Here is a 71,001-nt window from a genome sequence, read left to right on the forward strand (position 1 = left end):
TTCTACTTATGCACATCAGGGTGGTTGGACAGGGGAGCAAAAACAATTGTATTCTGATGTTTTAATCAGGTGATTAATGCTTTTCTACTTTGTCACATTCAAATGAATTACGTCCCTCATTGTCATGGTTGACCAGTAATTGGAATTGGTTCAGAAAAGTTTGCAAAGGAGGAATTTACTCGGATGGCATGTTCATCAATCAACCATTGCCATTTTTTCTATATTTAAGTTTTATAGTCGGTGCAGATTGCCACATACAATCAGTTGCAAACGATGGAGCGGCTGGTCGGTGTTCCTGCACGGCCATTACACGTTCATTCAACTACAGTAGATCACAGCTTCAGTAAGAAAAAAATTGGCAAGCACTATAATTTTCTCGAGAATAGTGATCAGCATCAATTTCTCTGCGCGCCTGCCAATGGCTTTCGAGTAAAGGTAGCAGATTGGAGAGTGTGAACAGAGAGAGATTCAAACTCGGAAAGCCTCTAACTAAGAAGCGAAAAAATTGAGGAAAAGAAACATTATTAGGCTCAAAAGAAGTCTTGTCTTTTTATATTAGTTCTTCACTTAACTTTGAGCGACTTCCATCACCATCTCACCTTACAAAGAACATGGACTCGAGCAAAGACTTGGAATGCATTGGCTGATGTTTAACTTGTCAAACATATCACAGGTTACGACCAAAAAAAAAAAAAAAAAAAAAAATATGACAGGTCGTCTTCCAATTGGCTCAATGTTCTTTGGAGCTTTTATTTAACAGATTAAACAATGGTGAATCTACTATTTGTCTCCCGTTCTCATGCTCACTTCAAACAAAACCTGCATCACTTGGGTTCATTTCACACTTAGGGAGTCTTGTCTCTTTTCCCTGTTTTCTCCGAGTCCTTGTTCGGCATTATCTGCATTTTTCAGGTACAGTAATCAATTACAATTGGAAAGTATCAGACTAATATCTCTTGGTCTTTTTTTATCAGCTTCACCAAATTGCTCACATGATTTCGGTCATCGGCCCCCACAAACACGTCGAGTGTCCAGAAACATCAAGTCAAACTCATGTTGATTCCAATTCAAACGAGAACAACTTTGGGCCATAATCAACAAATCTCTACCTCGGCAAGAAGTCCAAATTTATCTTCATTGGTCGTTGTCTATCTCAAGCCCCCTTGGTCTCCTCACTCGCTGTAGAGGCCAAATTAGTAGTCTTAAAAAATTCACCATTGTTTGTTTACATGTTATGATGTCCCAAATCTTTCCATTTGTCCAAGTAAGTCCTTGACTTTGTCCAAGGAACATTGCCGCTTCTGAACTATTTTCATTGGTGTTAAATTAATGAGATTCTTAAATTATTTTATATCAAATCACATATGATTTGGAAGTGTAATGTTTGAGTAATGTATAATTTAGTTTTAAGATGTCAAATAAGATCGAATTTCAAGGTAAAATGCCTCAAAATCATGCATTTTGAATGATTGACTTCTACAATTTTCTCAAGAGGCACTTATGAACAATATAGGGGAGACTGGACCCTAATTTCTTTTTAACCCTAGAATGATTGTCTTGTGAACTCAATTGGTCAGGACTTAATGGAATATGAAAAGCAAGAATCAGATGATCATCACACTCCTAATATGAAATGACTTTTGATGACCCACGCTATGATATTCCACGTTAGAAAAAACATTTTCCTATGACAAAAATATAGTCCAATGCACTTTATTATATTGTATTATAACCTAATAAGGGGGAAAAGTAGCTTTAGAAAAAGTAGGAGGACATTATTACTTTGCACAGAGGTGGTCGTTTGGCCTTGGTGGGCTCCATCGTTGTGTATAGAAGTAGAGGTGATCAGGTCCAAGGTGGGTAAGTTCTAGACTTGAACCATGTGCCCGACTTTATTATAACCGGTTCTCCTTTTCCAAACATTGTACCCAACCATGTTTGCATTGGACCATCCTATACCCAAACCATCATATTTTTCCGATCTGGTTCCAAGGTCAATCATGTTTCTACTGAAACCTGTTTTGCAACTGCCCAACATCCCATATGGCTTTGAATTTTACATTAATAAGCAAAAAAATAATGTAATCATCTTAATTTGAATTGAAATATTAAGCACTTGTAATCAATAAGTACATGAATTTTTTTGGCTAAATGAAAAAGTAAGGATTCATAAGGCTAATTATCATAAACAAAATCATAAGACAAAGCAAAAATCCTAACATTGCATAAACATTACAACAAACATGAGTCTAATATTAGTCTCATTCCCACAACTACTACATAAAGCTGTTTATTTATCTAAAACGGTTAACAAATGTCTACTGTAAGCATAACTCCTACAAAAGTGAAATCAGCATAACTCCTCCTTCAAAAATGAAATTAGGCGAGCCAATCCACGTGGTACAAAATCTCTGACAAAGACCTAAAACTCATACATAAAGAAAAATCAACAAGAAACCATAGTGAAATATGCAAAAGTTATGTTTTAATAAAGTCTATTAACTTACCACAAAGGTAGAGTTTCCATAGTTTCCACAAAATGAAGTCTATTTTTCAATGATAATATCCTTGTAAGACAATTCAAATCTGAAAACCAAGAAAGAGATTAAATAAAACATTCACTCGATAGATAGTTAGGCAAATGAATTACAAGATAGAAAAAAATATATACGACTTACTCACCTCAAACTTTTCCACATTGTTGATGTACTCTTCAATATTAATTGACATGCAAATAGCTCTCAACCAATCTTGAGTACATCAAACCTTCCACCACTCTAGGAGTCAAAGAACTTTGAAAGTTATCAAGTACATGTCTCAATGTATTAGAAGTCGACTTTGAAGCAACGATAGTCACAATAATAGACAAAGAATCATAAGCCATCAAAAATAAAATTTTATACTTTGACCTAATACTCTTCCACCACATCAAAATATCGAGATTAAGGACATTTGCACTTTCAACTTCAAGATATCAATCAAGCTCTAGTTTATTTTCATCCAACACTCTTTTCGTCGAGTGGAGAAAGCTTTTATGCCAAGCATGAATTTCACACTCATTGTCATCAGTATCAACATTGAAAGCACTACTATTATTACTCAAACTTGAACTACCAAAATTTTCTTTACTAGAAGAACTAATAAAAAATTGCTCATAAAATTTGTATAAACGTTCCAAGGCAACCTTCACTTTATCATGCATCTCATCAATATTCGCTTTACCATAATAAATTTGTTGAAAATAGAACTTTACATAATTCAACTTCCTTGTAGTATCCAATGCAACTACAATCAACACCATCATATTTACTTTATCCAAACTCCCATAATACTTGTCAAACTTTCTTTATTTTTATGCCCATAGCTTAAAGCTTTGGGTCCAAAGAATTCGTTGCACTATTCAAATATTTATACAACATAGTTATACTTTCAAAATAATCATTTGAAGTAATATATGAACTCCCTGACATCATTTTGGTTGCATCATAAAACCATTTTAGAAATTTAGAAAGAATGATGGCATTTTCCCAATCTTCATCTTGAGGAGAATCATTGTCAATCTTCCTTAAAAAAGATAAATCATCTTCTTCCATCCTTTGAAAAGCTTTCCTGAACTCTATAACGGCGTCTAACATCATGTAAGTGAAGTTCCATCTAGTGGCAATATCAAGATAGACCAAACCATTATATGCATTTCTCTCACTCTTAATACAACATTGGAATGTCTTGGCTCTTGCGGGAGAACTCCTCACATACCTCACTACGTTTTGGATAAATGCAATGGAATCACGCACCTCATTCAATCCGTCTCTTACTATCAAGTTAAGTTTATGAGTAGTGCACCTCATATGTAAAATATTGCCATTCAAAATCAAAACCTTCTCTTGAAAAGTTTTCCTTCAAATAACTAACGGTTACATCATTTGAACTAGCATTATTTACAATCATTGTGGACACATTTTCTTCTATTTCCCAGTTACAAATGCATTTCTCCACCATTTTCCCAATCTCCCTACCCTTGTGATTATGCATCATCACAAAATTGATAATTATTTTATGCAACTATCAATTTAAATCAATAAAATATGCAGTGAAACATAAATAGTTCAAGTTTTGAATGAAACTCCACATATCCATCATAAGTGCAATCCTAGATTTAAGCCTACCAAAGTAAGCTTTTAAATAAGTTCTTTTATTTAAATATAACTTCATACAATCTCTAGCCACCGTAAATTATGAAAGATGTTGGAAAAAAGGTTGTAATTCAATAATAGAATCACGAAAACCAACACGCTCAACCATGGAAAATGTTTGTTCATCAATAATAATTTTCCGAGCAAGCATATGCCTACAACGTTCTTGATCAAACTTCCATATCGTTAAGATGCTACCACCACAAGTGGTATTTTCCCCTAGCTCGCCAGCCACATCTTTGTTACATGGTGTAAACAACATTTGCTATTTATCTGTATGATGATACTTTTTCCACTTTCTTAAGTGCTTCCACATGGTAGATGTTCCATGATCAACATTATATACATACTCAATCCCACAATAAATGCACTTCACCCTAACTGTTTTCTGTGTTTTCTCATTTATGATACTTGAAAAATTATCCAAAGCCTTTGATTGATTAGCTCGTTTTTTATCCGAAGAGGACAAGAGTTAGGTACCCTCACCTTATTTATCACACTTACGGTCATAGATTCCACTTCATCAGCTCCATGGAATGTCAATTTCATGAGCGGACTCATTTCATTATGTCCATCCACTTCCGTTGATATGTTTTTGTCTTGATCCATCGACTGAAAACAAATTATACAACAATGTTAGGATTCTACTAAAAAAAATTATACATGAGACAAATGGTTGCACTTAAAGAATAACTAATTCCTTCTAGCAAATCAATCTAGATTTTCCATTGATTCCACAATACCGTAAGAAACTCTCACATTTCATGGGACTCTCTCGCTCTCCCTCTCGGGATGATTATAGATGGTGACTACTTCTTTTGTTCAATCAAGAAGCTGTTAACATGTATGAAATTCTTTTGCATTCAATCGGGCTTTAATGCCGGCAATTGGATCTTGAGATCCTTGAAAAGATACTACATGCATTGGCTCTCGATGTAAAGGGAGGAATCTTGAGCAACGGTCAGCTGATTTGGTTGAGTAAAGAATGGAACTTCTTCTATCTTTGCAACACTTGTTTCCTCTATACTTTGATAGGTGATTTCTTAATTTGTAACCAGCTTAAAGAGATGGGAGAGAACCTAATTTGCCACCTTCTTGTGGCATGTCCATACTAGACAAAGGAAAAAAATGCCCAATTGACCAAGAATAACCCAAGTTGGGAATGGTGTTACTGCGTCACGGCAGCATTTTAGGGGAAGATTGAGGTCGACACCCAATTCTAGAGTGGCTAAGCGAAGATTCACCAATTGACAAAATAATCAATGGGAAAAATCCATAAAACGCGCACTAACGGCGCATCTGCATCAAAGAGCCCAACAAATTTGAGATAGAAAAGATTGAAAATTCCTAACCTCGACAAAATTGGTGAATTTGGGATCTTTGTTGACCACCAATCGATGAACCTAGAAATCCATCAAACCACACACATAAGAGAAGACAAAGATTGGAGCCGAGCAAAATGCCAATTCAGCCTTGAGAAATAGGGAACGAGCGGAAAATCGAGCAAACGAGGGGCTAACTCATACTTGACCTTGTGCTTCTCGGAGTCCTCAAGGGGGACATAGTATTTGGTGAGGTTGGTCTTGCCCTATTGGTTTTGCAATAGTATGAATCGGATCATAGGAATTTTGCAGCAACAGAAGGTGCGAGAGGGAGCCGGTGATGGGCAACGGTGAGCTGGCGATGGGCAACAGTGAGCCGGTAAGCCGGCAAGAGAGAGAAGCAAGCGAGAAGGAGGAACGACGAAGGAGGAGTGCCGCGTGCATCTGAGAAGAGCCAAGAGGAAAAATGTCGTGCGACTATAAGAGTAAGAATAGAAATAGGGGGAAAATAGAGTTTTGGACTTCTGCTTAAAAAATCGATTCCCGGGTGGGTATTCACTCAGAACCGATTTCCGGACCGGTTCAAACCGGTTCTAAATTTTGGGAAACCAATTCCCGGACCGTTTCAATGAGAACTAGTTCTCAACCCTATTTTCCGGGTGGGCCGGTCCAATTTCCCAGTATAACTAGTCCAGTTGCATACCCTTGTATAAAATAATGGCTCTCATGCTTTGATGCTCCACTAAACTCCAATGAGAAAATATTGGGTGGTCCCAGAACGTCAAGTCAGCATGGTCTTTGGTCATTTATGAAGCACCACATGGAGGCATGGACATCTTCTGCACAAAGTAGGCTTCTTCCCTCTCTCACCTCTCCCTAAGCCTCCTTGCCTCCTCTCTGTCTTTTGTGCAATACATTTACTTTTTCCTTCTTACTTTTTCCTTCCTGAGGAAGGAAAGAGAAGCAAACCCTTTAAATTTTCCCTCCAAGAGCTCGAACAATTTCTTTCTCCTCGATGAAGGCTTTCAAATTTTGAATCCCAAATTCTCTCTCTGTGCTTGTTGTTGCTCTAGCATTTGTCAAGTGGCCGTTCCCCCGCCGTCTCCTGACAAAGCACATTATGGCCGCCCCTGCTCCAGCCAAGGAAGAGGAGATCTAGAAGATTGGGAAGCTCAACTCGGTGCTGGAGGAGCAGGCGAAGTTGCTGTGCATGCAGAGCCAGATTTGGAGGGACCTCGACCGGGCCAACGAGGCCACCACCAACGCCCTCCACACTAACCTCAAGCAGGTCCTAGCGCAGGTCAGCAAGGATGACCACCCTTGCCGTCGCTGACGAAGCACATTAAGGCTGCCCCTGCTCTGGCGCTCGCTCACTTCTCTCTCCACGCTCGTTATTGCATACGAGTCCAAGTTAGAGCATTCCTCAGACCAATAAGTCATGGCCGTAGAGATAAGTATGCAAGAGAGTGGTTTCTGGAGACACAGGCTGCAGAGATTGGAAGCGATGTTGACGCAAGACTCCGTCTCGTGCGATGAGACCACGACCCAGGAGCTATTCACTGCTGCAAAACAAGGCGATGCGGACGAATTCGTCCGAGTCGTAGAACGTTGCTGTTCCGAGCGCAATCTACGTCTGTGCCTGCGGGCCATTCTGAGCCCCTCCCGAAATTCGTTGCTCCATGTCGCTGCGGGCCTCGAGAGAGACGAGATCCTGAGAGCCATCATCAGCCACTTTCCCGACCAGGCTGTGGCCGGGAAAAATTGCAGGGGAGACACCCCACTTCACTTGGCCGCCAGGGCCGGAAGGGCCCCGCGGCCCGGGTGCTCATTGGCCGAGCATCGGACGTTGGTGGGTGCGAGATGCGGCGGGCTCTCGTTCAAGTGAAGAATGAGAGGGGAAACACCCCCCTGCATGAGGCCGTTGTGAACGGCCACCTTGGCGTGGCTCGGATCTTGATAGGTGAGGACCTGCGACCCATATATTTGGAGAACAAGCAAGGTAAATGTCCGATGTATCTGGCCGTCGAGAGTGGCGACTTGGAGGTTCTCAAGCTTCTGTTGGCAGTGCCGCTGGATCCATCAAGGATTCAAGGCGTGTCGCCCGTTCATGCGGCTGTCTTACACGGCAAACTAGGTAATTTCTACTCTTCGCAATTCTCAGCATCATTCGCTTACGAGACCTCACGCAATCAAACAAGTAATGATTTGGCATAAATGGGTCTATGTTTTCGCGTTCACGACCCAATAAAATTCGTATTACTTGCTGAACCCGTTCAGACACGAGCCCACACATCTAAATTAAAGTGCTAGTGTGTTGGCTTTTTAAACAAGACTAAGTTTTAACACCTTATACTCATCTCCAATAACATTTTTATTATTAAAATATTATAAAAGTAAGATCCATTTTAAAAAGAATAAAGGGCGTGATGAAAACACATTAGGGATGCAAAAGTTATACAAGATGACAAAGGGTAACTCATTAATAAACTCTAGATGTAATGTGAAGTGGAACAACGGTTATTTATTTACCAGCGTGTTAAACATGTTAAATTGGCATATCACGTATAAACATGTTTAGCTTTATGATGTACACATTAACACCAAAGGTTAACGTATATTTGTAGTGTAAATACATGACATAATGACATAGTTTGATAATTATGTTAATTGTATCATACAACCTGCTTTATTAGGTTTGTCGTGTTTGTATTGAGGCAATTCAATATGTTTATTATACTTGTCATGTTTGGATTAATCATATTCTTGATATACTCCTATTTTGATATGACATAATTAATACGACACAACATGGATTGCCTGCCTTACTTTTTTCCCTTGCCTTGTTCTTTGATTGTTATATTTTGTTCCATATGAAATTAAATTTCCTGTTACCATCTTTTTAATTTACGTGTTACAAATAAGCATATCATCTATACATAAATTTTTTTATTTTGTAACCTAGGGCATGAGCATAGAGGTCTGATTACCTAGAGGCCAATGAAACACCTTATAAACCTCACAGATCGGTTAAGTCCAAATCTTTTACCAGTGTATATGGTCCTAAGGTCAAATAGTTTATTCATAGCTGGTAGGATATGAATGGATAACCTCTAGTCATGAGCTGAATATTCCCCAGCTTCTCAAACTAGTACGCCAACCATGACATGAGGTTATCCATAAATAAGTTTATTTAACAAGAGAAAAGGAATAATCCTTATTGCCCACCCACCTATCTCTCTCTTCCTCTCTTCTCCACCTTCGCATGGCGGCGCGTCTAAAGCTCCGTCAGTGTACGTTGCCGTCTCCAATGCTCCATAGGGTGCCATCCACCACCGGCGTTCATTGTGCTCTCTCTCTCTCTCTCTCTCTCTCTACATTTGATCATGGCAAAATTACCCAAAAATCTTAAGGTTATTACAATTATGCAAATTCAATCATAAACTTTTTTTTACCAATTAAATCCCAAACATTTTGTATTTATGTCAATTTAATCAATCTAATCAATTTTAGTCATAAATCACTAACATGGACACCGGCCATCTTATGTGACGTAGTGGGCATTGACGTTGATAATTTTTATTAATATTTTTTCAATTTTTCTTGTCTTTTTCCTTTTGTCACTTTTTTTTTTTTATTCTTCCTTTTCCTCTAGCTGGTCTCCAACCAGCCAGGCAAAGCTTGTCCACTCTTGACAAGCCTTGACCTCACATTGGGTGAGGTTTAAACTTGCCAAATCTACCCAGGGTTGCCTAGCGACGACAAGCCGTTGCCATCAAATCGAAGTTGAATACACTGAAATGATGGCTTGTTTCACTCACCCTTTTATGTTCACTTGCTGGGTAATGGATGTGGATGACAATTTTGGGGTTCTTGTTCTGTTGTTGCATTGTTCATGTGTTTCTCACAGCTCGTCAGAGTGCGAGGATTGGAGTGAATAGGAAGCAAGGGTTGATCTCTGCTTGTTGTTTGACAAAAAAAGCTCTGCTTGTTGGGCTATAGGAAGAGAGGCAGGAAACCTGCTAGATCTCATGGCTCATCAGAGCCATCACTTGGCAAGACTCCCTAGTGGCAGGCAACGGTGATGTCGAGCCTTGCTAGGAGAGAGCGAGGCTCGTCCTGCCAGTGGTCGGTGGAGGCGAGCTTCACTCAAGGCCAACGAGGTCAATCTCTCTAGCCCTCAGTCTAGGGACTAGCTAGAGGAAGAAGAGAAGGAGAAAAAAGAAAGAGGAAGAAAATATAAAAAGGAAAAAAAAAAGAATAAATAAATAAGTAATTTAAAAAAACTAGTAAAATATTATTAAAAATTATATATGTTAGCATCGATCATGTCACATAAAATGGTTGGCATCTATTTAAGTGATTTCTGATTAAAATTAGTCGGATTTATTGAATTGACCATCTAGAGAGAGAGATGACCAAGGTGGAGTGATGGCGAAGATGATGGAGGGACCTAGACAATGACAGCAACAAGTGGAATGGCACCGACAAAGGGAGTGGAGGGCTCTTGCTGAGTGAGATCGAGAGTGGGAGAGGGCAAGGAAGAAGAGGAAGACATGGAGAGATATATCTCATCTAATACTAACCTTTTTTGTTTTTCAAAAATTTAATGTGAAATTTTGTAACCATTATCAATTTTTATAAGCTATTAAGTAAATACGTGATTTAATATTTAGTTGATTTAACACTCTTCTTCACACATAAGTTAGAATTTGATCTTAGATTAAAGTGTAAAATAAACACAAGGAGCTCACACCTCCTCCTTTAATACAATGTTAAATCTTTCAATATAAAACTTTAAATTATAGGTGAAGGGAGATTATATGAATACTAGGCCCACGTGCAAATTGGTTTGAGAGCGAGACATGGCATTGATGAATAGGGAGCTTCACACACAAACTGAGGTGGAATGTGGCTCTGATATCATGTGAAATTGTGTAGGACTACTATCAATTGTTTTAGATATTTAAGCTATTAGCTGAAGGTATAGGGTTTTTTTTTTCAGGTATATTTTAAATGATTTAGTACTTTTCTTTAAGCAAGATTAGACTTTGGCTTAAGATTAAAATGTGTAACTATATAGGGAGGCAAATGAGAAATCTAGATAAATTTGAATTTAGGATCTCGTACTCTAAAATCATGTGAAATTTTATTGGATCACTATCAATTATTTAAAAAAATAATTTGTTAAATGAATGCGTGATTTAATATTCACATGGTTTTATTTTGCACTTAATCTAGGCATGCTACAGGAAATATGTGGGAGAAATCGACGATTGTTTGAGTTGAAAGATGATAGACGAGGCACCCCCTTCATTTGGCAGCATATATCAATTACTGTGATGGCATCAAATTCCTACTTAGAGAATTCACCTCAAGTGCAGTTGAATATGATAGAGACGGCCATTTTCCGATTCACGTTGCTTGTAAGGAGGGTCATGTTGAAGCAATGAAGGAGCTGCTTCGGCAGTGGCCAGATCCCACGGAGTTGATCAATCGACATGGACAAAACATCCTTCATATCTGCGCCAAGCATGGAAGAATCCGGGCATTGAGGTACATACTTGGGAATGCCAACCTAGAGAAGCTCATCAACGAGAGAGACAATGACGGGAACACTCCTCTGCATTTGGCCACATTGCCGTGGCACCCCGTCGTTCTGCTTGATCTCGTGCTGGACAAAAGAGTTGATTGCAAGCTTCTCAACAACGAATGCTTGACGGCTCTTGACATTGCGACAGAGCAAATCAAAAGAACGGATACTACGCTTCAAAAGGTATGCACTCACTCACTAGGAACTCCAAAATCAAACATTAACAATCACAAAATCAAGCGAATCTCTTCTATCTTCATGCGGTATGTACGACAGCTTCCAATTACAGTAACCCCGCATTATTCTTGTTTGGCCCATTCCTAGAGATTACCCTCAATGATTTTGAAATCTGCCGGGGCACCTACAAGTAAAGATTTGGCTATCTATAAGTCAAGAAATCAAGAAATTATGGCGGAATTTACAGTCCTTGCTCTCCAAACCGGAGGTATATTGAGGGGACAGGCAAATGCTCAAACTATCGTCGCCACGCTAGTGGCAACCGTGACCTTTGCGGCTGGTTTTGCGGTTCCTGGAGGTTTCGTTGAGAGTTCTCAACCTAACCAGGGAACGGCTACACTGCTGAACAGGCATATGTTCCAGGCCTTTGTCATTTGCAACACCATCGCAATGTACAGTGCCATAGGTGTGGTTATCATGTTGTCTTGGGCACAATTGAATGACTCTTACGTTGCTCTAACTGCCCATATAATTGCAATAAAATGGCTGTTGGTAGCTCTCGGAACAATGTCCGTAGCATTTATGGCTGGTGGCTATGTGCTCGTAAGCAAATGCACCTGGCTCGCCTCTCTTGTCCTGTTGATTGGAGCTATTGCCCTATACCATATCTGTGCTCTGTACATGGCAATGTACGTTCCTTTCGTGGTAAATATGCGCTATTTCAACTGCATAGCCTTCCATATCATCCGCCTAGGAGTCGCAATATCGAGAATTTTTCGTTTCCCCGATGTCCTGCAAGATGAAGACTTGCGACCTGCAGGCATGAATGGAACAAGGACAACGGTGGCGTTGAATGTGAATGGCCCGGCCACTTTGCCTCCATCCAATGGCACTTAGCCTTGCCGATGGATTCGAGGCGAACTTTTATTAAAGGTCGCCTATCTTCTCCACTTTGAGCTTCTTTGCTTCACACGTAGTCGCGTGGTCAAGTTTCAGGAATTCTGTTGCAATTGATGGGGACAGCCTTCTCTTTACTTTTGTTTGACCATGGAAAAACCGCACCGTCGTTGCTTGCATCGACTGGGTGGTAAATAATGGAGACGCCGATATTTCAGTCTGTCATTAGACATCTTCCGGTATTCGGATGTGCAGCTATCGGTCTACTTGGGTGCGGTGTTGTATGGTACATACCAGTAAATCAGAATGGAACCTTGTTGAGTCATAAAGAATGGTTTCTTTTTCACTTTAGTTCACCTTTTGCTGTGTTCTGTTGGAAAACCAGACAAATCACGGGAGAAATTGAGGACAACATCAACGAAATCAATCATTTCATAGTATGTCGCCGAAAGTGGACAGGACGAGATGAGTGCACAAAGAGGATATTGGCAGATGGTGTCCCAGAATGTCGGGGAAACGTTCAGTGGTCAGTGATACCAAAGCGTCTTGTTAACCACGGACGTAGCACATAACTATCCAATTAGACCACTCACAATTTTTGACACGTGGCAAAGCATTATAATTAAAAATAAATAGCCTGCAAAAAGCTGAAAAGGGGGATGATTAAATGCCCAGCAACTATATTAAAAAAATTGAAATGTCACGAAAAAATTATTAAAGAGTCTATTTGATAACCTATCAAAAGTACCTAATTATATTTTTTTTTTTATTTCTTGGAACAAAAAAAATAAAAATAAAAATCCATTAGGTAACGTTTTTGATCTCAAGAATAGATTTGGAATAGAATCAAGAAGTTAAAAAAAGTTACATTTTCATTCTTGAGAATAGTCTTAAAATCAAGCATTTTCTTTTTTGTCTTTTCCTTTTCTTCTTCTCCTTATTCTTCCTTTAGTCAGTCGCTAGAGCCTCATTGGCCCAAGCCTCGCTTAGCCAAGGTGAGGCCAAGCGTTACCAGGGGCCGGCAACGACTAGAGGAAGAAGAAAAAGAAAAGGGAAAAAAGAGAAAATGCAATAAAATTATTAAAAAATTAAAAGAAGTTCTAAGTTACAAAAAAATTTGAGGGTTGTACTAAATACATTTCTATTTAAGAATATAAATTTTGTACATTTACCGAACACCTTCGAATACTTAGAAACTCATTCAGGGAACAAATTAAAAAAAAAATCATTTCTAAACAAAAATTATTTTCAAAAACAGAATTGTTACCAAATAGATCCTAAGTGTTCTTTACTATACCAATGAAAGATGCATTGTTATTTACCTTTTTCTCTTGTAACTTCACCCAGATAAATTTTATCCATTGCTAAGTGCATAAAAAGTCAGAATTTTCATCCACCGGTGGGCAACATATTTGGTTGGGCTTTACTACCTCATCGCCGAGGAAATGAGTTCGAATCTTTGCGTTGTTAACATGTCTTAAGCGGGGAGCCATGGTGGTGGGGTATTGTGCTAGTTTCTTCCGAGGTTTACGTGTAAATAGCACGACTGAATTAGTATCATTGTAAAAATATTTATGACTAAATTGGTTCAATTGAAAGGTTTAGGACTAAATTGATACTAATGCGAAAAGTTTAAAATTAAATTAGTCCAATTGAATGGTTTATGACTGAATTGGTACCAATACAATAAGTTTAAGATTCTTTTGGTACTTTTATTCGTGATTAATTTAATGTAATTTTCAATTGAACCCTTTTCGCACTCTAATGTTGATTTCCTCAAATTTTTTTTTGTCAATTCAATTTAGTATTTACCTACCTGGTAATATAGATGCATTAAGTACGGAAATAACAAGGTATACATAAATTAAGATAATTAATGAGAAGTAGATACACGAAAAAAAAAGCTTTGATGTCGGTTGAATCAAATATAATTTATTTACGGTTTTCTACAACTTAAGTTATTCTTGTAATAGTTAGATTTTGAAGTGAATTTCATAAATAAAACAAGTTATTTTTAGAAACGTTATCTATTATTATATAGATAAGAAATAAATATAGATGTACATAATTTATATCCATTAATACCCATAAAATCTTATGGATTGACTTTTACTATATTTCTTACTCAATTTAATTTATGCGACTTTTGTACTTTAATTTTCACATTACTCAATCGTTAATACGTAGATTTTTATATAGTTTTCAATTGAGTATTTTGTAAAATACGGTCAGAAAAGTAAAGAAAAAATGTGCTGTGGTGTGATGTGAGTCCAAACCAACATACTTCTTTTAAGATGAAAAAAAGGTCTCCTATTTTCCTCTTTATAATTAACAAATTCTTATTTTATTTATACCAGCCTCGCGCTTTTTCTTCTCCTAACAGAAACGGTAAGGCTCACAAGCAGTTGCCACCTCGCACTTTTTCCGCAAGAGCTCTCTCGGCTCTTTGCTCTCTCTCTCTCTCTCTCTCTCTCTAGGAAATGCAACTCCTGCACTGCCCATCTTCTCCATCTCTCTCCTTGTACTGCTCAAAAGTCCAACCAGACACGGGTGACATTAGCGCTTATTCATGCAATGGTCGTTTAATCGACACTGCCACTGCTTGTTTCATCACCTGGGCCTTTCTGTTGTAAGACTCTGTTTTGTAAGCATCGACTAAGAGCTCTTATATCCAGCGACAATGGCTTCAAGGCTCCTGATGGGTATCTCCCAACCCGCCCGTTACGAATTCGTCTGCAGCTAAAGCTGCTTCAGTAGAAGGTCCTTTCTTTTTTCTTTTTCCTTGTTCTTTTCATGAATAGTTCGAATCCATTGATTATTAGGTGCCTGTTTTATTTGGGAAATACCCAAATGGCACTCTATATATATATATATATATATATATGAATATTTATCTGTCTGAGCTATGAGAACCCGGTTATTCATAGCTATTTTCAAGAACATACATACAACGAAATGTTGAGAATTTGACAGAGTGATCTTGCGGTGTGAGTGCAGGTGATACAGCCAAGTGTTTTTCTATTAAGCCAAATATCTCGAATTTTTTTCAATTAAATGTATCTTAGTAAGTTTTTTTACAGAGCTGTCAATGGTCAATTCTTTGCATCTCTCTGCAACTGGTTGTTTGGGGCTGACATTCTGCTACTTATTGAGTTGCGAGTTCCATAAAATGGGTCAGGTTTTATGGTAAAATCGTTGGCTCGTGCCATCATATCGATCTGCTTCAACTAATAGATATCACACTCCCTGCGAAGATGACCAACATGTTCTGCCATGAAGATAATTTTGGAGGTTTATCCGATAGGCCTAATAAAAGGGACTTGCTGTCAAACTAGGTTCTTGGAATTGCCAAGAAACCATACAACAGAAAAAAATTAAAGCAATCTTGTGTTTGTGCGCGCACGCTTTTGCACGCATGCCTTGTACTATTGAGAAGCCCACCCAAACCAACAACTCTTGGCTACCCCTTGTCAACACAGAATTTGAATGGCCCTGAGTGAGATACGGAAGGATATTAGTGCTAAAAATCTAAATTGATGAAAAGCCAAATATAATGTGCTGTCAATGAATGGTTAGTTGTTGCTAAGTTTTCACCCTTTTTCTCATCAGATTTTTTCTCTTTTTATTACAATAGTTGTTCATCCTATAAGCTTGACATCATTCTGTGAATCTACTCTTGCAGTTGTAGCAATACTTCTGCTGTTTCGGCTCAGACAGCTGGAATTGACTTGCTTAAAGCCTTGTCTCAAATTATTGATCCGACTTTTTCATGTGGTTTTGTTAAGGACCTCCTGACAATTGAAGCTCTTGGAGAGGTTATTAAAGAATCAATATGGGATCTTAGTCTTTATACATCTGCAAGGAATGACACCCTTACCCTACAATGTCTAGGCATTGATTCTCAAGTATTGTTCCGGTTAGAGCTCACTACACATGCATGTCCAATCAAGGACATGGTAAATTATACAACCTTAGTTGCTTGATCAATCACCAAATACATGCTCAGTGCACTAAATGTTCTATCTTGTGCATTAATTACTTTTAGAAACCATTGTCACCTCATTTTGACATCCTTCCATGAATCTCTCTGTGCATGTACAATTTCCAAGTATCCAAGGAGCTAATCTAGGCAAATTTTTTCTGCTTCATTATGGTTTCACAAGAGTCTTTGCCTGATATATCAGGTTTCTGAACCTAAAGTAGTTTAACAACATAAGTACTGCTTGAAAGTTTGAGCAGCAGGTGAGTGAGGTGGCGGTTAATCTTCCTAGGGTCAAGAATGTTAAAGTAACCATGTCAGCAGAGCCAGCAAAACCTGATCTCGAAATTATAGCAGTTTTAAGTTGCAAGGTAGGTTTGCATAACCTTTTGTTGTGCTCCATTTTCCAGGTTGTGACGATGCAGGTATTTCAGCGCATGACATTTGACCACAAAACTTTTTGGGTTGCTTTGAGAAGTTTGACTATGATATATGGATGGCCTGCAGTTTCATTCCATTGTGGTGATTTCCCTGAATAGTGAATTTCATAATGGAAAAGATTTTTCTTTGGGTATTTCCAAATCATGGTTTTACATGTTTGGTTGCTGAAGCAGTTAGGTGTAGGATCTTTAATGGAGTGGATATATCTCATTAGAAAGTACTATTCTTTAAATTTTTTTATCAGGACTACTGTCTGTCAGCACTGTTCTGGGACGTGTGGCAAAATCAACTGTAGCTGTAAATCCTGCATGTACTCTGTGTTTCGAGACTCCAGTGTGAGTGTCTAATTAGATTCATAAGATCAGAACTTTCCTAATTCATCATGTTCTACTGAAATTTTAGGCTTATCTTCCCTCCCACGATCAAACTAAAGGAATAACTTTCAGAAATTGCATATCTTTTCAATTCTTGGCTATCATATTCCAATGATTTATAGTTTCGTCTTCCTTTCCACTGTCAACAGCCGTCATTATGATAAAGTCATCAAGGCAATCAAAGTGAAGGTTCTGGGTTCAGACAAGGAGTTCTTTCTACACCCTGCAACTGTGAGAAGGAACGTCTGTGATGAAGTCACCAAGGCAATCAAAGTTCGGTATAACGACTTTCCTTCATTATTTTTCGTTTTGCAAATGGAAAGTAGGATATGTAAGTTTTTATTGCTGCGACTTCAATACAGTAATGCATAACCTTGGGAAATAAATAGATGCTAATCCTGTATTTAAAATGTTCAGGCTGGTTTTGCTGCGTTTAATGTAGCTTGTTAAGTATTCCCTTCAAGACAAGCACAAGTTTAAAGCTACAATGGACCACTAGGCTAAGCCTATACCTTTTCTGACCCTTTAAATTGAATCTAAGGTTGAAGGGCACATTATGAAAACATAGTTAAGTGGATTTGAGTAGCTTTCATGCCATTATCTACGATCCAAGTACTCACACATGAAGTTCAAGCATTTTTTCACTTCGGTCTTACCTTCTATCTTCACATGATAGTTTAAATTGACTCGGCTGGATCTCAATGACCAAATCTCTTATCAACTGAAACATGACTATTAGTAATCTGGCATGGTAGATTCTAGTGGAGCATTGAATTTCTTCATCAAAATCCATTCGGTCAACTAAAAAAACTTTGTTACTGACCAAAAAAAAAACTAAAAAAACTTTGTTATTTCAAAAGCTTTTGACCTAGTAAATGTCTAACAGCATAGGGATTCAGAGTATAACCACGGTTGTTCTCTCATAAAATCCCTCAAAATCAATGAAGATAGATGAACTCCTTTTAGTGGTTGAATTTAGCGAGAAAAACCCTTTTGACGTTTCTACTTGTCTGCATCAGGGTGGTTGGACAGGAGTGAAAACTGCAGTATTCTGATGTACTGGAAGACATCGAACCTGAAGAAATTCAAACAATGGGAAACTATGCCATGTGACGGATTTAATCAGGTGATTAATGCTTTTCTACTATGTCACATTAGAACGAATTACGTACTTATTTGTTGTGGTTGACCAGTAATTGGAATTGTTTCAGAGAAGTTTGTAAAGGAGGAATTTACTCAGATGACACGTTCATCAATTAACCATTACCATTTTTTCTCTATTTAATTCCTATAGTCGATGCAGATCACTGCATATGTTCAGTTGCAAACAATGGAGCGGCTGGTCAGTGTTCCTGCATGGTCTTGACATATTCATTCAACGAGAGTAGATCATAGCTTTGGCGAAAAGAATTCACAAGCATTAAAATTTTCTCAATAATAATATCAACGTTCATTTTCTCTCTGCCCTGCCAATGGCTTTCAAGGTTGCAGATTGGAGAGTGCGAGTAGTTCAAACAGTGAACACAGAGAGACATTCTAATGCAGAGGGCCTCTATATTGAGAGAGGAAGTTCCAGTACATGCACTTGCTTCATTTTACTAATAAGCAGTTAGGCGTTATATATTTAATGCCCTCATTTTCAATTCCATCTGTATGTTATGCTCGAAACTCAGATTCTTGTCATTGTTTTATCTGGTTGAGCTGTTGAACCACAATGAAAGTGTGATAGTGATGCACATATTTGGCTATTGCCGCTTCTCTTTGTCTGTCAGTGCTAGCCATTATCATGTATCTGCAATCTTGTAGCTTCGTTAATCTCTCTCAAGTCTAAATTAGATGATATAGACTTACTTTTTGTGCTTGACCTTTGTAGGCAAATCAGGTGGACACGTAAGATGAAGATGATGATAAGAGGATGACAGCAACAACTATGCTGAAGATGTAGAAGAAGGATATTATGATGAGGAAGGGGATGAAAGTGAAGAAGTTGATGAAGATGGAGAAGATGACGACGAACGTTTTGATGAAAAGTGAACAAAACAAGGTTGAGTTTGTGGTTTGAATCTGATATACTATTTTTCATAGATTATATTGCTTGCAGGAACTTTCTGTTAATTTATGTACATGTCTGGCTCAGTTGGAGAATCAAGTGCTCGTTAACTTCAGAAAGAACTACTTTGTAACATTCTGTTACATAAGTGTTTGATGATCGAACTAGTACAGATTGTGCAATTTCAGTAACTGTTCATGTTATGTGGGATCATGCTTTATGCTGACTGCTATGATACCTGCATGAGTATGAAACAGGATTACTCTTCTATATCCGTGAAGCCGGCCTTGCATACAAAATCAAGAGAACTTCAGTTGGACGGACGGATTCCCAAAATGTAATAGAGTCCGTTAATTTTGATTCTTTACAAGGATAATAATATCAAGAAAAAGTAGTTCAACTTGGGTTTTCCATCTTATTCAAAGGTCTCTTCTAAGAATATTATATTCAGTTATTATTCTGAACGCAAGGTTTATAATTGCCTATTAGTCTAGGCAGGTCACTGACCAGCAATATGCATTGTATATAATTAATGAAGATGAGATTAATGTCTAGGATGGTGCACTAATCTTATAAGTACAGCTTTATAGCTGTTATGCAAGCTCTTATGAGGTCCTTTCATTTGGTAAAGTGCATTGAACACGCTCTGGATTCGATATCTGCATTCAAAATAGGTCATTGTAATGAATCGCCTTTTGTCCTCATTCCTTTTACATGATATCCAGTAACCATAGAATCGTTCCTGTGAAGATTTGATAGATGTACCAGAAATATGAACTAGTGCCATGGAATATGGGGATCCGACCGAACAATTTATGCAACTAACGGTGTTTTCCAATTATTTTGGCTGCAAGACCATATGCTCATAGGGTTTTTCATCTTCTTTCAGCAATAGCGAGAACCTTTCTTAAAGCATTTCGTGCAGGGTTGAAGATACGTGAGAGCAGGTCATCGAGATGATGGAATGACAAACTAAGATGCAAAAAAAAAAAAAAAAAAAAAACAGAGAGAGAGAGAAAAAAATTCGTCTTGGTCTTTTTATATTAGTTCTTCACTTACCCTTACGCAACTTCCACGACTGCCGACCGCTGCCGCATGACCGCCGCACGATCATCGCACGACCACCGCATGATCGTCACACGACCGCCGCACGACCCCCGCACGACCGCCGCACGACCGCCAACCATTGCAGCATCACAGAGTGGTGGCCCTCACCTCGGTCTTTGCTCTTTCTCTGGCCGTCTCTCGCCTTCGCTCATGGCCCTCACCTCGGTCTCTGCAATTTCGAACGAGCAAAATAGTTTGATATCACTTCCGCAACAAAAGATCGTAGGAATGGAACGTCTTGAAGGAAAGTCTCTCCCCCTTGGTGGTGAATCATCATCGTCGTCAAGGAAAGTCTCTCCCCCTTGGTGGTGAATCATCATCGTCGTCAAGGAGGGATTACGAGGTGTTCTTGAGCTTTAGAGGGCCCGATTCTCGCTCAACCATCACCGACTCTCTTATGAGACCATGATTCGGGCTGGGATACGCGTCTTCAAAGATAACGAAGAGCTCCATGTAGGAGAAGAGATTGGAGGTGAGCTTCTAAGGGCAATCTCTAATTCAAAAATCTACATACCGATCTTCTCTAAAAACTATGCTTCTAGCAAATGGTGTCTTCGTGAGCTCGCACACATGGTGGAGCATAGGAAGAGAGGTGAGAAAGTGATCTTGCCCATCTTCTATGAGGTGGATGCATCAGATCTTAAGCTCAGAACTGGATCACACGGTAAGGCCTTAGAAAATCATGAGAAACAGTCTGGCAAAATTGTGGCCAAGCAGTGGGAGGAGGCCCTAAAAGAGGTCGCTGGAATTAAGGGATTGAACTTAAAAGATCACCGGTAATTAACAATTTCTATACTTTCATTTCTTATTTTAGATCATTGTTTCTTAATCATGAAAACTCAATATATAGATGAAAAAATATGGTCATTTGGTCTGTTTTCACCCTACTTAATGTGCCATTTGGTCTTTTTTTCACCCTTTGTCATGCTAGAAGGGTGGCACGAGCCAAAAAAAAAATTGTCTGGTTCACGCGCTTGGCTGTGGAGCTAGTTTTGGTGGCCAAATCGCACGTTAGAACCTTCGCTTATTTGACCATCTGAAAACTCTTCAAAACAGCACCCCACATCAAATTCCGAATATTGTTATCTCAGTTTGGGTAGGATTGAATTTAATCGAGATCAATCTTCTCGACTTTTGCCCTGTTTGGGTAGGATTGAATTTGAAATGAACTGCTCATCTATGCTTGATTTTAACAATCAAAGTTTTTGGTTTCACATATTTATACTTATGCGCATGTTTGTGGTTTCTCAAACTGAGACCGTTACATTATTTATATGGCAGCCGAGATAAACTTATAGCCCTTGCTCTGGAAGAAGTTTTCAGTAAGTTGACACCTATGCAGAGAAACTGGTGTGATGATTTGGTGGGAATTCACAATAAGATGGAAGCCATTATCAAGTTGTTAGGCCTAGGCACGATTGATGTACGATTTGTGGTGACTCACGGTATGGGGTATTGGGAAAACAACTCTTGCTAAGGCTATCTTTGAACATATCTCTTCCCAATTCCAAAGTTGCAGCTTTTTAGATATCCGTGAAAATGACATTTTAAATTTGCGAAAGAAATTGTCACGTGACATCCTTGGTATTCAACATTCAAAAGTTATTGATGTGTATGAGGGGAGGGACATGATCGAAGAAAGACTCCATGATAAGAAAGTCATCCTTATTCTTAATGATATGGACAAGAAGGATCAGCTCATGAAGCTTGTTGGTAAGTATAGTTGGTTTGGGCCAGGAAGCAAAATTATTGTCACAACTAGGAACACCCATTCCTTAGCTCCCCAAACTGACTACCAAGATGACAATATCATCCCACTTAATCACCAAGATCACCGCACGACCGCCGGTGATGGTTGCCGCCGCCCGTAGCCCACCGGCCGACCACTACCACCGTCCACTAGCATCCTGTCGTCGCCAATTGCCGCACGACCGCCGTTTGTTGCCGCACAACCGCCGACCAACGCTGTTGACCGCTACCGTAGGACCGCCACCCACAGCTCACTAGCCACCGCCCCCTCCCACGGTCGGTGGGCTGTGGGCGACAATCCTACGGCAGCGGTCATGCGGCGATCGTGCAGCGGTTATGCGGCAATCGCGTGGCGGTCGTGCGGTGGTCGTGCAACGGTCGTGCGATGATCGTGTGGCGGTTGTGCAGCGGCAATCGGCGGTCGTGCGGCGGTCGTGCAGCAATCGTGCGACGGTCGTGCGGTGGTCGTGCGGCGATCATGCGATGGTTGTATGGTGTCCGAAGACTGCCTCAAATGTGGTTTAGAATAACCCGGTATGCCTAGAAAAACTGAACATGCAATTATGTGTATTTAGAGTTCATTTTCATCCAAAATGTTCGCCCATTTTTGTATACAGGACATTGATGATTTTGCACAATTTGAGAGAAATGAACAACATTCCAAAAGAACTAATTTTTACCATTATGACTCCCATCTAAAGGGGAGAGATAATGATTTAGGGAAATTGCCCCATTTTGTATAAGATATTATCTATGTGCCCCATTTTTTTGCTAGTTCACTCGTGTTTACTATTAGTTGAATGTAGATACATGCTCCCTATTTTGATATTCAGCACTTACTTTGAATGGTTCGATCATGTTGCTAACATGTTGCTCTGAAAATATTAGGGAACAAAAAACACTGCAGCACTCAAACTCACAAGACTTGATGACGGGCATAATTTTACGAGTGGCAAATTTTCCAGGCTACCAAGTTGAAGGGTCCTTGAATTGGATGGAGGAAACTTTGTAGGAGACTTCAAAAATCTTCTCTCTAATCTAACATGGCTCTGTTGGCGTCATTGCCCTTCAGAACTACATGCCACCGGTTTATGTCTAAAGAAATAGGTTGTTCTCAAGCTTTCAGAGAGTGATATTATGGAAGACTCGATTGGATGGGGAGCATGTGTTGTACAATTTCATATAATGCATTATTTTTCGTTTATGTGTGTATGCATTTGTTACATTGAGTTGACCTTTGCCTATGCCATTATTTTCCTTAATAATTTGTTGTTTTATAGGTAAATGATAACATGAAAGTCATATATCTAGCAAGCTGCAATTATTTAAAGAGGACACCCAACTTAACCAAGTGCCTGAATTTGAAAAGACCGGTTCTCAAAAATTGTACAAAATTGGAAGAAATTGATAGCTCTATTAATCAGTTAGGCCACTTGAAGTATTTGGAATTTAATGGGACGGATTGTCCACTACAGAGAATTCCACCCGTTTCTCTATTACCATACGCAATTGATGGTCTGAAATCCTTGTCGATGCTAAAGGTGGAAAATCAGGATGGCATTAGAAAACTTCTGCCCTCAATAGAAGGGCTACAAGTTTTGAAGCATCTGTCTCTAAGTGGGTGTTGCAACCTTGTAGAGCTTTTAGATTCCATTGGAAAGTTGACATCACTCCTTTATTTGAATTTAGATTATACTAGTGTAAGTGCATTACCAGATTCCATTGGAGGACTAGAATCGCTACTCGAATTGGATTTATCTTCTACACCTATCGAAGAATTACCCCATTCTATTGGTGGACAGTTGCAGCTCATGATTTTGCAGGAAAGTAAGATAAGAGAGCTCTTTGGAGAGTATAGGGACTTTGGAGAATCTTGAGGAGCTAACAGCCCACGATTGTGACATTCTCGAGGGCAAAAATCCTAGTGAAATCACAGGACTATCTCGATTGGAGATTCTGAACTTGCACAACACGAAGGTTAGTAGATTGCCGATGACAATTAATCGGCTCTTTAACCTCAGAGAACTTGATTTAAGTTTTTGTGATAGGCTTCAATTACTACCAGACCTCCCCACAAGTTTAACAGACCTAAAGATAAAGTCTCCATCGTTGCTGGCAGTACCCGACCTCTCGAACCTCACTAGTTTAAATCATCTAATAATAAGTGATTGCACGTATGCTTGTGTGAGAACAACTAAACAATTGTCCATATTTGAACGAGGACGAATTCTACATCCGACAATTTTTTTTATATTAGTTCTTCACTACCCTTACGCAACTTCCACGACTGCCAACCGCTGATGCATGACCGCCGCACGATCGTCGCACGACCACCGCACGATCGTCGCACGACCACCGCACGATCGTCGCACAGCCGCCGCACGACCCCCGCACGACCGCCAACCATTGTAGCATCACAGAGTGGCGGCCCTCACCTCGATCTTTGCTCTTTCTCTAGCCGTCTCTCGCCTTCGCTCATGGCCCTCACCTCGGTCTCTGCAATTTCGAACGAGCAAAATAGCTTGATATCACTTCCGCAGCAAAAGATCGTAGGAATGGAACGTCTTGAAGGAAAGTCTCTCCCCCTTGGTGGTGAATCATCATCGTCGTCAAGGAGGGATTACGAGGTGTTCTTGAGCTTTAGAGGGCCCGATTCTCGCTCAACCATCACCGACTCTCTTATGAGACCATGATTCGGGCTGGGATACGCGTCTTCAAAGATAACGAAGAGCTCCATGTAGGAGAAGAGATTGGAGGTGAGCTTTTAAGGGCAATCTCTAATTCAAAAATCTACATACCGATCTTCTCTAAAAACTATGCTTCTAACAAATGGTGTCTTCGTGAGCTTGCACACATGGTGGAGCATAGGAAGAGAGGTGAGAAAGTGATCTTGCCCATCTTCTATGAGGTGGATGCATCAGATCTTAAGCTCAGAACTGGATCACACGGTAAGGCGTTAGAAAATCATGAGAAACAGTCTGGCAAAATTGTGGCCAAGCAGTGGGAGGAGGCCCTAAAAGAGGTCGCTGGAATCAAGGGATTGAACTTAAAAGATCACCGGTAATTAACAATTTCTATACTTTCATTTCTTAATCATGAAAACTCAAAATATAGATGAAAAAATATGGTCATTTGGTCTGTTTTCACCCTACTTAGTGTGTCATTTGGTCTTTTTTTCACCCTTTGTCATGCTAGAAGGGTGGCACGAGCCAAAAAAAATTGCCTGGTTCGCGCGCTTGGCTGTGGATCTAGTTTTGGTGGCCAAATCGCACGTTAGAACCTTCGCTGATTTGACCATCTGAAAACTCTTCAAAACTGCACCCCACATCAAATTCCGAATATTGTTATCTGTAACTGAGATCAATCTTCTCAGTTTGGGTAGGATTGAATTTGAAATGAACTGCTCATCTATGCTTGATTTTAACAATCAAAGTTTTTGGTTTCACATATTTATGCTTCTGCGCATGTTTGTGGTTTCTCAAACTGAGACCGTTACATTATTTATATGGCAGCCGAGATAAACTTATAGCCCTTGCTCTGGAAGAAGTTTTCAGTAAGTTGACACCTATGCAAAGAAACTGGTGTGATGATTTGGTGGGAATTCACAATAAGATGGAAGCCGTTATGAAGTTGTTAGGCCTAGGCACGATTGATGTACGATTTGTGGTGACTCACGGTATGGGGTATTGGGAAAACAACTCTTGCTAAGGCTATCTTTGAACGTATCTCTTCCCAATTCCAAAGTTGCAGCTTTTTAGATATCCGTGAAAATGACATTTTAAGTTTGCGAAAGAAATTGTCACGTGACATCCTTGGTATTCAACATTCAAAAGTTATTGATGCGTATGAAGGGAGGGACATGATCGAAGAAAGACTCCATGATAAGAAATTCATCCTTAGTGTTAATGATATGGACAAGAAGGATCAGCTCATGAAGCTTCCTGGTGAGTATAGTTGGTTTGGGCCAGGAAGCAGAATTATTGTCACAACTAGGAACACCCATTCCTTAGCTCCCCAAATTGACTACCAAGATGACAATATCATCCCACTTAATCACCAAGATCACCGCACGACCGCCGGTGATGGTTGCCGCCGCCCGTAGCCCACCGGCCGACGACTGCCACCGTCCACTAGCATCCTGTCGTCGCCAATTACCGCACGACCGCCGCTTGTTGCCACACAACCGCCGACCATCGCTGCTGACTGCTACGGTAGGACCACCACCCACAACTCACTAGCCACCGCCCCCTCCTGCGGTCGGTGGGCTATGGACGACAATTCTGCAGCAACGGTCGTGTGGCAGTCGTGCAGCAATCGTGCGACGGTCGTGCGGCGATCGTGCGGCAATCGTGCGCCAGTCGTGTGGTGTCCAAAGACTGCCTCAAATGTGGTTTAGAATAACCTGGTATGCCTAGAAAAACTGAACATGCAATTATGTGTATTTAGAGTTCATTTTCATCCAAAATGTTCGCCCATTTTTGTACACGGGACATTGATGATTTTGCATAATTTGAGAGAAATGAACAACATTCCAAAAGAACTAATTTTTACCATTACGACTCCCATCTAAAGGGGAGAGATAATGATTTAGGGAAATTGCCCCATTTTGTATAAGATATTATCTATGTGCCCCATTTTTTTGCTAGTTCACTCGTGTTTACTATTAGTTGAATGTAGATACATGCTCCCTATTTTGATATTCAGCACTTACTTTGAATGGTTCTAGATGTTGCTAACGTGTTGCTCTGAAAATATTAGGGAACAAAAAACATTGTAGCACTCAAGCTCACAAGACTTGATGACGGGCATAATTTTACGAGTGGCAAATTTTCCAGGCTACCAAGTTGAAGGGTCCTTGAATTGGATGGAGGAAACTTTGTAGGAGACTTCAAAAATCTTCTCTCTAATCTAACATGGCTCCGTTGGCATCATTGCCCTTCAGAACTACATTCCACTGGTTTATGTCTCAAGAAATTGGATGTTCTCAAGCTTTCAGAGAGTGATATTATGGAAGACTAGAATGGATGGGGAGCATGCATGGTACAATTTCATATAATGTATTATTTTTCATTTATGTGTGTATGCATTTGTTACATTGAGTTGACCTTTGCCTATGCCATTATTTTCCTTAATAATTGGTTGTTTTATAGGTAAATGATAACCTGGAAGTCATATATCTAGCAAGCTACAATTATTTAAAGAGGACACCCAACTTCTCCAAGTGCCTGAGTTTGAAAAGACTGGTTCTAAAAAATTGTACAAGATTAGAAGAAATTGATAGCTCTATTAATCAATTAGGCCACCTGAAATATTTGGAATTCAATGGGACGGATTGTCCACTACAGAGAATTCCACCCATTTCTCTATTACCATATGCAATTGATGGTCTGAAATCCTTGTCGATGCTGAAGGTGGAAAATCAGGATGGCATTAGAAAACTTCTGCCCTCAATAGAAGGGCTACAAGTTTTGAAGCATCTGTCTCTAAGTGGGTGTTGCAACCTTGTAGAGCTTTTAGATTCCATTGGAAAGTTGACATCGCTCCTTTATTTGAATTTAGATTATACTAGTGTAAGTGCATTACCAGATTCCATTAGAGGACTAGAATCGCTACTCGAATTGGATTTATCTTCTACACCTATCGAAGAATTACCCCATTCTATTGGTGGATAGTTGCAGCTCATGATTTTGCAGGAAAGTAAGATAAGAGAGCTACTGGAGAGTATAGGGACTTTGGAGAATCTTGAGGAGCTAACAGCCCACGATTGTGACATTCTCCAGGGCAAAAATCCTAGTGAAATCACAGGACTATCTCGATTGGAGATTCTGAACTTGCACAACACGAAGGTTAGTAGATTGCTGATGACAATTAATCGGCTCTTTAACCTCAGAGAACTTGATTTAAGTTTTTGTGATAGGCTTCAATTACTACCAGACCTCCCCACAAGTTTAACAGACCTAAAGATAAAGTCTCCATCGTTTCTGGCAGTACCCGACCTCTCGAACCTCACTAGTTTAAATCATCTAATAATAAGTGATTGCACGTATGCTTGTGTGAGAACAACTAAACAATCGTCCATATTTGAACGAGGACGAATTCTACATCCGAACCTAAGTTATCTCGGAAGGCTTCATAAATTGCAGTCGTTTAACGTGGATTTTTGCGATCCCACCATGCATCCAACTGACTTGAGATCCCTTTCTCAGCTCTGGAAGTTAGAAATAACCTGTGCCAACCTACGGCTTCTAACTGGGTTTCCGTCCAGTTTGAAATTGTTGAACTTACAAGGTGTGAAGATCCCAATAGAATGGTCAATGTTCTCCAACCTGGACAATTTGTGTCACGTACTGCTCTACGACTGTGGGTTTGGAGAGATCGAGTTCGACAATGTGATTGGACAGCTAAAGAATCTCCAGTCACTGCAAGTGTTCGAATGGGAGGGGCTTGTGAGGATATCCAATGTTTCGAGCTTAAAGGAGCATCAAAATTTGTTTGTGACGAAGTGCCCACAATTAATTGAGATCGAACTTGAACCGTCTTCAACTGGAGATTGCAGTTCCATAGAAAGGCCCCTCCCTGATGCTTTGAAGCTGGAGAAGCTATGTTCGTTGAAGGTCCGTGATTGTGCATCATTGCAAAAGGTACCAAATACACGTTGTACGACTGCTTGGAATTGCCCAAGAGCTGGTCCATATGAAAAGTCAAGAGTAGCAAAAAGAGAGGGAGGGAGCGAGTCGGCAAAGCAAAGAGGGAACAGAAGAAAGAGTGTGGAATCTGAGAACGAGCGGAAGGGGCTTCTGGCGCGATTCGGTTCGGAGGCCAGGACAAGCTAGATCGATACCATTTTGAAGCACTCAGTAAGAATTCGATACCTTCAAATCAAAGAGATGTGCTCTGTTCAGTTGTAATTTCGGATCGGTTTGGGTTTTAGGGTTGCTAAGTTGATTCTTGAGATTGTTGAGCCGTGACATGATGTCGTTTCGAAACTTTAGGTTGGTCTTGGAATCATGAGATTTTATGGATTGCCGTTTGAGAGATATTGGTTCTTCGAAGTTCTCGAAAACTAATTTAGAGTGACTGCAACCAGCAGGGTTTCGTCCCGGATTTCATCAGTTGTCGACCAAATTTTGGTTCTAAGGATTTGTTGGGTCTTTTAGTACTTTGAATAAGCTCTCTTTTGACTGTAAACTCACTTAGAATGGAGTTCAGTAGAGATGTATGACATGCCAAAATTCACAATGTAAGATGAGATTGCTGCTCTGTTTCCTGTTGCAAGTATGATGCTTGTGCGGCCTTTTTGTCGACTTATACTGGACATTTTGACTTCAAAAATTAGCGTCGCCTAGTAGAATCTTAGTTGAGGTTAGTGATATGTAAGTGAGGACTGGTGCTTAGCTCTTCTATGATATGTTAACTCATGGCTTGAAAATCACCGGAATTAGATATGCTATATAAGTTATGAATGAGAGATTGCACACTATGATATATATATATATATATATATGTGTGTACACGCACGCACGCGACGCGCACGATGCACGCACGCACGCACGACGCACGCGGCATGCACGCACGCACGCACTCCCGCCCGCCTGCTCACCCGCCCGTACGCACGCACGCACGCACATTATTTGGTTATTTGAAATAGCAAAGTAAGATATCTCCTGAAATAGTTGGAGGGCTGATTACACACACACATATTTCCTTATGTGGTTACACACGCACGCATGCACGTATGTATATTTCCTTATTTGGTTATTTGAAATAGCAAAGTAAGATATCTCCTGAAATAGTTGGAGGATTGATTATTTACAAAATGATTTGAGAAATTTTTTGTGAATGTATTCTTCTTGTGGATGGAATTGCGAAGGGTTGTATGGAATTGTGAATATAATTTATTAAATGAGTTTTGAAATGGTTTTATTTTTGACGGGATTATGTTGATGGATTTATCCTCTTGTCACTATGATCTGAAATCATTGAAGGGTTGTGAGTAAGCATACATATTCTCAGGACGTCTTGAATGGCCAAAGCCACTGGCTAACATTAGTGCAGACCTACACCTAGGAGGGAATCTTGGTAAGCCTTTTCATGGGGCATTAAACATGGCTATAGGTTGATATGAAGTACTAGAGTAATCAATGGACTAAACCATTGATGTTTGTTTAAATATTGTTGATTGAGTGAGTGTTTCTAATATGTTGAAAATGTTGTTGAAATGATGTAACTCATATTTGGACTTTTACATATATTATATACTAGATTTGGTTGTGTTTCTGTTACTGTTTATAATGTGCATTGCTGATGCTTGATTTGTTGAGAAGAGATGTGCACTATTTATTGAGAGGTGGTATGCTTATACCGTTCATCTCAATTCTTTTTCAGCTTCCGACTTATAGGAGGAAAGCTACATCAGTGGAGGATTCTTAGGAATTTGGATTTTGGGTATAACTTGAGATAATTGTGTGTATAATTTATAATGTACTTTTTCGGTTTAGTTTGTCGGTCACTGGATATATATATTTCTATTGGTGGATTTTAGAACTCTAGTCATGTAACCAGCTTTTTTTTTATGAGACATTAATGGGTATATTTTTTATGATAGGTTAATGTTGGTTATGCATATGAGACTGCGTCCTTTGGATAGGAGGACGATCGTGCCATTTTCCCTATGTTTGTAGAGCTAGGGTGTGATGGTTTTATCAATTTGTCCTTTTAAGCTTTGTTCAAAAACATCAAGCCATGCAAGTAGTCATTGTTCAAAATATGATACCATGTACAGCGCAAGTCAAGAGGTTGTGTGAGAGAATAATATTGCTTTCTCTTAGTGCTATTTGCTTCATCTTGTTCTTACTTTTGGGAATATAAATGATATGGAGCGTAATTCGAAATGTCCTTTGGGAATTCAAATTGGGGTATAATCTTTATTGTAGAAAGCAAAAATATTCTATTCTTATGTATGATTTACTTAGCTATCAAAGTAGATTTGCTGAAGAAAAGAGCAGAAAATGAAAATGAACTTCATGGTGATTTTTCTTTATCACGGGAAAACTACACCACCTAAGAAGTATGATATGTAACTTCAGCCAACTCATTTCCAGTGATAACTCGTACTACAATCCAATACATATATACTCACTTTAGTTATATCTCCTCTTGCAATTCATCTATTTGCAGTTTCGTCTTTTAATGTATGCCACAGATTGTCTGTGTGATTTTAATGGAAAAACATGTGCAATCTGCTTAAAGCTACTCAGTTTGCCAAGGCTGATAGTTCCTTTGGAACTCTGTCGCATAGGGGTACGATGAGGACAACAAACATAATCTGTTTTCAATATAAAAGCAACAAGATTCCATCAATAGAAGGCAAATGTATGTGGATGTTCAAATGGAGAAGTCATCTGCTTTTAGTCTTGGAGCGCTCCCCGGCAATAGTGTACGGAAGAGCCGGGCTGTATGTAAAAAGTTAGAAGCACCTCAGCGTTTTGCAGTACTTGATAGAGAATAAAAGGTCTCAGCAGATTGAGTTTGGCGAACTTATGTAATGAATGAGACCATTCGTTTCGGAAATTCTTCTCAAGTGTTGACAACTTCAACCATGTGTTTGCTTGGCCGTCAATATAGATCTTATCGCTGTGAATTTCGGCAACAAACAGTTGCTCCATGCCATGTTGTATCTTAGTTTAGCTCCAGATACCTGGAGCGAACTGCTTTCCAACTATAAAAATGATTGAGATACCTGTACTCGTCTTCAATGACCCAATCATCGATGCTGACTTGGACTCAAAAGTTGCCTCAGTTGTCAAGTTCGATATGGTTTCCTTAACGACGAGGTCCGGGTGGAACTCCCGAGTGCACCAACTGTGGACATACAGCTCTTGTGATCGCACACCTCCGGCCATGGATTTGGGTCAATGATGAGGGCGCTCGAGATCCAAGTTGGTTAATTAGTACCTCTTCGACACACCATTATGTCTCGTTTGTATGCCCAGAGCATAGAGGAATCTGAGTATGGGCGTGATCGACAATGACAATTTCAAGGTAACTAAACTGATAGATAGTGAAGAGTCGTATATCTAAAATTTTGTAATGGGCCATAGGAATGACTATTTAACGTAATTAATTTAACTTAATTTCAAATTGAATCCTACTTATCTTCAATTTGGTTTAGGATTTACCTATATGATAATATAGATGTATAAAGTATGGTAATAATAAGTTTCATATAAATTTAATGAAAAATAAATAGCGTTGATTGAATCTATAAAAGCTCGCGACGGATTCCAACAGCGATTCCATGCATATTCAATTCCGGCCAAGGACATCGTGCTTTGTACACAAATGCCTCAATTAAAATAATGTACTTGACATATTTTCTTCATATTAAAAATCATGTGTAGGTATACGGTCAATTTGAATCAGAAAAATTGATACCCTTCTTTTTAAAATCCCACTATTTGATATGGTATTTAAAACCATTTTCGGTGTCAAAACCCGACACCCGGGATTTGCCGACGGCTGGTAGTTCCTTCGAAAGTCTTCTTGCGTACTGATATAGCGAGGGAAACATACTTAAATTTTTTTTTTCTAATGTATAAGCAACGAGATTCAGTCAATAAATGGCAAATGCTCGGCTGTTCAAATGGATAGGCCATGTGCTTTTAATCTTGGGGCACACACCGGCATAAGTGTGCAGAAGAGTCGATCGTATTTAAAAAAGTCAGAAACACCTTGGCGTTTCGCAGTACTTGATACAGAGAAAAAGGGTTTAAGCAGATTGAGTCGGGGAACTTCAATTATGTGTCTGCTTTACCATCAAGACGGTGCTTACTGCTGTGAATTTTGGGGAAAAATGATAGCTCCGTGTCATGTAGCATATTAGTTTATTCGAAGTTATTTCTTTGTATGTTCTACAAAACAGAGGTTAGGCTGAATGCAAACACAAATAAACGTGATTAAAGACCCAAAGAATGATGAGGAAATGATGAAACGTTGCGTTGTTTAACTATAAACCTAATGACACCACAAAAGGGAATAGTAGAGGATCGGCTCGGAGTGGCCAAGTGAAATGAGGACGGACTGATGGCCCATTGTCCAGACCGAAGACCTGTCTGATCAGTAGGTATTCAGCCTGCTTTCAAGCCTTGAAGCACCCCCGGACCGAGCCTTAACAACCTTCAAATGACCTCATCATGAATCCGAACCAAACCAGACCACCCTTAAATGTAGACATAGCTAACAAGAAAGAGGCAAGCATACAGGTCAAACCATCATAGATTATTAACTAATAAAGACCATAAACTAATTATTCCACCAAATCCCGCATTCTCCAAATTCTAATAACACTAGCATAGACCTTTACAAACAAAATAGTTGATTAGACACGAATAAGGGAATTTTTTACAATCGGCTGAAATCGGATTGCGGTCAACTGAAGGCTGTTTGCCCACCGTCCAAGCTAAGAACCGGTCTGGACAGTGGCACAAACAGCACAGCAAACGAGGTGCGACTTGCACCAAGTCCTTGTTGAAGTTTCCCATTGTTTACGGACAGGGTGAGGGTTGCAATCAAATCAATATTATTCAACAGAACAAGTTATTAGGACATCCAAAACATACTAATGAGAAATGATGAATCGAAACCAAACACAAATAATTCTAATTCGGATTAAATCACGCAACAAATCATTCCATGTCCTCAATTTAGGTTGCAAATGCATTTTGGGATAAGTTCTCGGACCAAATAACAACAAACGGCTCATGCAAATGAATTGATCAAAGAGCGGCCGGCCTTTTGGAGCAACTTGAAGAATTCTAACTAGTGACGCCCAAGGCAAGGAAAGCTCACCGGTTACTCTCTCTACCACCCTCTATTTTTAGCTCTCTGTTTTCTCTGACTCCCGGAACCATGGATAGACCAAGAAGAAGAAAACTCCAGCCGTCTCTCTCCCCCTCTCCGTTCTTTTGTTTCCTGTTTTTCCTTTTTTTTTAGCCCTCCTTCTAGACATCAGACGCACCTAACGCTCTCCTCTTTTCTCTCTCCCCCGTCCTCTCTGTTTTCTCTCCTTTGGTTCCCTCCCCTTATCCTTTTCTTATCCACCGAATCCTCTGCTCTCCCTCGGTTTTGTTTCTTTTATCTATCTTTGGTTTTATTGACAAGAACTCAAAGAAAGACAGACAAAGCAGGGACGAAAGAAACTGTGAGACTTTGACTTCAACCCGAAGAGTGAAAACAGGCAAATAGAGACCAGGACCTTTTGCTCTGACACGGTGAAATTTGGTGAATTATTATCAACTGTTTTAAAAGGTAAATCATTAGATAAGAGCGTAGTTCATTATTTAAATATTTTAATAGAAAGAATCACATGCCAAAAAGTGTAGGTACGAGATTTTATTTGCTTTTGGGAAATTTCTCGGATCTAAGAAAAATGGAGAAGGAATTGAACCCAAAGAAAGATCTTTTTACCCAGAATACAAATTGCAAAACAGACACAGTAAGGATGCCTCTCACGCTATTTGTGAAGGGCAAGTGGCTGACAAGAGGATCCAGTCATTTTCCTTTGGCTTGCCCTGGAACCAAGAGAGTTTGAATGAGAGAGGGAAAAGGGGACGTTTCGGGGCAGCTCGCCCATTTGGCCGAATCTATAAAGAATCTCGATGTCACCTGACATGAGCAAGGGCATGGCGTCCTTGAACGGGAATGCAATAAAAAAAACATTATCAGGCCCAAAAGAGGTCTTGGTCTTTTTATATTAGTTCTTCATCTAACCGTACGGGTGAAAAAAAAAAAAAAAAACATTATCAAGCTCAAAAGAAATTTCGGTCTTTTTTATATTAGTTCTTCGCCTGACTGCATAAGTAAAAGAAAAAAAATTACCAGGCTCAAAAGAAGTCTTGGTCATTTTATATTAGTTCTTCACCTAACTGCACAAGTGAATTGCAAGAGGGACTAAATTTAAGCAACCGACAGCACCATCTAACCTTACTAAGGACGCGGACTTGAGCAAAGGCTGGAGTGCATATGCTGATGTTTTGCTTATTAAACATATGACAGGTCTTCTTCTAATTAGCTTAATATTCTGTAAAGCTTTTCTTTATCAGATTAATTAATGCTGAATCTACTGTTTTGTTTTCGCATTCTCATGCTCACTTAATACAAAATCTGCATCACTTGGGTTCATTTTATATTTTGCAGAAGCTCCCGTGATAAATAAAGAGAAGACAATGACTTAGGGAGTTTGTATCCTTTTCCTATTTTTCTCTTATTTTCCTTGTATGGCATTATTTGCATTCTCCAAGTACAGTAATCAATTATGAGTGGAACAGTATCAGACTAATATCTCTTGTTCGTTTTTATCAACTTCACCATGTTAGGGAAATCTCTTATGATGTTTTGAAGATAACAAAATAAAAATAAAAATAAAAATAAGGCTACTAACGTGTTTAATGGTTAAGTAATAGACTATGCAGATGATAGAACATGTAAATGATATTGTCAAAGTCTATACTTGGAAGAACCAGAAGACTTAGCGTAACACTTGTTCAAAGTATATTCTAAAGATTTCCAAAACTTCTGTATCAAGATTTGAAGACTGCCAGACTTTAGTGTCAAAATCTGTTCTACATCAGAAATCTCTTTAGTGTCAAAATCTGTTCTACATCAGAAATCTACTCACGCTGACAAATTCCAAACTGAACGTGAATGAAGAACCAGAAGACAGACTTTATGCTGAAGTCGAACTTATTCAGACTGACGTCCAGATTGTAAAATCTATTGCACTCAAACTCAGATTGTACCATTGCACTCAGACTCTACTTCAGACAGAACATAGCAGATTCTGAACAAAGCAAATTCAGAACGAAATAATTTGACATAACGTAACACAAGCCCCAAACATATAATGGCTAATGATCTTGTTTGAATTCTACATCAAGATTGATTTAATTGACTCAATCTAATTGATTGACGATTGAATCTTGAAGACAAAAACTTTCTATATAGAGAAGCTCTAGTTATGGAAAGCAAGATTCTATTTGTATAGGCGATCAGAATCAATTTGGGATTCTACTTCTATCACTCAAAGGCTACCAAATCTTCTAGATATAGATCTGTCCAATAAGTAGATTGGAAGACGATCCTCTAAGATATTGTCCAACGGCTAGTTTGGAAGTAGAGAAGTATTTAAGGAGATCAAGGACCGATGAGCAAGTAAGAAACAGAGCGTAGAATTTATAATTCCAAAATCTGAGCCAACTTCGATCATACACTTATCTCTTGTAAGCTTAAACATTTGTGATCGTGAGAGAAATACCAAAAGAGTGACTTAGTAAGATAATGTAATCTACTACTAAGTATTTGCACTCAAAATTGTAATATCTTCTTGATTGTATAGTGGAATCCAACTAGAAGACTGTTAACGTGGGAGAGTGGACATAGGCTTGATCTAAGCCGAACCACTATAAATCTTGTGTTCTTATTTTCTTCCCTGAATTCTTTTATTTTGTTCACAGTCATATTTGACAACTAAAGTCTGAATTCGCTCAAAGTTTGTTATTCTTCAGACTCAGTTTCAAAAATCTATTGTTATTCAGACTTAGGTTAAAAGTAAAGGTTTTTACTGTATTTTACAGAATTTGTTTTTACACCTATTCACCCCCCCTTTAGATGTTCTTACTAACCCTATCAATTGGTATCAGAGCCAAGTGCTCGGTTTATAAAAGTATTTTTACTTTTGAACTAAAGATCTTCTATGGCTAGTATCTTAGCACTAGGACTTATGGAAGGACAAAGCAACACCAGGCTACCATATTTTAATGGAAATGAATACAACGTGTGGATAAACAAAATGAAAGCATTCTTAAGATCTAGAGATCCCTTGCAATGAGATGTTGTGGAAAAAATAAATCAATCTCACTGTTGCGTCTACATCAAATAAGAATGGCAAAGACAAATAAACCAAACCCCTCGCTCCTATGTCTCGAACAGAGATGTCCAAAAGAGAAGCGCTTGATGCAAAAATCATTTATTCTTTATATTGCGCTTTGTCTCTTGTTGAATATAACAAAATTTCTTCATGTAAGATAGCTAAGGAAGTCTGGGATAGACTCCATGTTACTTATGAAGGGACTGATCGTGTAAATGAGACAAAAATAAACTCCCTACTTGGCAAATATGAATCCTTCAAGATGAAGTCAGGAGAATCGATTGGAGATATGTTCAAATCGTTTTATAGAAATTGTAAACGGTTTGGCATATTAAGGTCATCCAATTTCTTTCCAAATGAAGGTCAACAAACTCTTGCGAGGTCTCTCAAAAGATTGGAACCATATCAAGACCTCAATCTGGGAGACTCATAGGATTATGCTACTCTCCATTGATGAATTGATTGGCACTCTTCAATCCTACGAAGTGGAACAAATCGCTGATGAAGATCCCGAAGGTAAGAAGTCCATTGTTTTAATATCTAATGTTGATTTTGATGATATAGACTTAGAAAATGACATGAACAACGAAAAACTTGCTTTTATGATCAAGAAATTCAAAAAGCTGAGTAGAAAATGAAGGAAATTCGATGGAAGAAGACAATACAAGCAAAATGACCAGAAAAAAAATAATAAAAGAATATGATGAGCAAGGAAATATATGATTGATGGCACATTCAGAATCTGAGTCTAATTCAGACACAGACTCGGAATCGGAGTCTGACTTAGACACAGACTTAAAATCCGATAAGGAAATCGAGGTAAGTCATTCAAAAATTCCTATCAAAGTTTGAAAGTACATAAATGAGTTTTGCTTCAATATCAAATCTTCTCTTAAAAGGATCTCCGAACTTAAAAAGGAAAATTCTTGACTTAAGCAACAGAATCTTTCTTGAAAAGAAAAGTTTGAAATTTTGCAAAAAAAAAAATTCTACAAATAAAAGAAAGTTGAGATTTACTTGTCAAAGAAAATGATTCTTTAAAAGAGGGAAATTTTCAAAAAGTTCAAAAACATTAAAGCATATTCTTTTTTTTTTTTTGGTGACCCAGAAATCCCGAAAGCCGACAGCCGGCGGAAAGAACTCAGGGCTAACGCAAGCTAGCCACCACACTCACGCCGCCGGTTAAGTCACCCTGCGACACACTGAGGATTCGAACCCCTCCCAACCCCTCCCCTTCACGAGGGGGAGAGGGCCCAAAGCCAGCAATGCCACCCAGGTGGGTGGTATTAAAGCATATTCTTTCCATACAAGTACCTTACTATAATAAGTTAGGACTTGGTTTCAATAAAGAAAGTGATTCTTTAATAGATTTTCCTAAAGTTAAGGAGAGACTTAGATAAAGACCTCCTACACTTGCGTACAAAAAGCATTTTCAAAGAATCTTTACAAAACCTGTTGGTCGAAATGCCCTCAAGTGTTCAATTTGTGGAGACTTAGAACACTTTGAGAAAGAAAGTCCTAAAGTCTGAAGACCTATTAAGAAAGATTGGGTAAGAATAAAAACTCTACTAACTCTCATGAACCCAAGAAAATATGGGTACCAAAGAAATGTTAGCAGTTTTTGCAGAAAATAAGGAGAAGAAGAAAGAGAATTTGGTAAGGAATTTTTTTATTCTCAATTTGATTTGGGCAATAATTCTCATTATACTTGATATTTGATATATCCTTGGTTGATTTGGCTTTTATAATGATCATGTTCTATTATTTGTTTTATTGAAGAAAGAATCGAGTGATTTGTTTTTGTGATCCATGAGTTGAGATTTGATCTAATATGTGTGATTATTTTTTTAATATCCCACTTAGAGACAATTGAGTTTATTTGGTTTGTTTTTATGCTCTCAGATTTTATTATATTTTGCATATTAAAAATCTGTTTTACGTGATATTAACTTATTATGCAAAATATTCTTTTTTAAATATTCAATGATTTCATTCTCCCTGATTTTATTGTGCTTTGACTAAGTAAGAAATTTCTTTTTCAAGATATTATTGTGTATAATATTCTTTCCTTAAATAATATGTTATGATGAGTTTAGAAAGAATATTTGATTATGAAGATTTCATATTTTGCTCTAACGTCATGGAATGATCCAAATTTATGGATACCAAAAAGGAAATAAGTTGATTGCAGGAAATTCATTAAGGCAAGAATGATTGCGAATCTACACAGATTTTAGTGCAATCAGAAAAAATATCTTCGACAAAGATTGGTAATGTTTTTTCATTGGTATATTTCAAACATATACCATGGGAAAGAGAATATTTTTATCATTCCGCCTTACAAATTTCTACATGCATCTATCATAATTTAGGATGATTGTTTATTATATTGCAAATATCTTTTGTCATAAATATAAGGTATTGCAAGTTTTTACTTGATTTGGCACGTGATAGTAATATCAACTTTCTTTTTGCAAAATGCATCAATAATATATCTAAGATTTATGCTCAATAAAATTCCTTTGACCTTGAAAGATATTATTGCATATTCATGAATATTATTGCTATATTCTTAGAAGATATCTTATATCTAGCAAGTTTTGATCCGTAAATCAAAGGAAGATATTACGTGATATTTTTCTGCAAAGATTGTTATCTATTATACAAGAATTTACAGGTTGAAAAATAATCTTCCATATGGATTTAGGAAAGCTCAATCAGAAAATTTTGGAGATTCTATACCATTTATGGAGGCTCAAAGATTCTCTTCCTTGTGCAAGGTTTTTGCAAATTGTTGAGGAAATCCCTAATATATCGTACGAAAGGTTGAGTAGTTCTGAATTTTGATAATTGATAATTTTATTTATGCTATCCAATTTATTTATTTGAAGAAAGGGCATTATATATTTTGTGGATATTATTACAGCTAATTTGTGCAACAAGTTCGTTAAGTTTATACAAGTTGAATTTGAGAAGAGCTTGATTGAAGAAAATAAATTTTTACCTCAAATTTTAAAATACAAATGATCGTTGTGGATATTGTTGCTACAAAGGAAATAATGGAAAAATATTCTGCTCAATGTGCACAAGCCACAATTAGTACTATTTGCAAATATTGTCATAATGACAGGGGTAAAAAGTGAATCCAAAAGAAAAAGAAAAGAATCGTGCTCACCTCAAAAATGCAACAATTTGAGGGGGAGCATTGATCAATTATTGAAAAATCTTTTTGAATCGATCGTGATCTTGATTATTATGAAAAGAATGAAAAGGTAAATGTGTCAGAATTTGTGAAGTTCTAAAAAATCCGGTTAGTGCATCTTTTATTACCTTTTGTCATTATTAAATCCCTAATTGATATTATAATTTTATTATGACAAAATGAGTAAAGTGAGTTTTATAATGCATCCGTGATTTTTATTTGCTGATGTATATGATCGAAGTGAGTATATTGCATATCTTTAATATTTGACTTACTTTGTAAATGCTGATTTTTTTAATTGTGCAAGATATTTGTTATCATTTTATATTCTCTACGTGATACATTTTTCATTATTATTACTTTTTGATTATGACAAAAAAGGGGAGAGAATATAAATATGCATATGTGTTGATTAGTTAATATTATTTATTGCATATTATTGAGCTGCAATTATTTTTACATATATAATTATATGCTCAATCTATTTGCTATCTTGTATTACATTATTATTTAAGATTGCATTGATTTATTATCTTTAAAAGTGTGATTACACATCGGCATATTCAGAGATTGTTTTGTCATCATCAAAAAGGGGAAGATTATTAGAAAAATCCCTTATGATGTTTTAAAGATGACAAAATAAATCAAAGACTACTAACGTGTTTAATGGTTGAGTAATAGACTATGCAGATGATAGAACATGTAAATGATATTGTCAAAATATATACTTGGAAGAACCAGAAGACTGAACATAACACTTGTTCAAAGTATGTTCTAAAGATTTCCAGACTTCCTTGTTGAAGCTTGAAGACTGCCAGACTTTAGTGTCAAAGTTTGTTCTACATCAAAAGTCTGCTCACTCTGACAAATTCCAAACTAAACGTGAATGAAGAACCATAAGACAGATTTTATGCTAAAGCCAAACTTATTCAGACTGACGTCCAGATTGTAAAGTCTATTACACTCAGACTCAGATTATAAAGTCTATTACACTCAGACTCTACTTCAGATAGAACGTAGCAGATTCAGAACGAAGCAAATTTAGAATGAAATAATTTGATAAAACGTAACACAAGCCCCAAACATATAACGGCTAGTGATCGAATTTGGATTCTACATCAAGATTGATTTGATTGACTCAATCTATTGGATTGACAATTGGATCTTGAAGACAAGAACTTTCTATACGGAGAAACTCTACTTATGGAAATCAAGATTCTGTTTGTATGGGCGATCAAAATCAATTTGGGATTTTACTTCTATCACTCAATGGCTACCAAATCTTCTAGATACAAATTTGTCCAATGAGTATATTGGAAAACGATCCTCTAAGATATTGTCCAATGGCTAGTTTGGAAGTGGAGGAGTATTTAAAGAGATTAAGGACCGATGAGCAAGTAAGAGACGAAGCATAGAATTTATAATTCTAAAGTCTAAGCCAACTTCGGTCATACACTTGTCTCTTGTGAGCTTAAACATTTGTGATCGTGAGACAAATACTAAAAGAGTGACTTAGTGATGTTTGTGATCGTGAGACAAATACCAAAAGAGTGACTTAGTGAGATAGTGTGATCCATTACTAAGTATTTGCACTCAAAGTTGTAATCTCTTATTGATTGCATAGTGGAATCCAGCTAGAATGCTGTTAGCGTGGGAGTGGACGTAAGCTTGATCTAAGCCGAACCACTATAAACCTTGTATTCTTATTTCTTCTCCGAATTCCTTTATTTTGTTCATAATCATATTTAACAACTAAAATCTGAACTCATTCAAAGTCTGTTATTCTTCGGACTCAGTTTCAAAAGTCTGTTATTATTCAGACCCATGTTAAAAGTAAAGGTTTTCACTGTATTTTACAGAATCTGTTTTTACACCTATTCACCCCCTTCTAAGTGTTCTTACTAGCCCTATCACATCAAATTGTTCACATGATTTTTATGTAAATACAAAATACACCCGTCATCTTATGCGCCCATTTAAAATAGTAGACTAAAATTTACTCCTAGTTTTTTTTTTTTTTTTGTTAAACACTCCTCATTTAATTAACCTTGCTATTTTTGGACAAAATTTTTTTGCCTAAATTACAAAGTTTGAATCTTGCATCAACTATTGTCACGACCATCGCGATTAATTGAACGAAATGATTCAAGTAAGAGATAAATTGTAGAATTTAAACCTAAACACATAAGATCTACATAGTTCGGCAATCTACGTACTCTATGAAAAGATCAACAGGATGGTTCTACTACAATTGGCAAACAGAATATTACAATTGCTTAATCACACTCACTCACGAATGTTTTCCAACCCTAGACAAAACCTGAGTCCACAAGGATCAACTGTAAGAGAGGAGTTTTCTCACTCTCTTCATGAAAGCTATTTAGATTTATGATGAGTTGTTTATTAAACATAGATGCAAATAGGGGGCTCGATGTCTGACCAAGATAGGCCCGGATACTCGAACATTATGTTGGAAAACTGTTCAGGCTCTAGAGGTCCGCCGGGTGTCCGGCAACCCAGCCACTTCTTTGCCCGATGCTGTCCGAGTCACGTGGTTTGTCCAGGCGGGGCTATCTTCTCACATCCTCCAATCATCGACCTCCGTTTCTAAGCCCCCACAAACAATAGTGGAGTCCATTCCAGTTTAAACGAGATTAATTTCGAGCCACAATAGATAAATCTCTACCTTGATGAGAAGTCCAAATTTATCCTCATCGATTATCATCTCTCTTAAGCACCCCTTGATCTCTCACTCGCTGCATATGCAAACCAAGTCCAAGGACAGAAAGTTCAAAAACTAGTAGTCTTAAAAAATTCACCATGTTCGTTTATGTGTTTATGTATTATGATATCCTTAAACTAGTAAGTCATCGATTTTATCCCAAGAACATTGTCGCTTCTAAACTTTTCAATGGCTTTAAATTAATGAGGTCCCTAGATTATTATATATTTGATCACTTATAATTCAAAACTGCCATGCTTAAATAATGTATAATTTAGTTTTGAAGCAGATTTTTCGCTGTAAATACCTCAAAACAATGTATTTTGAATGATTGAATTCGACCTTCTTTTTTTCTCCAGATGCACTTATTAACAGCGTAGGAGAGATTTGATTCTAATTTCTGTTTAAATCTAATAATGATTGTCTTGCGAACTCAATTGGTTCGACAGACCCAAAAAAAAAAAAAAAAAAAAAAAAAAACCAATGGGACTTGGTGGGAAATGAACGGACCTCTGATGACCCAGCTTCGCATATCCCATATAGAAAATCTATTTTTTTTATGGCAAAAAATTGTCTAAACACGCTTTTTCATCGGGCGACCCACTAATGAAGGGGGAAAAAGTGGCTTTAGAAATGGTGACAGGGCATCTTACAGGCACTAACGTGGTGCTTGACAGCTTGTTCAGCTTTTTATTTCAATTCCTGTGGGCCCCATCGTTGCGTGTAGAAGAGTGCCTCTCATTATTTGATGATCCACTAAAAATCGATGCTTTTCAAGGAATTAGGCTCAAGTTCTAACACAATCAAAGACTTTCCGCATTATCTCAGATAGGTTTCAAGAAAACACTGCGAAAAGCAGGGCAAAAGAAACCGTGAGACTTTTACTTTAATCTGAAGAGTGAAAATATATAGGCAGATGACAGGCATTGAAGATTCGAACTAGGATTTTTTGTGCTAACACCATGAAATTTTATAAGATCATTATTAATTATTTTAAAATATTAAATTATTGAATAAAAATAAAATTCATTATTTAAATATTTTAATAGAAGGAATTCCACACGTCCCCACGAAAGTGCAGGCACGCGATTTCATTTACTTTTGGAAATTTCTCAGATCTAAAAAATAGAGAAGGAATTGAACCCAAAGAAATATCTTTATACCCAGAATACAAATTGCAATAAAGACACGGCAAGGGTGCCTCTCATGCTTTGTGAAGGGCAAGTGGTCGACAAGAGGATCCAGTCATTTTCCTTTGGCTTAACCTGTAACCAAGGCCAGGAGATTTTTTTTTTTTTTTTTTTTTTTTTTGAACAGACAAACAAAATTGCATTATTAGGTAACGTTTTTAGCAAATACATCACTAGCATCAACACGCAACAAATCCAAAAGAGCAGATGGGGGTTATTTATCCAGTTCCTAGGGAGACAACCCATTTGTTGAGCTTTTGCTAACCAATCGGCCACCTTGTTCGTATTTCTAGTACAATGGGCTAAAGTAAATCTTGCAAATTCTTCTATTTGCACTTGGCCCGGTCCACTAGAGATTGCACCTCCCAACTTAGGGTATCTGAAGTGAGAACCCTATTCACCAGCGTACAACAATCAAGTGTATGTGTATCTCTCTTTCTAATCTATTCGGGGCAAGCTTTGAGGAGATAAAATCTAGGGTTTCAACTAATGCTTTTGCCTCTGCTTGCTCAGCCGATTTCACCTCTATAGATTTAGTAAACCCCATCAATAATTCTACCAAGGGCGTCAGTTGCAGATGCAAGCCACAGCTCCATTCGAGGGGGGGGGGTCGCTGCTGGGTGCCAGGAGAGTTTGAATGAGAAAGAGGGAAGGGGGAAGTTCTGGGGCAGCTCGCGCATTTGGCCGGATCATGAAAGATACATTCGAAGACTTCCCCAAGTCATTTCAGGTACGTTTTGAGAAAACACTGCGAAAAACGATGGCTCTCCTTGGTTCTCTGGAAAAGGAGGTGCGTTAAAATTACAAATGAAGAATAGTTGGTCGAGGTAGGTGATTTCGTGGAAGCATGCAAGATCTTTCTTTGCATCTTATGTTGCTCACGGTGAGCCTGAATCAGTCAATAGTTGTTTTGGGATAAATAAATAAAAATCAGTCTACCGTTCCTCTTATAAGTTGCAATTTCGAACAAGCACAATAGTTTGATATCGCTTCTGCAACCAAAGATCACAGGAATGGAATGTCCCAAAGGAAAGTCTCTCCCCCTCGGTGGTGAATCTTCATCATCATCAAGGAGGGACTACGAGGTGTTCTTGAGCTTCAGAGGGCCCGACACTCGGTTAACCATCACGGACTCTCTCTACGCGGCCATGATCCGAGCCGGGATTTGTGTCTTCAAAGATGATGAAGAGCTCCGTGTTGGGGAAGAGATCGGAGGCGAGCTTTTGAGAGCAATCTCCAATTCGAAAATCTACATACCGATCTTCTCTAAAGACTATGCTTCCAGTAAATGGTGTCTCCGTGAGGTCGCATACATGGTGGAGTGTAGGAAGAGAGACGAGAAAGTGATCTTGCCCATCTTCTATGGGGTGGATGCATCCGATCTTAAGCTCAGAACTGGATCGTATGGTAAGGCCCTGCGAAAGCATAAGAGACAGTCTGGTGAAGATACAACAAAGCAGTGGGAGGAGGCCCTTAGAGAAGTCGCTAGAATTAAGGGATGGAACTTAAAAGATTACGGGTAATTAACGACAACTTCTGTACTTTCATTTCTAAATTTAGATCATTGTTTCTTAATCACGAAAACTCAATATATAGATCAACACCCTCCCCTCCCTGCCTCCAACAAATATTCTCAAGTCAAATGGAAGTTGAAATGGTTGTGCAAATTACCATGTTCGTTTTATAAAGTCCATCTCATCAGGCATATAATATTTCAGAAATCGTAACCAATCCATTGACTGCACTTTTGCATGCAGTTTTTATCTCATCTTATGCCATTCTTCCTTGTAGTAATTCCTATAGCAATTCAATTTTAGAGAAATCATTTATGGATGAACCTTACCCATGAATAGTTCAAAAAGGGGTGTCCCATTCGATGTGGGACTATGGTGTCACAAACTCTGCACTTAAAAGTATTGACGTCCTCCACAGTTTTGGCCCCACTCAAGAATGCTCTCCCTACTTCATGTGCGATTTGGTCCATTTTCACCCTTTGTCATACTAGATGCGTGGCACGAACCAAAACAATTGGTTTGGTTTGCCCGCTTGGCTATGGAGCTAGTTTTGATAGCCACATCGCACATCAGAACTTCGCTGATTTGACCATCTAAAACTCTTCAAAACCGCCCCCCACATCAAATTCCAACCATTGTTATCTGTAACTAAGATCAATCTTCTCGACTTGGGGAGGACTGAATATGAAATAAACTGACAATCCATGCTTGGTTTCAACAATCAAAGTGTCTGGTTTTACATATTTATGCTTCTGCGCGTGTTGGTGGTTTCTCAAACTAAAGTGGTTGCATTATGTGTATGGCAGCCAAGATAAACTTATAGCCCTTGTTCTGGAAGAAGTTTCTGATAAGCTAATGCCTACGCAGAGAAACTGGTGTGATGGCTTGGTGGGAATTCACGATCAGATGGAAGCCATTATGAAGTTGTTAGGCCTAGGCACTTCTGATGTACGATTTGTGGTGATTCACGGTATGGGCGGTATCGGAAAAACAACTCTTGCTAAGGCTATCTTCAAACGTATCTCTTCCCAATTCCAAAGTTGCAGCTTTCTTTCAGATATCCGTGAAAACGATATTTTAAGTCTGCAAAAGAAATTATCAAGTGACATTCTCGGTATTCGACATTTTAAAGTTATTGATGCTGATGAGGGGAGGGACGTGATCAAACAAAAACTCATGATAAGAAAGTCGTCATTGTTCTTGATGACATGAGCAAGAGAGACCAACTCATGAAGCTAGCTGGTGAGTCAAGTTGGTTTGGTTCGGGAAGCAGAATTATTATCACAACTAGAAACACCGAATTTTTGGCTCCCGAAACTGACACCCTAGATGACAATATCGTCCCTATGCATCACCGAGATTTCTCTTTCTATGAAATGAAGGAATTGCAGTTTCACCATGCTCTTCAACTATTCAGCAAGCACTCCTTTGAAAGTGACTCACCTCCACATGACTACATCAAAATTTCACGTGAAATTGTTGAAACCACTGGAGGACTACCATTGGCTCTCGAGGTTTTAGGTTCTTTACTCTATTCAAAAGGCAAGAAAACATGGAAAGACACATTGAAGAAATTGAAGGAAGTGCCCAATCAAGATGTCCAGAAAAAGTTGTTGATAAGTTATGAAAATTTAGAATACGAGCAACAACAAATTTTTCTTGATATCGCATGTCATTGCATTGGTGAAGAAAGAATCTCCGCATATTACATGTGGAAAGCTTGTGATTTTTTCCCAAATACCGGAGTCCGTGTTCTTATTCATTTGTCTTTGATAAAACTCAAGCATGATAGATTGTGGATGCACGACCAACTCAGAGATCTTGGAAGAGAGATTGTCAGGCGAGAATGCTTTATAGTTCCTGGAAAGCGCAGTAGATTGTGGCATCCGACGGTTGCCTTAGAAGTGGTTCAGAATAACCTGGTATGTCTTAGTAAAGAAGTAAATTGCTTATGGAAAAATTGAACATGCAATTGTGTGTATTTAGAGTTCATTTTCACCCAAAATGTTTGCTCATTTTTATACACAGGACATTGATGATTTTGCATAATTTGAGAGAAATGAACAGCATTCCAAAAGAACTAATTTTTACATTACAACTCCCATGTAAGTGGGAGAGATAATGATTCATGGAATTTGCCCCTTTTTGTATAAGATAATATCTATGTGCCCCATTTTTTTGCCAATTCACTCATGTTTACTATTAGTTGAATGTAGATATATTCTCCCTATTTTGATATTTAGTACGTACTCTGAATGGTTTGATCATGTTGCTAACTTGTTACTCTGAAAATATCAGGGAACAGAAAACATTGTAGCACTCAAACTCACAAGACTTGCCGACGGGCATAATTTTACGAGTGGTGAATTTTCAAGGCTGCCTAGTTTAAGATTCCTTGAATTGGATGGGGGAAACTTTGTAGGAGACTTCAAAAATCTTCTCTCTAAGCTGACATGGCTCTCTTGGCGTCATTGCCCTTCAAAACTACATGCCACTGGTTTATGTCTAAGGAACTTGGCTGTTCTCAAGCTTTTAGAGAGCAATATTACTGAAGACTGGAATGGATGGGGAGCATGCATGGTACAATTTCATATAATGCATTCTTTTTCCTTTATGTGTGTTCGCATTTGTTACATTGAGTTGACCTTTGCCTATGCCATTATTTTCCTCAATAATTGGTTGTTTTATAGGTAAATGACAAGCTGAAAGTCATATATTTGGCAAGCTGCAATTATTTAAAGAGGACACCCGACTTCTCCAAGTGCATGAATTTGAAAAACCTGGTTCTCAAAGATTGTGCAAGATTGGAAGAAATTGATAGCTTTATTAATCAACTAGGCCGCCTGAAGTATTTGGAAATCAAAGGGAAGGATCATTTGCCGCAGAGAAATATTTTACTAACCGTTCCTCTATTACTAGACTCAATTGGTGGTCTAAAATCCTTGTCAATGCTAAAGGTGGAATATCACGATGGGGTTAGAAAACTTCCGCACTCAATAGGAGAATTATTGGGTTTGAAGCATCTATCTTTACATAGTTGTTGCAACCTTAGAGAGCTTCCGGATTCTATTGGAAAGTTGAGATCGCTCCTCCATTTGGATTTAAAACACACTGGTGTAAGTGCATTACCAGATTCCATCGGAAGACTAGAATCGCTACTCAGATTGATTCTATCTCATACACAAATTGCAGAATTACCCCGTTCTATTGGCAACCTTAAACGGTTAGAGCTCATGCATTTGTCTTATACTAAGATAAGAGAGTTACCGAAGGGCATATGGACTCTAGAGAATCTTGAGGAGCTACTTGTCAATGTGTGTAACAATTTCGAGGGTGAAATTCCAAGTGAAATTGCAAGACTATCTCAATTGAAGATTCTGGACTTGTCCTGGACAAAGGTTAGTAGACTGCCAATGACAATCAATCGGCTCTTTAACCTCGGAGTACTTGAAATAAGGTCTTGTACGAGGCTTCAATCACTACCAGATCTCCCCACAAGTTTAACAGACCTACATTTAGCATCTTCGTCATTGCAGGTAGTACCTGACCTCTCGAACCTGTCTAATTTATATTATTTGACAATAAGTGATTGCGATTATAACCATGAGTTGTCCATAATTGAACGAGGACAAATTCTACATCCAAACCTAGAGTGGCTCGGAAGGCTTCATAATTTGCGTGCCTTAGATGTGGTTTTTTGGGATTCCAACATGCACCCGACTGACTTGCGCTCCCTTTCCCAACTCAAACGTCTTGAAATAACTTGTGCCGACCTACGGTCTCTGATTGGGCTTCCGTCCAGTTTAGTAGACTTGAGCTTAAGGGATGTGAAGACCCCAATAGAATGGTCAATGTTCTCCAACTTGTGCAACCTGTGTGAAATACAGCTCTTGGGCTGTCAGTTAAGAGAGATCGAGTTAGACAACGTGCTCGAACAGCTAAAGAAACTCCAGCGAGTGGTAGTGCACAAGTCTGAGGCGCTTGTGAGGCTATCCAATGTATCGAGTTTAAAGGAGCACCAAGATCTGTGGGTGGTGTACTGCCCGCTACTAATTGAGATCGAATCGAAACCGTCTTTAACTGGAGATTGCAGTTCCACGGAAAGGCCCATCCCTGATACTCTGAAACTAGAGAAGCTAGGGCAGTTGACAGTCGAATATTGTGCATCACTGCAAAAGATACCAAATGCATGTTGTACGGATGTTGTGGGATGCCCCAGGCTAGTTGGTTTTGATGACTTTGGGCGTCGTTTATGATATTGAAGGGATGAGCCCAGTAGAGCTTTCGGACCTCCTCGACTAATTATGGGCCTCTCCTGACAGAGACAATTTCGAGCTCTTTCAGAGAGTGAGCAGAAAAGGGGACTTTTGGCGCAATTTGGTTCGGAGGCCATGACGAGCTAGATTGATACCATTTTGAGGCACTCGGTAAGAATTTGAGACCTTGATACATCTAATAAAATCAAAGAGATTTGCTTTGTTAAGTTGTAATTTCGGATCGGTTCGAGTTTTAGGGTTGCTAGGTTGATTATTGAGATTGTTGAGCCTTGAAATGATGTTGTTTTGAAATGTTAGGTTGGTCTTGGAATCATGAGATTTTATGGATTGCCGTTTGAGAGACATTGATTCTTCGAAGTTCCGAAAAATTTGACTGCAACCAGGGGTTTTGTGAATTTCATCTTTCACCAAATTTTGGTTCGAAGGAGTTTTGGTTCTTTCAATACTTTGAATGAGCTCTCTTTGGACTGTGAACTCACTTAAAATGGAGTTCAATAGAGATGTATGACATGCCAAAATCCGCAGCATAAGAAGAGATTACTGCTTAATTTTCTATAGCAAGTTTGATGCTTGTGTGGCCTTTCTGTCGACTCATACTGTGCGTTTGACTACAAAAATTAGTGTCGCTTGGTAGAATCTTAGTTGAGGTTAGTGATATGTAAGTTTGACATTTGGTTAATGCTCTCTTTGATAGGATTTTTAAGCTTCTTGAGCAGTAAAGCTTTTGATTTGGCTTTTGGTTAGTGAGGAGTGGTGCTTGTCTCTTCTTAAATTTGTAAGTTCGCGGCTTGAAAATCACAAGAATTAGATGTGCTATATAAGTTATGAATGAGACATTGCACATTATGATATTTATTTATTTTTAAAAATGGTGTTTAGAACATCTTTGATGTATAAAGTTGGATCTTGCATTTACTACCTTGTTTGGTTATTTGAAATAGCATAGTAAAATATCTCCTGAAATAGTTGGAGAGTTCATTATTTATGAAATGGTTTGAGAAATTTTTCATTAATGTATTCTTCTTGTGGATGGAATTGCGAAGGGTTGTATTGGTTTGTGACTCTAGTTTATTAAAATGAGTTTTGAAATGAGTTTGTTGTTGACGGGATTATGTTGATGGTTTTATCCTCTTGTCGCTATGATCTGAAATCATTGAAGGGTTGTGAGTAAGCATACATGTTCTCAGGACGTCTTGAATGGCCAAAGCCACCGGCTGACATTAGTGGAGACCTATGCCTAGAGAGGATATCTTGGTAAGCCTTGTCATGGGGCATTAAAAATGGCTATAGTTTGATATGAGGTACTAGAGTAATCAATGGACTAGACCATTGATGTTTGCTTTAATATTGTTGACCGAAATGAGTGTTTCTGATATGTATAAAAAGTTTGTTGAAGTGATGTAACTCATATTTAGACTTTTACATATATTATTTATTGGTTTGGTTGTGTTTCTGTTACTGTTTATAATGTGCATGGTTGATGCTCGATTTATTGAGAAGAGATATGCACTATTTATCAAGAGGTGGTTTGCTTAAACCATTCATCTCAAATCTTTTTCAGCTGCCAACAAATAGGAGGAAAGCGACACCAGTGGAGGAATCTTAGGAATTTGGATTTCTAGTATAACTTAGATAATTATACGCATAATTTGTAATTGTACTTTTTGAGTTTAGTTTGTTATTCATTGGTCATGTATGGATTATATATTATTTATATCGGTGGATTTTAGAACTCTAGTCATGCAACCAGCTTATTATTCTTATGAGATATTAATGGATATATATTTTAACAGGTCAATGTTGGTAATGCATATGAGACTGCTTCCTTTGGATAGGATGACGATCAGGCCATTTTCCCTATGTTTGTAGAGCTGGGTGTGACGGTTTTATCAATTTGTCCTTTTAAGCTTTGTTCAGAAACATCAAACTATGTGAGTAGTCATTCTTCAGACTATGATACCGCGTACAGTGCAAGTTAAGAGGTTATGTGAAAGGATGATATTGCTTTCTCTCGGTGTTATTTGCTACAGCTCTTGTTCTTACTTTATATGCTCTAATTTTATATTCGATTTTCTGTTACTGTATTTTGAACACCCAAAACTAATAAGTGAAAACTTGAAATCCAATTCATCAAACCAGTTTTATTTTTTTGTTCTTAAGGTTTTGGGAATATATATGATATGGAGGGTAACTTGAAATGTCCATACCTTTGGGAATTCAAATTGGGGCATAACCTTCACGGTAGAAAGCAAAAATATTCAATTCTTACATATGATTCACATAGCTATCGAAGTAGATTTGCTAAAGAAAAAAAAGGAGGAAATGAAAATGAACTTCATAGTGATTTTTCTTTCTCACAGGAAAACTTCACCACCTTAAGAAATATGGTATGTAATTTCAGCCAATTAATTTCAGGAAGTAACCCGCAATACAATCGGATGCATATATGCTCACTTTAGTATAACCATTGTGTTTCAGCAGATTGAGATTGGTGGAACTTATGTAATGACTGAGACCCTTCTATTCCGAAATTATTTTCACGCGTTGGGAACTTCAACAATGTGTTTGCTTTAATATCAGGATAATTCTTATGGTAATGTATTTCGACGATAAATATAGGCTCTGTGTTACGTGGTATCTTAGCTTAGCGCTGTATCTGGACCGAACTACTCTCCAAGTATAAAAATGACTGGGTTATTTGTAGTCCTCTTCAATGACCCAATCACCAACGTCGAATTGGACTCGAAAGTTGCCTGGTCGTCAAATTCGATGTGATTTCCTCAAAGATCTAGCTTTGACGGTCCGGGTGGATCTCCGAAATGCACCGTGAACGTACGGCCCTTGCGATTGCACACCACTGGCCATGGATTTGGGCCAAGGTTTAGTGCGCTCAAGATCTGAGCTGGGGAATTAGTGCCTCTTCGATACACCATTTGTCTCATTGGTATGCCTAGAGTGGAAAAGAATCTAAGAGGGTAGCCTGATTAAGAAAAATGACAATTAAACTAATGGATGATGATCTAGACCAAAAAGAAAAATAATAGATTATGATGAGGAGTCGTACATGAAAAACTTCGTAACGAGCCATATGAATGACTATTTTACGTAATTAATTTAACTTAATTTTAAATTGAATCCTACTTACCTTCAATTTGATTTAGGATTTACCTTGTAGGATGATACAGATGTACAAAGTATGGCAATAAGGCCCATATAAATTTAATGTGGAATAAATAACATCGGCTGAATCATATCTCACCTTTTCTTTCTACAATTTTATAAAAAAAATTAAGCAAGTCCTTTTTTTATATTTAAATCTTGAAGTGATGGTCGAACTAACATAAGTTATTTGAAGAATTATGTTTGCCAATTGCTATTATTATATAGATAAGATATAAATGAAGACATAATCGTTCAATACCCATAAGGTTCATCTAGATTTTTTTTTTTTACTTTTTATTTAATCTAAATCTCGAGGCTTATACATTCAGACTTTAATTAACTTCGAAATTCTTGAAATTTTCCCTATTCAAATAACTTAGATTCACATACAGTTTTTTTTGCAGAATTTTTAAAATTTAAATGATATTCTTAATTTTGAATATATAATATATACAAGATATAATTTATATTTTTATTTGCTCTTATTTAAGTCCAAAGGAACATTTTCTTTAGATGGAAAAAAAGGTCTTCTATTTTTTCTTTTAAAATTAACGAACTCCTCTTTGTTAACATGAGGCTGGGCTGGCGCTTTTTTGCACTAAGAACACAGAGCGCGAGGCTCAGAAGCATTTGCCACCTCTCATTTTTTCCTGCAAGAGCACTCTCAGCTCTCTGCTCTCTCTCTCTCTCTCTCTCTCTCTCTCAAGAAAATGCAGCTCCTGCAGTGCCCATCTTCTTCTCCATCTCTCTTCCTATGCTGCTCAAAAGTCCAACCGAACAGAGGTAACTTTGCGCTAATTCATGCAATGATCTTGAACCGACACTGCCACTGCCTTGTCTCATCGCCTGGGCCTTTCTGTTGTAGGACCGTGTTTCTTGGCGAATTCTCTCGCACCATCGGCAACCTGCTCTTGTATCCAGCAACAATGGCTTCGAAGCTCCAGATGGGTATCTCGCAAACCGCCCGTCTCGAATTCCCTGCAGCTAAGGCTGCTTCAGTGGAAGGTACTTTCTTTTTCTTTTTCCTTGTTCTTTCTATGAATAATTTGAATTCGTTGATCATCGGGTGCCTGTAATATTTGGTAAATACCCAAATGGGATTCTTCTTTTTTTTTTTTTTTTTAATGTTCGAGTATTTATCTACCTGAGCTATGAGAACCCAGTAGCTATTTTCATGAAAATGTTGAGAATTTGACAGAGTGATCTTGTGGAGCGAGTGCAAGTGATACAGTTAAGATTGTTTCTAGTACGCCTATAGCCTGATTTAATTAATCGTATCATAGTAAGTAAATCTAATTAACTTTACTGAGGCGTCCATGTTCGATTCTTGGTAACTTTCTGCAATTTATTTTTTCGTGCTAATAATCTGCTACTTATAAAGTTGTGAGTTTCTAGAAATGAGTATGTTTTATGGTGAAACCGTTGGCTCGTGCCATCAGATCAATCTGCTTCCACTAATACATATCATACTCTCTGCGAAGACATATTTACATGTTCTGCCTTGAAGAAAATTTTGGAGGATTATTTGGTAGGCCAAATAAAAGGGGCTAGCTCTGTCAAACTATTTTCTTGGAATTGCAAAGAAACTATACACGAACAGAAAACAATTAAAGCAGTCTTGTGTTTGTGCACATGAGCATGCATTGTACTATTGAGAACCCATCCAAACCAACTACTCTTGGCTACCCCTTGTCAAAACCAAATTTGAATGGCCCTGAGTAGATACAGAAGATTATTACAGCTTATAATCTTAAGGGATTAAGGGCCAAAAATAATTGCCTATCCTGTATGCCCTGAGCAAAATTGACTGGACTTTGTTGCTTAGTTTTCACCGATTGTTCACCTCTGATTTTTTCTTGTTCATCTCATAAGCTTGACATCATTCCGTGTACATTTTCTGCTCTTGTAATTGTAGAGAGTACTTCTGCAGTTTCAGCTCAGACAGCTGAAAGTGATGTGCTGAAAGCCTTGTCTCAAATTATTGATCCTGACTTTGGAACGGACATTGTTTCATGTGGTTTTGTTAAGGACCTCCTCATAGATGAAGCTCTTGGAGAGGTTATTAAAGAATTAGTCTGGAATTTATTCTTTATACATCTGTAAGGAATGACACCCTTACCCTACAATGTCTTGGCTTTGATTCTCAGGTTTCGTTCCGGTTAAAGCTCACTACACCTGCATGTCCAATCAAGGACATGGTAAATAACACAACCTATGTTGCTTGCTCAGTAACCGAATACTTGCTCAGTGCACTAGATGTTCTGTCTTGTGTATTAATTAGTTTAGAAACCATTGACACCTGCTCCTTTTGACACCCTTCCATAAATCTCTTTGTGCATGTACAATTTCAAAGTATTTTTGGAACTAATCTATCATTTTTTCTGCTTCCTAATGGTTTCCTCAGAGTCTTTGCCTGATATATCAGGTTACTGAACCTTAAATAGTTTAACAGCATGAGTATTCCTTGACAGTTTGAGCAGCAGGCAAATGAGGTGGTGGCTAATCTTCATTGGGTCAAGAATGTTAAAGTAACCATGTCAGCACAACCAGCAAAACCTGTTTTCACAGGTGAACTTCCTCCAGGGTTACAGACGATCTCAAACATTATAGCAGTTTCAAGCTGCAAGGTAGGGTTGCTTTAACCTGTTTGTTGCACTTCATTTTCCAGGTTATGACAAAGTAGCTATTTCATTGCATGACATTTGGCTACAAAACGTTTTTGGGGTTGCTTTGAGAAGGTTGACTGTGACATAAGGATGACCTGTAGTTTCATTCCATCGTGATGATTTCCCGATTAGCGAATTTTATAATGGAAAATATTTTTCTTTGAGTATTTCCAAATTGTGGTTTGACATGTTGTTAGGTTACTAATATTAAAAAGTACTATTCTTTAATTTCTTCTATCATGACTGCTGTCTGTCAGAACTGTTCAGGGAGGCGTGGGAAAATCAACTGTAGCTGTAAATCTTGCATATACTTTGGCTAGAATGGGAGCTCGAGTTGGTATTTTCGATGCCGATGTGTATGGTCCAAGTTTACCAACAATGGTGTCCCCTGATAAATAAAGCTTATAGTTCCACTTCCACTACAACGAAATTAATTTCTAGTTTAGTGAAGTAATGCATTTATTATTTCCACCTACCTTTTCTAGAACCCAGAGAAAAGAAGCATAATTCCCACAGAATACCTAGGAGTGAAGCTGGTATCTTTTGGATTTGCTGGACAAGGCCGTGCAATTATGCGAGGTCCAATGGTTTCTGGTGTCATAGACCAACTCTTGACTACTACTGAGTGGTATGAAAAATCATTGGTCATGCTTGCATGCTGTGGTTATTATATTCAAATTTCTGTTCACTGTCATTGTTGTCGAAGCGTGTTTTGTTCCTATAAGAGAAGTGCGTGATTCAAAGTACACTACACTTAATCAAAAACGATGATTTTCTCTCATCATTCTCATTTTTTGGGGGCTTCTGGGTCGGGCTTCTGCAGCTAAGCATTACTAAACCTTCCTTGCAGGGGTGAGTTGGATTACCTTGTTATTGACATGCCACCGGGGACTGGTGACATTCAGCTTACATTATGCCAGGTTTGCATTTAGTGCCTTTTCATCTTAGATCAGTAAAAATTATGAACAGTTTAATGTTTATCCCTCTATCCTTTTACGAACAAAGCATATCTTTACAACTAGAAGCTGCTAGTTGCAGGCATTTTGCATAATATAATACCCTTGCAAGTTTTGTTTGTTGCTGCAGTTTTCAATCTTAATGTGATGATATTAACTTTTCAGGTTGTACCCTTGACAGCTGCTGTCATTGTTACCACCCCTCAAAAGCTTGCCTTTATAGATGTAGCAAAGGGAGTTCGCATGTTCTCAAAACTTAAGGTTTGTGCCTTTGTACTATTGGCAATCCCTATTCAACACCATCCTTTGATTAAGTATACTCTGCATCATTGTCAAGAATTCTGGATATGATGAAACATGAAAATGTGATTTAAAAGATTCACCATGACAGTTATTGAACAGAATGTTGTTGAAAATTGGCTTAAAGTTATACATTTTTGGTATAGTGGGAACTTGAATATGGATGTATAGTTCTAGTTGATATCATCAGTGATTTATCCTTAATTTGAGCTTTTTTGTTTTTGTGAGCTGTTTTGTATGTCTTTAGTTTTGGGCTTTTTTGTATAGGGTTTGCAACCCTCCCTTCCCCTCTCGGTGCCCTATAGTTGATCTTTTTTTATCTATGAAAGAGTCATCTTTTGACAATCCACTGTTCATGCACACAGGTACCCTGTGTTGCTGCTGTGGAAAATATGTGCCACTTTGATGCCGATGGAAAGCGCTATTACCCACTTGATAGAGGATCAGGCTCTCAGGCATGTTTCTCCGATTACTTATTGTTTGGTTTACTTGTTACAATGGAAGGCCAGAGCGCTAATCCTAGGGTTACACTCTGGTGTTAAAGGATGAAGCATATTCTCTGTTTCTCAGAGTGTGCTGGATTTATTTACAGGTTGTCCAGCAGTTCGGAATTCCTCATTTATTCAATCTTCCCATTAGACCAACGGTATATCCTCTGACAAGTTCTTTGATCTTATCTCTCGTTGTTGTGCCTTTTGTTCTCTTAATGTCCATTCTTACTCCTGTTGAAGCATGATGGATAATAATGATTTCTTCCATTGATATTAGTTATCAGCCTCTGGAGATAGTGGAATGCCAGAAGTTGTGGCAGATCCTCTAGGAGAAGTTGCCAAGACATTCCAGGACCTCGGAGTGTGTGTCGTGCAACAGTGTGCCAAGATTCGTCAACAAGGTAGTTTATAATTATTAGGCTAAAACAACTTCTTGATAAAGGTTGAGAGAGATATCTGTGTTTGAGAATCCAGTGCCAGCGTCTAACTAGATTCCTAAGATCAGAACTTTCCCAGTTCGTCATTTGCTACTAAAATTTTAGGCTTATGTCCCCTCCCACAATTGAACTAAAGGAATGACCTTCAGAAATTGCCTGTCTTTTTTATTTTTGGCTTTCATAATCAAATGATTCAAAGTGTCATCTTCCTTTCCAGTGTCAACAGCCGTAACTCATGATAAAGTAATCAAGGCAATCAAAGTGAAGGTTCCAGATTCAGACGAGGAGTTCTTTCTACACCCCACGACCGTGAGAAGAAATGACCGATCAGCTCAAAGTGTGGTATAAGGACTTTCCTTCGACCTCGAAAACTCCTCTGATTGTTTTCCCTTTTGCAAATTGAGAGTAGGCTGTGTAGGTTCTTACTGCAGCAGTGTCAATACAATCATGCATGACCTTGGGAAATAGATAGATGCTAATCCTATAGTTAGAATGTTCAGGCCGGTTGCTGCGTTTCACATGACAAGCATTAGTTTAAATCTACAAATGGACCTCTAAGCTAATTTATGACCCTTCTTTGAATTAAATCAAAGGTCTAAGGGCGCACTTTGAAAATGTTTATAAGTGGATTTGAGTGGCTTTTGTGCCATTGCCCATAATCCAAGCCCTCATACATGAAGGTCGAGCATGTTTTCACTCGAACCTCACCTCTTATCTTCACGTGATGGTTTAAACTAACCATACCGGATCTCAGTAATCCAAGTGTTTTATCAACTGAATTCTTGAGTATTAGTGATTTGGCATGCTAGATTTTAGACGAGCATTGAACTTCTTCATCAAAATCTAGTCAGCCAACTAAACATACTTCATTGTCTCAAAAGTTTTTACTCTGATTTCCCCCTCCTTTGGCATCCTTTGTCGTGCTGGTAAAACATCGAACAGCATAGGGATTCATAGTATAACAGCAGTCATTCTCCAGTCTAATCCCTCATAATTGATGAAGATTGATGAGCTCCTTTTAGGGGTGGAATTTAGCTTAAATTATTCCTTTCGAAGTTTCTACTTGTCCCGTGCTTGTCTTAGATATTGTGACTTGGACTAGTGAAGAGATTCTTTCTTATGCCACTTATCTGCACATCAGGATGAGTGGACAGGGGAGCAAAAACTGCAGTATTCCGATGTTCCAGAAGACATCGAACCAGAAGAGATTCGGCCAATGGGAAACTATGCCGTGTCCATAGTTTGGCCAGACGGTTTTAGTCAGGTGACCAACGCTTTCCTACTGTGTCTCATTCAAACGAATAATGTCACTCTTCGTCATGGTTGACCAGTAATTGGAGTTAGTTCCGAAAAGTTTGTGAAGGACTTTACTCAGATGACACCTTCATCAATCAACCGTTACCCTTTTTCTCTGTTTTAACTCCTCTCCTTTGTGCAGATTGCTCCATATGATCAGTTGCAAACGATTGAGCGTCTGGTCGGTGTTCGTGCGTAGTCGTGACACATTCATCCAACTACAGTCGTAGATCGAGGCTCAGGTGAAAAGAATTGGCGAACACTAGAATTCTCTCGAGAATGTAATCGGCATCGTCTTCTCTCTGCCCGCCCCGATGGGCTAGTCGACTAAAGGCAGCAGATTGGAGAGTGCAGAGTAGCTCGAACAGATATTCGAACCCGGAAAGCCTCTATATATGTGCTTGCTCTCTCCTCTCTTCTTGTTTCATTTTCTCTTCGGCACTTCCTGTAAGAATCTCAGAATATAAGGAATTCCAGTACATGATGCACTTGCTTCATTTTTAGTATCCATCTGGTGTTCTTGCAAAACCAGTGTCCCCCCTCCATCACTCTCTGCCTAACCTGGCATAAAAAATAGTTGTTAAGGTTCGAAATGAAAACAAAAGTGCGGTCCAGAGACCGAATTGAAAACTCGCCCAAAGTATGGGGACGAATGGTAAAATTCTCGTTATAATTATAAAAAAAAAAAAAATGGTAAAATTCTCGAGATAATAATAATAATGATAGATAATGATATAAATAGCTATAAATTTTTATAATTTGATTCTTGAATTTTTAATTTATTTAATATAATGTCTTGTAATTTATTTAATATAATTTTTTATTTTTTTATATATTTAATTTAATTATTATCAAAGTTCAGAATTATATTTAATAAATTAAAATTTTATGAATTATGTTATTAAATATTAATTATAAATCATATTAAATAAATTAAAAATTAAATAAACTCAAGAACTGCTTATTTAAATTTCCCTGGTAATAACCGACGAAGGAGTCGATCCCGCAGCTCCTTTTACCGATACTCCCGATGGCCGGAGCTCGCTCGTCCCTCGCGATCTTCCTCCGCCATAACCACCGCGGCTTCCGGCGGAACCCTAGCTCTCGCGGTCACGTCAGACGCCTCAGCGTCGGCGGCGACGACGGCCGCCGGGGCGAGACCCGCTCGCTCTCGGAGATCGCCGAGGAGGTCTGCAGGATCACGCGGACGAGGCCCAGGTGGGAGGCGACCCTGGCTTCCGAGTTCCCCTCCGTCGATTTCTCGGACCCGGGGTTCTTCCGCGAGCTGTTCCGGCGGCAGAGGAACGCCTTCCTCTCGCTGCGCTTCTTCCGCTGGGCCGCCTCGCGCCGCGGCGCCCCGCCCGACCCGGCCTCGTGCGCGCTGCTGTTCGACGCCCTGGTCGCGGCCAAGTCGCCCGGCGCCGCGAAGTCGGTGCTCGGGACCCCAGGGTTCTCGCCCGGGGCGGATTCGCTGGAGCGTTACGTGCGCTGCGCCTCCGAGGGCGGCCTGCTCGAGGACGCGGTCGACGGGTTCTTCCGATTGGGGGAGTCGGGGGCTTGCCCGTCGTCGATCGAGACGTGGAATTCGGTGCTGAAATGCTGTCTCGAGGCTCGGAGGACCGACCTCGTGCTGGAGTTCTATGAGGAGATGGTGAAATCGGGGGTCGTGCGCAATGCGAATGCCGAGACCGTTGGGCACCTGATTCGAGCCTTTTGCGAAGGCGGGAATCTGTTGAGAGGTTATGAGTTGCTTTGGCAAGGGATCGAAGGCGGATTGATACCTCAGTATTCGACTTTCATTTGGTTGATATCTGGGTTTTGTAGGCAGGGGGATTATGCGAAGGTGTCCCAAATACTCCACTTGATGATCGCGAAGGACCGTGCTCCGGATATGTTCACATATCAGGAAGTCATTAATGGGCTCTGCAAGAATGGGAGGCAGCTCGAGGCTTATCGGATTTTTAATGATCTAAAGGATAGAGGGTACTTTCCGGACAGGGTCGTGTACACTACATTGATTCACGGGTTCTGCGACATCGGACAGATTGGTGAGGCGAGGAAGTTGTGGTTTGAAATGATTCGTAAAGGCTTTGTCCCTAATGAGCACACTTACACTTCACTGATTCACGGGTTTTTCAAAAGCGGGAAAGTAGAAGAGGCCAAAAAACTGTTTGACGAAATGTGTTGTAAAGGTCATGGAGAGAGCACAGCAGTTTACAACATGATGATTTCTGGGTTATCTATACATGGGCGGTTAGATGAAGCTGTTGGCATGTTTGAAGAAATGCCTCAGAAGGGCATTGCTCGTAATCAGATCACCTATGACACTTTAGTACAGGGCTATTGCAGGGAAGGAAAGATAACTGATTCTAGAGATCTCTTGAACGAGCTATCACTACAGGGTGTAGTTCCATCAAGTTCATCTTATGCTGCACTTCTTGAAAAGCTCATTGAGCTGGGAGAATTGGAAGGAGTGAAGTTGGTATTGAGTGATATGCAAAACAAGGGTGTAAAACTATTGGCTAGTACTTGGGATCGAATTGTTAATGGATTGTGCAAAAGGGGATTCGTAACTGAGGCGATGGGCTGCTTGGTTGACATGCTAAACAGAAACATCCAGCCTCGTAAGACGACTTTCAATGTGCTTATTCAGAACCTCTTACAAGGTGATAGCTTAGATGATTGTGAACTTGTGTTAGACACTATGTTCAGGATGGGTTATGTTTTGGAAGAAGGCATGTGCCATTCCCTGGTCAATAAAATTTGTAAACAAAATAGGAACTTTGGAGAAACATGTATGGCAAAGATTCTTGAAGGGAACTGAGGTTTTAGAATCATCACTGTTGAAAATGCTTCATTTGTTCTATAACTTATTTATGAACAAGTTTTGCAGCTGACTGTAAAATTGATAAATGAGCTTTCTTTTGTTGCTCCGAGGGGGCTGTCAAATTTACGGTTTATCTTTGGGAGTTCATGGCAGCTGACCTGAGGTTTGTACGAACATTGTTATCTTAAACTGGTCATTGTGAATCCGTCTCTCCGAATGCTAACCAGCAATTCTCTAGTTCTCACAGGCTGCAATTTAATCATCAAATCCTCCAGTTATCCTTTTCCTTTTGATTCTCAAACATGAGTGCTCTTCAACCTCGTGGCAAATCCAAAGGCTGGAGGAAGAGGAAAGAGCAGAAAGAGAAAGATGTTCTTGAATTGGCAAAAGCTGATGGTAATAGAAAAGGTTTATAAGAGGAGTTTTTTTGTTGACTTTTGATATGACAATCTCTGAATTTCTCCGAAACTGCACGCTGATGCACTCACCATTGTACTGTATGAAATTCACAAGGTATCACAGGCATGAGAATGTCTACAATGTGCAAATGTGATCTCTCCTGAGCTAGGAATATGCAAGTATATTTCTTAAGTGGGATCTCAACAATGCCTGGACATCACACCGATCCTTGATGTCAGTTACATCTCTCATCAGATCGTTATGATCGGGTGCTAATTTGACAAAGAATGGAGGGTGGTCTCTGATTTGAAGGAGAGCAATGGTGATTCAATGATAGCCCAAAGATAGTTCAAACAATGCCCTTTCCAGCGAGTTAAAGAAAAAGAAGAAGATGTTTCGCCATTGCCACCATAAAAGCTGAATATCACAATTTAAAGAAAGCAGTGTGAGTACCTTTTTTTGGTAATTGAATGTTATGGTGAATTATTCTTTTAATTGAAAACATTTATTGTAGCGCAAACTGTTCTTTAAATGCAACATTGATGCTGAGGTGTCTTTATTCATTGCTTCCATGATGTGTTCTCCCAAAAAAACAAAAAAAAAGCCTGCCTGCCCAAATAATCTGAGAATTACTTTACTGTCTATGAGAGCTAGACTGGTTCTAAAGGCCAGATTGCATTTGGCTTGTAGGTTCGGCTCCTGGTTCTTGTTGCTTTACCAGCCATGTCCCCTCATAATAATGCGTGCTGGGCGTTTTTTGTACCGGGCCTTTCTTGGGTGTGTGGATCCTACCAAGCCATACATGGATGTTGAGTTGATCTGTTGACTTGTTGACCATGAAAAGTTGCATATCCTTTTAAAAGTCATTTGACTAGCTTCCCTGGATACCTTTTGTTATAATTGGAGCATTTGAGGAGCACAATCTAGAAATTGGGACTTTGCCTGGTTTTCCATACTTTTATTCCTTGTGTAATTAGGTTATATTTTGCAATATCATGAGTTGTTTTCTCTTGCATCGGACTTAGGTTCTTCAGAACAGTGACATGGTGTCAAGGGAAAAGTAACCCCACCTCTGTCCAGTTGCAATCTTTAGTTATATTTATGTTTGTCTCTTTGTTGAACTGGCTATTCCATGCCCTTCTTGGCCCTTCTCCATTTGAGTACTGTTTGTCCAGGGACAAAGACAGAAAGGAATCAGATGAACATTCCACTATGCAATTGGCTCTAAACAGTTGAAAACGGGTCTTCTGGAAATTCTCTTTGTTTTTTATCTTTTGGGATGTTAGAATGACTGTGCTCTGTTGTCTTTCCTTTCCCTTTTCGGTGGAATTCTGTATTTATTAGCTCTGCTATTGCAGGATCAGTTGGGAGGAGTATCATTACTTTCTAGCATTCTCCTTATAATGGGATTGGGATCAGATGGCGTGCCTTCTCTTTTACTTGAACTTTGCATTGGATTCAGTAATGTATAGTTGGATACTCAGTCCAATATACTAGTCTCATTTTCTTTATTTGTTATTGATGTTGAACGGAACTCCTAACAAGCATTTTTTCAAAAATGAGGGGCAAAATCTTCTTCTTGCAATGGCATATTCACTGTGCAGAACTTTCATCTTCTGAAGTTTTACCAATTGCATATGCAGGCTAAAATTAAGATTATCCTGAGGAAAGGTCATTCTTTCTTTGTCACATGATAAACGTCTAGCAGCATAGGGATTCCCTTTATTATGGAAGTTGTCTCCTCTTGTAAATCTCTCAGGGATTAATGACTTTTCCTTTAGCAGTTCAATTTAGTTGAAGAAATCGTTTTGGAGTTTCTACGCGTCCCATTCTGGTGTTTGATTATGTGTCTTCAACTAATGAAGAGATTCTGTCTTTGCCATTTAGATATGCACGTGAGGACAAGTGGATGGGAGCAAAAGATGCAATCATCTGATGTTCCAGAAGACATCGAACTAGGAGAAATTCGCCCATGGGAGACTATCGTGTCCACAGTATGCCCAGGACAGATTTAACCAGGCGACCAAAGCATTTCTACTATGCGATATTCACATAGATAATGTCCCTCATTTTCATCGTGGTTGGTCAGTGGTTTGAACCTGTTCAGAAGGAAAAGGGCGGGTCAATCGCCATTACCACATTTACTCTGTATAAATCCTCTTTATGGTGCAGATTGCTCCGTACAATCAGTTGCCTTGATGATTGAGCGGCTGGTTGGTGTTCCTGCACCGTTATGACGTGTTAATTCAACTACCACTGATCATAACATTGGCGAAAAGAATTGGCAAACACAATTTCTTTCCTGAGATTAGTAACCAACATTGTTCTCTCTGCCCGCCGGATAGCTTTTGAGTAAAGGCAGCTCACTGGAGAGGACTTAGGGTGCGTTTGGTTGCACCCTATTTACGTTCCTGGGAACAGAAATTTCTGTTTTTGTTCCTGGGAACAAAAAAAAAGGAACAGAAAAGCGTTTGGGTGCGTTTTGTTCTTTTTTGTTCTTTGTTCCAGGAACAAAAAAAAAAACAAAGAAACACAAATTTTGTGTTTCTTTGTTTCTGAAACACTGAGAAACACCTTTTTTTTTTTTTTTTTTTTCTCTTAGTTGCTTGTTCTTTTTCTTTTGGCCGGTCGCCGGCCTCGGCCATGGCCGGCGATCGGATCCGATGAGGGCGGCGGCCTCGCCCGGCCACGGCGAGGCTCGCAGATCCCGGCGAGGCCGACCTCACGCGCGGCTCGGGCGAACTCGATCTCGCCCGGATCCGCGAGGTCAACCTCGCGCCGCCCCGGGCGAGTCGGCGTCGCCTGGTGGTGGCCCGGCGAGCGCCGCGCCGCCCGTCGGCTGGGCGAGCTCGGCCTCGCCGGATCAAGGCGAGCCGACCCTAAAAATGAAAAGAAAAAAAGGAAAAATAAGAAAAAATAGAAAAATTATCCAAATTTACCAAACATGTTTATTTATTTTTGTTAGAACAAAGTTTACCAAACGCGTTTTTTGTTCAGAAATGTTCTCGGGAACGAAACACTTTTTTCTATTTGTTCCCTGGAACAATTTTTAAGCAAACGCAAACAAACGCACCCTTAGTGGCTCAAGAAGATGAACTGCGAGGGAGAGAGAGACGGAGAGATGTCAACCTGGAAAGTCTCTGCATATGGTTTTAGCTCTCTATCTTCTCTCTTTTTCTATTTTTCCTTTGGGCATGTTGTGTAAGATCTCATGACGTGAGAAATTCCAGTGTATGCATTTCTTACTTTATTATTAGCCTGGTGTTTTTGGCAAACCAATGGCCCTGCGTCATTCTCTACCTGCCTTGGTACCAAAACAGAGGGCATTTAATTACGAAGCTTGACGTCAGCGAAACTATCAATTGCTTTGAGGGTATCAATTCAGACCTATCACGGTCAGCCGGGCTCACCGGGCCCTTTGTTTGAACAAACTTGGCAAGGGCATTTAATTACGAAGCTTGACCTCTTTGAGCCCGACCCTAATCTCGGTTAACACGATAGATATTTCGAATCTATCTGTTGATGGACAAGCTCGGACAAGAAGTTAGGTCCAACCCAATGACGTGGCTCACCTTCCATCTCAAGAATGTTGTGGGGCAAGTTGCAGCATTTTGGAAAGACTATTGATGGGAAAATTGAGCAGTAGCAATTGCACCTGGCCAAGCTCAATTCAGGGATTACTAGGAAATTAAGCAAGCAACCTAGAACGAGGCATTACTCGAAATTGCCTCATTTTCAAGCTCAGAGGTTTATTCAAGGCTAATAGGACAAGCATACCAAGCTGAGGGATCTTCTCCAAGGACGAGCATGCCTGACAAGCCTTACTCTATGAATGTCACAATGCAACAGATGGTTCGGGCTGCATCTGAACTTATGGTCATCAAAGCTGGTGAAAGTTTCTAATTTGTTCAAAGCTTTGCTCATCGTAAGAAGTGCATACAGCTCCAAATACGCTTTTCTTCAATATGGATTGGGCTAAGTATCTGGCGTGATGAAGCATAAAAAGAAAAAAAGCATTGGGTCTAAATTCAGCGAGCTAGCCGAGTTTCCAAAGGCTCGATGTCAAATTGCACCTCGAGAAGTATGATTGTGGGTCTAGGCCGCAGCAAAGGCGGCTCTTTAGGACCTCCTCTGGGGCCACTTACCGGATAATCATCTAGCTAGTTGTGGCGGGTCGAAGGGGACTACGATCCCACAAAGATGGTTCTTCAATCCGATCCAGACCAATCTGTGAACTCTCTAGAGAGAGGGAGGGAGAGAGCATTTACAAGCCCCGCTATGTCCTCATCATCTTTCCTCCCAAACAGGAACTGTCCTTTAATGAGAACACACGCTATGGTGCGCTGTCCCCTAAGTTTCCCTCGAGCAGAAGTCGCATGGATTGCATCAGGGATTGGATTTCGGGACCTGTCCATGTCTTTCCTCCATCTGATCCCCCATCTCATCCCCCCCTTTCGGCTTAAATGCCCGAACCAAACTCTCCGTCCTCCGTGTCCTCTCGATCTGCTGCATATCCCATCCCTCCTTTTGGCTTTAAATGCCGCAATCTAAACTCCCCACCGGCCTAATGCTACCAGATAGGGCATTCACTCTTCATTGAATGGAAAGGCCATCTACCTATCCGTTCGCCTCGAAAAAGACCATAGGCGTATAGATACACAAATGACGTGGTCCTTTGAGGGTATGTAATATTTTCTTATAGATCCATCGTACCCGTCTTCATGCGCATCCGTGGCAGCGTCTCGCGCTCAAGCACAGGCTTTGGTTGACGAGAGAAAATGAGTTGGGAAGAGCTTTCTCGAATTTGTCTCGGCGTTCGATTGGTGCATGGATTTGACATCATTCGGTTTGCTTGGGAAAGATATTATTGAAATGACAGATTTTTCTCTGTATATATACATGCACCTCCGTTGGAAATTTTGATGCAGATAAATAAGTTAGGGTTGAATTTGCTTCATGTTTGAAAAAAAGGAATTGTTAAATTTAAATAATAAATCACGTTTTCATCTAATAATTTAAATTTTTAGAATAATTGGTGATGATCCAACAATATCTCACATAATAACAATGCTGGAAGTCTTGAATTCAAATTTTACATCATAACTTAAACTTTAAGAATAATTAGCTATAATCTCACAAAATCTTATAGTTTTCTAGTAAAAAAGAAAAGAAAAAAAAACAACAACAACAACAGTAATAATAATAATTTAAAAATTTTATAAAAAATTACAAAATTGTCCACGTCGATGATTTTGGCTGGAATGACTAAATTAGTAAGTAGTCAAAAAATTTAAAATTAAATTGATACAATTAAAAAATTTAAAATTGAATTAGTTGTCTTATAATTTATATATAGATATATATATATATCTTTGCAATCTTCTCATACAATATGACTTTTTTAGGCTTGTTATTTGGGATCACAATCGTGTGGTAGTTCTTTGGGAGAGTAAAGTCACTTCCTCAATTTGATCATAAGTTTGATTACAAACATTGATACTAAGAACTTCCCTCGTGCTGGAGCGTTGTTCATACTCTCCATTGATAGGATGGCACAAAGGTCTCATTGGCAAGACTTAGGGGCTAACCTGACAATAGTCATAAGGCGCAACACCGCCACGACACCAGAGGATTTTTATAATTTGAGCCCATAATTTATCAGTAGTTTGAGGGGAAAATTGTCCAAAAAGTCCTAAACCTATTGCACTTTTACCAATTCAGTTTTAAATCTTTTAACTTTGCCAATTAAGTCCTAAACCTTTTCATTTTTTGCCAATTCAGTCCATCTTGCTAATTTTGGCCAGAAAATGGTAACGTGGATGCCGGCAGTGCCACGTAGGATTGCCGATGCTAATGTGGACAATTTTTAATAATATTTTAATATTTTTTGCTTTTTTAAATTTTTTTAAATTTTTTTCTATTTTCCGTTTTCCTTTTCCTTTTCTTTTTGGCTTTTTTCTTGGCACTTTTTGGTGGCCGGCCACTGGCGACGTCCAGCCGGCTGGCCTCACCCGCCATAGGCAAGGAGGAGCCCCGGCAAGGGAGCCCTCGCCCGGGCGCGGCCCGGCCAAGGGGTGACTAACGCCGGCTCGGCCGGGGCGGGGCGGGGCCTCGCCGGATCCGGTGCAGGTGAGGCGGCGCTCACCTAGGCGAGGGCAAGCTCGGCAAATGATCCACTCGCTAGATGCGGCAAGGCCAGCCCTCACCGAGGCGGGGTGGCCTCGCCCAACATCGCCGTAGCCCGGCCGACGCCCGACGAGGCCTCCCTAGCAGGGGGAGGGTCGACCTCGCCCAAGTGACCCTAGCCGGCCACACTGGGCAAGGGCTCCCCTCACCGGGGCTCCTCCTTGCCCGACCAAGGCCTCCCCAGGCGGGTGAGGCCGGCTATGGCCCGTGGCCGGTGGCCGGCCACCCAAAAGGCCAAGAAAAAGCCAAAAAGAAAAGGAAAAACGGAAAAAAAAAAAATCAAAACAATCAAAAAAATCAAAATAAATCAAAATATATTAAAATATTATTGAAAATTGTCCACATCGGGCCGGAGTCCTACGTGGCACCGCCGGCATCCATGTCAGCATTTTTCGGCCAAAATTAGCCGAATGGACTGAATTAGCAAGAAGTGAAAAGGTTTATAACTTAATTGACAAAGTTAAAAGGTTTAGGACTGAATTGGCAAAAGTGCAATAGGTTTAGGACTTTTTGGACAATTTTCCCGTAATTTGAGCTTAGGCCCATGAATAGCTACCGAATATATATATATATTCTCTTTCTTTTGTAATTAAGAGACATAATAGAGAGGTAAGAGGTGCTAATTATAATGAAATTCTCAACTGGATGTAGCCTTAGTTTAAGGATGAACCAAGATAAGACCTTGCATCTCAAATTCTCTCTCTCGCTTTTACTCTATATTTTCTTTGTGATTGTGTGACAAATCCTAACACTTCGAGGGATAACTTCCCTAGTGGACATGATCTTTTGAAGTTACCCAAGTAAGAATCGAGCACAACCTATCACATTTGATTGAATGTATAAAAATCAAATCTTGGTCGGCCTATCAGTTCTCAAGCCTAATTCCTCGAGGTTTACTTTTTAACTTTGTCAATCAGAAACATGAAGATTACCAAAAAAAAAAGTAAAAATAAAAAAGTCTTGAGCCTTTTATACTTGTGAGAATTCAGTCTTATACCTTCCAATGTGACCAATTTAGTCATAAACCTCTTAATAAGTTGCTAATATAGTTCATTTGGCTAATTTTGGCCGAAAATTGATTACATAGGAACTTTTTCAAAATTTTTATTTTTTATTTTCTTTCTTTTACTGTTAAGCCAAGACCCAATGACCCTTATTAGCAACTAGTGACACTCGTGGCCCTTGCTCACAATCGGGCGAGGGCCACAACCCTCCTCGCAGCAAATAGGGGCTTGTGCTCCTTGTTGGTCACATACAAGGGCAACAAGCCCTCGCCTAGTTTTAAGCGAGGGCTGCAAGCCTTTGCGCACTAGCTAGTGGGGATTGTCAAGCCTCCACCGACTCTCTGCTAACCCTTAACAAAAAAATATATATTTAAGAATTCAGAAATTTCAAAAATAAATTAAAAATTTCCACATCAACGTCATCCATACCATGTAAAATGGTCGGATGGTGACAAAGGTTTAAGATTACATTGACCAAATTGAAAAGTTTAAGGCTGAATTAACATAATTGCAATAGGTTCAAGATTTTGTATAGTAATTTTTTATCAAAAACCGAACTTGATTTGAATAAAAAAGTATATATGAACCGAGAGGATCATGCACCCGCATTGGTCCTTACAAGCCGCGCAGTCCAGATGCGATTTCGTGCAAATGGGAATGAGTAGCTTTGATACGCCGAGGGATTCTTACTTAACTTCACTATCGCAGTGGACGTAGACAACTCATTATTTCACATCAACGAATTAAATTAAGTTCGTCGAGAAAATGCAAGCGTTGCGATCAAAAGATGGAGACATATGCCCGAACCAATCACAAAGAAAAAGCCCTTGAATCGGGATACAATGGACATGCATAGAGGGCGAATCACCTGCTGGTCCATGATAGCGACTGAAGCAGTGAAGCCGTATCTGCTACGTGAACTGAGAATCGTCACATGTGGACGACACGATCTTGCCAATGAACACGTTTTGGCGGTTTCTCTAATGGCCCTCCATAAAGCTATGGGGCAGAGAGAGAGAGAGAGAGTCTGAAAAATCAATAGGAGATTATGCCTTGATAGAAACGCAAGATCGATATTCGACTTATGCTGGCTGCGATCTGCATTGGAGTCAAGCATCGGAGAAGTTATTCCTTGCGAGTCCTCCATTCGCAGCGCGAATGATCTAGCTTTGGACCAGAGAAGAAAGGTCGAGACGGAAGATGGTGCGAGAAAGGTAGTTTAAAACATCATGTGACAAAAACATTGGAAGGAAAAGGCAACTAAGTTCAAGATTCGAGACTATTCATAGCAGTTGTTGACTTATAAAACATCAAAAAAGCACACCTTGTATGAACAATGTCATATGTACAAAATCTACATACTAGAGAAGAATTGTGCAGGCGACTGTCATTGTTTTGTCGACAATTGTTTTGAGTTTATCCAATCGATACTTTTCATGCTATATGTTTGCTTATGTTTACTAAGGTTTTGTAAATTTCTTAGTGCATCTAGCTTTCTTTTTGATTTTGTGAGTTTATTTAGGTATTAGAAAAATTGCTTTTTTTGCAAAGCATGTCTATCGAATTAAAG

The 71,001-nt window shown here is 39.0% G+C and overlaps 5 protein-coding genes and 2 long non-coding RNA genes across 19 annotated transcripts; all 7 read left to right on the forward strand.

Moving 5' to 3' along the window:
• The first annotated feature begins 6,395 nt into the window (after positions 1-6,395).
• Positions 6,396-12,450, forward strand: LOC104440414 (protein ACCELERATED CELL DEATH 6). Its single transcript, XM_010053341.3, has 3 exons — positions 6,396-7,649; positions 10,754-11,288; positions 11,430-12,450. Exons 2-3 carry the CDS (start codon positions 10,962-10,964, stop codon positions 12,177-12,179), a joined length of 1,077 nt encoding a protein of 358 aa, XP_010051643.2. The 5' UTR covers positions 6,396-7,649; positions 10,754-10,961; the 3' UTR covers positions 12,180-12,450.
• A 4,071-nt stretch (positions 12,451-16,521) lies between these two features.
• Positions 16,522-19,214, forward strand: LOC104428762. Of its 2 annotated transcripts, XR_001982924.2 has the most exons (4): positions 16,522-16,934; positions 17,123-17,251; positions 17,993-18,099; positions 18,847-19,214. It is a non-coding gene; the product is annotated as an uncharacterized LOC104428762 (long non-coding RNA). The 2 variants fall into 2 exon arrangements; XR_005549384.1 differs by having other exon boundaries at positions 16,612-17,251.
• A 1,321-nt stretch (positions 19,215-20,535) lies between these two features.
• Positions 20,536-23,756, forward strand: LOC104440401 (TMV resistance protein N). Its single transcript, XM_039309933.1, has 4 exons — positions 20,536-20,906; positions 21,412-21,582; positions 21,650-21,843; positions 23,569-23,756. Exons 1-4 carry the CDS (start codon positions 20,536-20,538, stop codon positions 23,754-23,756), a joined length of 924 nt encoding a protein of 307 aa, XP_039165867.1.
• Positions 23,757-29,812: 6,056 nt separating this feature from the next.
• LOC108958855 lies at positions 29,813-30,774 on the forward strand. The gene is made up of 2 exons (XR_005549385.1): positions 29,813-30,324; positions 30,485-30,774. It is a non-coding gene; the product is annotated as an uncharacterized LOC108958855 (long non-coding RNA).
• Positions 30,775-44,153: 13,379 nt separating this feature from the next.
• On the forward strand, positions 44,154-51,437 carry LOC104447424 (TMV resistance protein N-like). Of its 10 annotated transcripts, none has more exons than XR_005549765.1 (6): positions 44,159-44,646; positions 44,921-45,435; positions 46,237-47,352; positions 47,729-48,010; positions 48,121-49,857; positions 51,269-51,437. XR_005549765.1 is itself a non-coding variant. In XM_039310029.1 (5 exons), the coding sequence occupies exons 2-5, from the start codon at positions 46,639-46,641 to the stop codon at positions 49,079-49,081; spliced, it is 1,875 nt and encodes a 624-aa protein (XP_039165963.1). In that variant the 5' UTR covers positions 44,155-45,435; positions 46,237-46,638; the 3' UTR covers positions 49,082-49,178. The 10 variants fall into 10 exon arrangements, 4 of the variants coding, with proteins under 4 accessions (XP_039165964.1, XP_039165963.1, XP_039165966.1 ...); XR_005549766.1 differs by adding an exon at positions 50,402-50,482 and having other exon boundaries at positions 44,159-45,435; positions 51,269-51,404; XM_039310029.1 differs by lacking the exon at positions 51,269-51,437 and having other exon boundaries at positions 44,155-45,435; positions 48,121-48,966; positions 49,049-49,178.
• Positions 51,438-53,489: 2,052 nt separating this feature from the next.
• Positions 53,490-59,525, forward strand: LOC104438344 (fe-S cluster assembly factor HCF101, chloroplastic). 3 transcript variants are annotated; one of them, XM_039308144.1, is made up of 14 exons: positions 53,490-53,652; positions 53,735-53,874; positions 54,785-54,927; positions 55,017-55,067; positions 55,341-55,496; positions 56,021-56,163; positions 56,386-56,455; positions 56,657-56,752; positions 57,157-57,246; positions 57,384-57,437; positions 57,560-57,683; positions 57,937-58,061; positions 58,861-58,983; positions 59,158-59,525. In XM_039308144.1, the coding sequence occupies exons 1-14, from the start codon at positions 53,624-53,626 to the stop codon at positions 59,212-59,214; spliced, it is 1,401 nt and encodes a 466-aa protein (XP_039164078.1). In that variant the 5' UTR covers positions 53,490-53,623; the 3' UTR covers positions 59,215-59,525. The 3 variants fall into 3 exon arrangements, with proteins under 3 accessions (XP_039164078.1, XP_039164080.1, XP_039164079.1); XM_039308146.1 differs by having other exon boundaries at positions 57,211-57,246; XM_039308145.1 differs by having other exon boundaries at positions 54,800-54,927.
• Positions 59,526-60,007: 482 nt separating this feature from the next.
• On the forward strand, positions 60,008-61,928 carry LOC104440472 (pentatricopeptide repeat-containing protein At5g18950). Its single transcript, XM_010053394.2, has one exon. It carries the CDS (start codon positions 60,046-60,048, stop codon positions 61,837-61,839), a length of 1,794 nt encoding a protein of 597 aa, XP_010051696.2. The 5' UTR covers positions 60,008-60,045; the 3' UTR covers positions 61,840-61,928.
• The last annotated feature ends 9,073 nt before the right edge of the window (positions 61,929-71,001 follow it).

This window comes from Eucalyptus grandis, chromosome 3 (assembly GCF_016545825.1).
Source record: "Eucalyptus grandis isolate ANBG69807.140 chromosome 3, ASM1654582v1, whole genome shotgun sequence".
NCBI classification, from domain to species: Eukaryota; Viridiplantae; Streptophyta; class Magnoliopsida; order Myrtales; family Myrtaceae; genus Eucalyptus; species Eucalyptus grandis.

Bases quoted from the DNA above. Each gene is read 5' to 3' on its own strand.
- LOC104438344 (XM_039308144.1), top strand. From the start codon at position 53,624: ATGCTGCTCAAAAGTCCAACCGAACAGAG. The intron at 53,875-54,784 runs GTACTTTCTTTT...TTGTAATTGTAG, and splicing joins TAAGGCTGCTTCAGTGGAAG to AGAGTACTTCTGCAGTTTCA. The intron at 56,753-57,156 runs GTTTGTGCCTTT...TCATGCACACAG, and splicing joins GCATGTTCTCAAAACTTAAG to GTACCCTGTGTTGCTGCTGT.
- LOC104440414 (XM_010053341.3), top strand. From the start codon at position 10,962: ATGAAGGAGCTGCTTCGGCAGTGGCCAGATCCCACGGAGTTGATCAAT. The intron at 11,289-11,429 runs GTATGCACTCAC...GCCCATTCCTAG, and splicing joins CGGATACTACGCTTCAAAAG to AGATTACCCTCAATGATTTT.
- LOC104440472 (XM_010053394.2), top strand. From the start codon at position 60,046: ATGGCCGGAGCTCGCTCGTCCCTCGCGATCTTCCTCCGCCATAACCAC.
- LOC104440401 (XM_039309933.1), top strand. From the start codon at position 20,536: ATGATTCGGGCTGGGATACGCGTCTTCAAAGATAACGAAGAGCTCCAT. The intron at 20,907-21,411 runs GTAATTAACAAT...TTTATATGGCAG, and splicing joins TTGAACTTAAAAGATCACCG to CCGAGATAAACTTATAGCCC. The intron at 21,583-21,649 runs GTATTGGGAAAA...CCAAAGTTGCAG, and splicing joins GTGGTGACTCACGGTATGGG to CTTTTTAGATATCCGTGAAA.
- LOC104447424 (XM_039310029.1), top strand. From the start codon at position 46,639: ATGAGCAAGAGAGACCAACTCATGAAGCTAGCTGGTGAGTCAAGTTGG. The intron at 47,353-47,728 runs GTATGTCTTAGT...TGAAAATATCAG, and splicing joins AAGTGGTTCAGAATAACCTG to GGAACAGAAAACATTGTAGC. The intron at 48,967-49,048 runs GTAGTACCTGAC...AGTTGTCCATAA, and splicing joins TAGCATCTTCGTCATTGCAG to TTGAACGAGGACAAATTCTA.